A 71195-nucleotide genomic window follows, 5' to 3' on the forward strand; every position below is an offset into this window, starting at 1 on the left:
AAGGCTCCTGTTGGCTTTGCCCAACCATTCCCTGCCCACTCCATGCTGGATGTGCTCAGAGCTGGGCCTAAACTTTCCCATCAGTTCCCTGTTTTGGAGGCGAGCAGGAGAGCAGGACATGTGCCACCTCCTCAGCAGCTGCCAGAGCGGGATGCTCCCGAGCCCGCTGCTGTCTCCCAGCACTGGTATTGCACCCATGCCCAGAGATGAGGATCCACCTGAAGAAAGCCGTTGTGGCAGCGAGAGCTGATGGTCCCAGCTGATGTTCTGGTCCCTCCTGAAAGGGTGCTCCCCGCAGACCATCTGGTGCAGCACGATACCCAGGGACCAGATGGTAGCTGGCTTGCCATAGTACCAGCCAAAATGGGTCCATTCCGGGGGACTGTATGATGGTGTTCCTATGGAATACAGATGGAGCTCATCAGGGGGATGCTGCTGCTCCCAGAGGCTGGCCCCAGCATCCCTGGGCGTGCAGGGGCTGCCCCAGTGGTATGCAGGTTGACCCACTTCCCATCTTTCCAACACATGGGGTTGGAAAAGAAGCCATCGGTGTTGGAAGAGGGCAGCAGAAGCCCTGGCAAGGCCCAACCATGACAGAAACACACTTAGTGCTGAGGGAAAACCATGCCTTCATCCTCCCTGCCTGCATTGCCCCAAAAAACAAACCCAGAACAAACCAGGTGAGTGGAGGAGCCCAAGCCCTTCTCACCTGCACACCAAACTGGCTGGGGCACAGGTTCCAGGCCCCCCCACCTCTGCTACCCTCACCTACGGGTGTTTTTGTTGGGCTGGCTGCCCCAGCCCCAATCCTGGGCAGAGTGGTGGGCAAAGGCTGCCAGCAGGACTGGAAGCTGGCTCCCCATCCAGCCCTGCTCAAACCCAACTCAGCTGAAATCTCAGGGCCATGAAGGGCAGCAAAAGGGAGAATCCCCGCTGCCACACCCAGCTTGGGCCCTGAGATGCTGGGCCATGAGATACCAGAACCAGGAGCACACCCCTGTGTAGACTCACCTGCAAAGCGAATGTAGGCTGTCTCTTGCAGGTAGGTGCCACAGCCGAAATCAATCAGTTTGGCTTGCCCGGTGGCCAGGTCAACGAGGATGTTCGCTGGCTTGATATCCCTGTGCAGGACCCCGCAGCTGGTGCAGTGCCACACGGCCTCCAGCACCTGCCGGAACAGCTGCCGCGCCACCCCCTCGGACAGGAACCCCCGTGCCCGAATGAAATGGTGCAGGTCCTGACAGTGCTCCGGGCGCTCCAGCACCATCAAGATGTCGTTGGGGAGCTCAACCCACTCCAGCAGCTGGACCACACCGGAGAAGCCACTGGACACCTTGTCCAGCAGGACAATCTCCAGGGGTGCGCTGGTGCCGTCGGGCTGTGGGAGGAGCACGATGCCGTCAGTGGGGCTGATGCCGTGCCGGGGCTCAGGAAGCCCTCAGCCAGCCCAGGATGCTCTGCACCCTGCTCTGGCCCCACACCCGCTCTCCCTCGAGGGAGGGCCTCGGCTCATCCCTGCCCAGCACAGCACCTCGCTCACTCACCAGCTCACCCCAGTGATGGATGCAGGACCGTGGCACCCTCTTGATGGCCACCTGCAAGCCAAGTGCAGAAGTGGGCTCAGCTCGCTGTCCACCCTGCCCAGCACCATCCTCCTCCCGCCTCCTCCCCCCTGCTCGTCCTCCTCCACCCCCTCCTCCTGCGCCCGCCGCCGGCCCCGCCGCTCACCGGGGCGCCGTCTGAGAGCCGCGTTGCTGCGAAGACGCTGCCGAATCCGCCCCGGCCCAGCAGCGAGCCCAGCCGGTACCGCTCCTTCAGGCGCTGCTGCGCCTTCCCTGCGGGCGGGACGCGGCTGTCAGCGCTCGGCCCGGGGCCAGCAACGGCCCCCGAGCGCCCCTCACCCGCCCCGGCCCGGCCATCCCCCGGCGTTCGCTCCCTGCAACGCAACCCGGGAGCCGCGAGGACGGGGGCCGCGCTGCCGAGCGGTGGAGCTCGGGCCGGGCAAGCCGCAGCGGAGGCGGCGGGAGCGGCTGCGCCGCGTGTGTCCTCCGCGGGCCCCGGGAGGAGCCGGGGCCGGGGCCGGGCTCGGGGTCGGGCTCGGGCTCGGGCTCGGGCTCGGGCTCGGGCTCGGGCTCGGGCTCGGGGCCGGGACTGGACCCTGCGTCGGGGCCGGGGCCGGGCTCCGGCCAGGCGGAGCCAAAAGCCGGCGATGCCGCCCCAGCCCCCGGCACTGATCCCCGCCCAGCAGCGCCACCGCCAGCACGGCCAGAGCCGGGCTGAGGCCAGGAGGCGGCGGGACGGCCGGGGGCGGGCACGGGGCAGCCCCGCCCGGGGCCGGGGGCGGGCCGGGGGCATGGCCCGGCCGGGCACGGGGAGAGGGAGGCGGGGAGAAGAGAGGAGACCGGGAAAGGGAGAGCGGGAGAGGTACAGGACAGCGGGAGAGGGAGAGGAGAAGAGAATCTAAAGTTTTATCTGTCGCTGCCGCTGCCGCTGCCGCTGCCGCTGCCGCTGCTGCCGCTGCCGCTGCTGCAACTGAAGCTCCGGGGCCGTTTGTCCCCGTGTCCGTTTGTCCGTTGCCCGCTCGCCCCCGCCCCGAGCCCCACGTTCCCCGAGGGCAGCCCCTGAGCCTGTCCAAACACGGGAACTTTGCCGAGTTCAGCCAGGGTCTGGACTCCTGCACAGTGGCTCAGGAATGCCCTCGGTCGCTGCTGTACATTGTCTCTGCTGAGGGTCAAACACTCTCAGAGCGCAATCCCTGAATGCAGAATTTGTACCTGACACAAACACTGCACTTACCTCTCCAGCATTGCTTTCCAAGAAAAACAGGGGAAGCCAAACTGTGTGTAGGTCATGGTAGCTTAAAATGTCTAAAACGTGCCAACTCATGGATCTTAGCAGTGAGATCTGTTTGGAATTTATGGGATGGACAACTAGTGCAAGATGGAAAAGGGGAGCATAAAAATAAATCGAGAAAAACGTCTTGAATTGTTTCAATTTTCAGTTAATTTCTTAAAAGCTCTTTCAGTTTTTCCAGAAACTTCTCCTCAGTCCTGTATGCTTTTTCCAAGAACCTTTCCTGAAGAATGAGGTGCAGCTTCTGTCACAAGGTGTGCCACCAACTGCAGCTTCTCTTGGCTTTCCACACTGTGTGTGCAGCACACTTGCAGCAAAGCAGGACAAATATTTGAAGAATTTTGCAGCTTGTTCTTTTCTTTTCCTTGTGGGCTGGGCAGTTGTGCCATTGGCAAGGTTTTCATTGTTACTGTTCTACCCTAAGAAAACATGACAGGCTACCAAGAACTCCTGGGGAATGCAAGCCTGACTGAATGCAAAGAAACAATCTGCAGAGCCTGCAGCCAGAAGTGGAGAGCTGTGTGATCATCATTCCAACACCCCCAAGGACATCTTGAAAGTGATCTAGAAGATGAAAATGGGCTGACAGAGGGAGTTTGTTTCTGTGCTCACTTCAGATTCCTCTACATCTGAAATCAATTCTACAGTCTCCATCTAAATCAAGAGTACAGTCAATTCATGAAAAGCCCCAGAACCATCTGCACCTCTCAGGAGATGACTGAAAGAATCTGTAAAGGAAAAATGCAGGAGAAATGCATTTCTCAGCACTGCAGTATTTGCCTGCCTGAAACCCTCCTCCATTTCCTCCCCATGCCTAGGTCTTGCAGTGTCAGTTCTGTATTCGGTGGTGCCTCCAGCCCTGAATGCCCTCGTTTATAGCCTGAGGAACCAGGAGCTCAAGGCTGCAGTGAGGAGACTGATCACTGCACATCTTAGGAAGTATTAAACTGATTGCCAATTTCTGCAAATCACTTGTAATAAAAGTCATCACTTATAGCTCTGTTGGTTTGGTTCTTTGATTTCCCTGTCATTTTCCTTTTTAAATATTCTTCCTAAAGCTAGATGATTGTTTCTGCCATTTCTGACTTTGTTTCTCTCCACCTTCCCTGTGGCCACAGACTGTGACAATGTTGGGCTGCAGTCTCAAAGGTTTTAAAGGAAGTAAAGGATCTCCCAGTAAAGTTTTCTCCAGAGATCCCTCTATTCTTGCCATCTCTGGAGCTGCAGCAGCAATGTCTGTGTGCAGAGCTGGGGGCAGATCAGTGCTGGCACAGCAGCTGTGCCCAGCAGCAGCAGCAGCAGCACTTGGTGTTGGCAGTGCTGCTGCCGTGGCCCTGCCCCGCTGCCCTGGTGGCCCTGGTGTTGCTGCAGGGCCTGAGTGCTCTCGGGGCCGGGCACAGTCCTGGGGGTGGCAGTGCCGGGGCTGCAGCAGGGACAGGCCATGGGCACTGCTGGGGCAGCGCTGACGCCTCAGGCCAGGCCCTGGGGGCTCCAGGCTCCTTGCCCAGGCTCTCTCAAGAACACGGCCAGGCCAATGCTCAGCACAGAAAAGCCCCAGGCTGAGCAGGCCCAGGCTGGCCGTGGGCAGGCTGGGGGCAAGCAGCATGGCTGGGGCTCTGCAAGGGCCCTGGGGGAGACGGGAAGGAGCAGCAGAGCAGGGGCTGATCCATCCCCAGTGCGCTGCACAGCCCAGGGCAGCGTCCCAGAGCGTCCTGATGGAGCTGCCAACAACATCCCCCCTCTGCAGCCCTGGCCTCTCCCCCAGCTCACACAGGTGTCGCATCCTTGCAGGCACAGCCACGGCAGCACTGGCTCAGGAGCCCCTGTTTGCATTGCACAGAGCAGGCAGGAGCACCCCCATGCTGTTGCTTGTGGGGACATGAACCTGAGGGAGCACAAATGCCATCAGCCCCTGGGGCCAGCAAGGGCTGGAGGACACCAGGGAAAGCACTCAGCTTTGTCCTGGCCTCTGCAGTCAGCCAGAAAGTTTGTTCCCATCAGCTGGGAGTTTCCTGTGCCACTGCAGACGCTGTTGCTCAGAGCCAGGGCTGCCTGGCAGCCATCCCCAAACTGTCCTGGGCATTTCCTTGGCTTCACCTTTGCTTCCTTCACTTTTCCTTCTACAAATTTCTTCCTGTTTCCCAGCCCTGTTCCCTCCCCTGCAAACAGCCCATCCCTGTTTGCCCTTTCCTCTCTGGCCCCACTCCCCATTGCAGTTCCTGACTTGGCACCATGGGAACATCCCTTGGGCAGCAGGATCATCCTCCAAGTGCTGCAGGAATTGTCTGCAGGCTCCTGCAGTGCCTGGTGCTGCTCCCTTGCCAGAGGCACCCCAGGCCAGGGGGGCACATCTGGGCTGCTGTGTCTGCCTGTGGGGCTCCCTGTTCTGGGCAATGAGGAGGAGCTGCAGAGGCTCTGCAGGACTGACAGGATGGGCTTTGGAGCTGTCAGGAGAAGCTGAGGCACCTGGGCTGCTGCAGCTTCTGAAGAGGAGGCCCAGGGCTTATCCTGCAACTGCTCCAAAGGTGGTTTCAGAGAATCCCAGAATCAGCAAGGTTGGAAAAGACCTTGGAGATCATCAAGTCCAACCTGTGTCCTGACACTGACTTGACTTCCCTGAGCCTCCTCTTCTCCAGGATAAACAACCCCAACTCCCTCAGCCGTTCGTAACAGCTCTTGTGCTTCAGACCCCTTTACCAGCCTTGTTGCCCTTCTCTGGACATGCTTCAGCCCCTCTATGTCCTTCATAAATTGGGGGCCCAGAACTAGATATAACACTGGAGGTGCTGCCCAGCCTCTGCTGAGAATAGGATAAGAATCACTGCCCTGCTCCGCTGGCCATACCATTCCTGATCCAGGCCAGGAGCCATTGGCCTTCTTGGCCACCTGGGCACACTGCTGCCTCATGTGCAGCCTGCTGTCCATCAGTCCCTGCAGGTCCTTTTCTGCCTGGCTGCTGTCCAGCCACTCTGTCCCCAGCCTCTAGTGCTGTACGGGTTGTTGTGGCCAAAGATCAGGAGCTGGCACTTGGTCTTGTTCAACCTTACCTTGTTGGATTTGGGCCCTGGATCCAGCCTGTCCAGGGCCCTCTGCAGAGCCCTCCTACCCTCCAGCACATCCACACTCACACCCAGCCTGGTGTCATCTGCAAATTTGCTGATGGTGCACTCAATCCCCTCATGCAGACTATCAATGCAGATATTGAAATCCATGCTGGCTGGCTCTGATCCCTCGGCCATCCTGTGGGTGCCCTGTGATGGCACTCAAGGTGATCTGTTCCATAACCTTGCCAGGCACCAAGGTCAGGCTGACAGGCCTGGAGTTCCCCAGATCCTCCTTCCAGCCCTTCTTGGGGATGGGCTCACATTGGCACCTCCACTCCTCTGGGACCTCCCTGCTGATCCAGGACTGATGGTAAATGATGGAGAGCAGCTTGGGGAGATCATCCACCAGCTCCCTTAAGCCCCTAGGATGGATCTCATCTGCTCCCAGAGGCACTTGTGAGCACCTGAGTGGCTCAGCAGGTCCCCAGCTCCTTCCTCCTGGATTCCAGGGGGCTGTTCTGCTCCCTGTGCCCATCTACCAGCTCAGGAGAACACTTGTCCTGAGGATAGCCTGTCTTACTGTTGAAAACTGAGGCAAAGAAGAGGTGAAGTACCTCAGCCCATTCTTCATCTTTGGTAACCATATCTCCCACAATAAGAAATGCAGGTTGTCCTTACCCCTCCTTTTGACATTAATGTGCTTATAAAAACATAATAATTATCCTTCACAGAAGTATCCATATTAAGTCCTAATTGAGCTTTCATTTCTCTAATTTTCTTTCTGCACAAACTAACAACAACCTTAAACATTTCTTGATTTACCTGCCCCTTTGTCCAAAGATGCTGCACCCTCTTTGTAATCCCTAAATTCCTGCAAAAGCTCCATGCCTAGCCATGACAGTCATTTCCCCCTCTGGGTCATCTTTCTGCACAAAGGGACAGCCTACTCTTGCTCCTTCAAGATTTCTTTTTTGAAGCGTTTCCATCCTTCCTGGAACTCGTTGTTTGTAAGGGCTGTTTATCTTTAAAAAATCAATACCTGATTTGGTACTCCCCAAATCTGCATCCTCAATTGGCCAAAGTCTGCTCTTATAAGTCCAGGGCAGAAAATTTATTGATGCCCCTCCTTCTTTCACGGAATATTGGAACAACTCATAATTTCATGGTGACTGTGCCCCAAACAGCCTCTGACCAGCACTTCTCCCACCAGCCCTTCCCTGTTTGTGACCAGCAGGAGACAGAGCTTTCCTTGGGAGTGGGAATTGCAGGAAACCTCCCCAAAGTGCAGCTTGGAAGGTTCAGGCTGGAGCTGAGGAGAAAGCAAAATCCCTGCCAGGGTGGAATTGTGGTGCTCGAGGTGTGGCAGCGTGAGGCTGGGCCATGGCCGGCTCTGTGTGCCAGGAGCCGGCAGCGCTGGGTGCAGGGAGCCCAGGGAGGGCACAGAAACGCTGGGTGAGAAATGCTGGGGCACAGCGAGAGGGGCGAGTGCAGCCGGCCAGGGCACAGGAGCAGCACGCACAGGGGGCACAGCCTGCAGGACAGATGGCCAAGGGCTGGGCAGGGCTGGCAGGGCCACAGGCACCCAGGCCTTTGTGCCCTGGGCTCGGGCAGCGCCTCTGGAGGCCCCACAGCAGGAACTTTCCTGGCAGGGGCTGCACTTTGGCTCTGCCTCGGCCTCCCTGGCCAGGCTGGCAGGGGCTGCAGGTTGATGGCATTTGTCCTTGCTGCCCCTCACATCCCCCTGCCCCACAGAGAGCCCCGAGCCACCCGTGAGGGACAGGCCCTGCTGGCCCAGGCTGGGCTCAGGGCTTGGCCTTTCTGCTTCCCCCAGCCAGCCCAGGCCTTGCTCAGCATTGCAGTTCCCTGCCCAGAGCCTTGGGCTCCCTGCACTCCTGGCCTCAAGGATCTGCTCTCACCAGTCCCTGGGGAGCCTTTGGCACTCCCTGCCCTCCCTGGGGCCCAGCCATGCTCCAAGGCACTTGGAGTTTTGCTGCTGACTCCTTGAGCAGCTTCTTCATCCTTCTCTCAGTGCCTGAGGCTCCTGGACCCAGCCCCAAATCCACTGTGGGGCTGATTAAAACACAGAAAGCCCTCAGGAGCTCTTTGTCTCCCTTCAATTGTCCTCCAAGTCTCCAGGGCTTGTGAAGCAGCTTGGAGTCAGTCTGGAGTTCTGTTAAGGAGGGAGATTTCAAAGTGCACCGACGGCATGATGTTTGGTTTTAATCACGTGTGTGGGGTTTTATTTTTCAGTTCAGAAAAGAGGTGAAAGAACGATTCCCCAGGTGATCTTGATGCTGAATGTCTCCCTAGAAGATCTGGGCATGGAGAGGAACAAGCCCCTTGCAGGCTGACCCATTTTGGACAAGCTGCTCCTCACCCCAGCCTCACCATGTCTGACATGGCCCACCTGGGACTGACATCCCAAAACATAAAAAAGTATGCATTTTTAAAATAAATAAGATTGATTAATTTATAAAATTATACTTATAGTTTTTAAATTTATATTAGTATTACTGTATATTTCTATTACCTTTGATATTTATGTGAAAAATTGAATACATTTTTAGCAATCAAAAAATTATTTGCCATTGGTTTTAAATAAAACAATTCCTTTCATTAAATCATTGACCACTACTGGCCATTTATTTCTCCTTCTTAATGCTAATTAATGCTATTTTTAGATCTTTTTGACATATTTTTTTATTATTTTCATGGACAGGGTAAAAGGGGCCACTTTGGGGTCCCTGGAGACATTTCTGGGGCACATTTGGGGCAGTTTAGGGTCTGGGCAGTGTGATAAACAAGTCCACTGAATTTAAGGATCAAATAATTATCTTTATTATTTTTGCAAGCAAGAATAAGCAAGGACAGCGCTGGGCGGCCCGGAGTCTCCGCTCCACTTTGGCTCACAAAATTCCTATCCCCTGAGTCCACCTTTTATTGCCTTCTTCTCTGGGTTTAGGGATGACGTGATCTGTCTTCTGCGCTTGCTCATTCAGTTGCTAGGGGGTCTTTTTCTGCCTTCTGGTGGTCGTGGGATGAAGGCTTAGTCCCCCTTAGTCTTCCTCTTTGTGAACATTGAGTGAACTTATGCCTTATAAGGCATATCTATACAGAACACTATACACTTTTCTGCAAGCTAAGCAATTCTTACTAGTACTATACACTTTCTGCAAGCTAAGCAATTCTAGCAAGTTTAAGGATTGTTGTTACAGCTGCTTCTCATTACTTTCCTTTCACAGGGCATACCTTTACAATGGAATTCCCAAGGCACTATAGTAAACCAGCAACCATATGTATCTGCACAAGAAGTTTTCTTAGCTATTTAACTATTGTTTTATATTGTATAGTTATTTAGCTATTGATTTAATTAATGAACAAACGTATTACTACTTATTACACATGCCACCAAACTGAAGACTGGCATTATCCCATCCTCTATTTCCCTCTGGCATTCTCTTTCAGAGCACAGATGGGACAAAAACAGACAGTAGAACTTGAGGCAATCTTTACCTTCAAAAGAAATTCAAGAGTCCCTCGCAAAGACCAATGCTTTGTCAGTTCCGGAGTCCCTGGCAGAAACCAATGTTCTGCGAGTTCAGGAGTCCCTTGCAAAGACCAATGCTTTGTGAGTTCAGGAGTCGCTCACAGAGACCAATTCTCCGCCAATTGACAGCGCTGGCTGACAGAAACCAATGCCGTGCCAACAACTGCCGTGGCAATGGCCGAGTGCAGCCGCCTGAAGGCGCCGAGGCTGCGAACGAGCAGCCAGGGCCGAGCTCTGGCGCTGAGGCCGCGGCGCCGGCACAGACGCTGAGGGCCCGGGCACGGTTACCAGGCAACTGCGGCACCGAGCGCGGGCCGGGCCGGGCCGGGCCGGGCCGCACGCATTGCCAAAGGACATTGGCACTGTCCCTGCTGACTGGACTCGTGTGCTTGCTGCAGAGCCTTTCTGTAGCCAGGAAAGTTTAAAATGTGCTGACAAAGGCACCTGTGGCAGGTCTGTACACTGCTCTTTGTACAGCACCAGGATTCCATCCTGGCTGCAGCCCCAGGAGGGGCTGAGGCATCTGCAAAGGGGCTCAGCCTGGAGAAAAGGAGGCTCAGGGGGCCCTTCTGCCTCTGCACAACTCCCTGACAGGAGGGACAGCCGGGGTTCGGGCTGTGCTCCCAGGAACAGGCACAGCAGCAGAGGGAACGGCCTCAGGCTGGGCCAGGGCAGGCTCAGCGTGGACACCAGGAGGAATTTCCCCAGGGAAAGGCTGCTCAGGCCTTGGCAGGGGCTGCCCAGGGAGCTTTGCAGTGCTCATCCCTGCAGCTGTCCCAGGAAGGCCTGCAGGTGGCACTCAGAGCTCTGGGCTGGGGACAAGGTGGGCATCGAGCACTGCTGGGACTCCATGGTCTCACAGAGCTTTCCCAGCCTTCATGATTCCATGAGTCTATGATTCCATGAAGGCATGATTCAAAACAGAGTTGAACTCAAATCTATCATACACAAATATTACAAAGGTCAAAGTTCACATGACAGAAATTTAAGATGATTCTTTAAGATTGAAAGAATCACATGTCAATGTTGCATACAGGTAAAGCCCTATAAAAGAAGAGCCTTGTTATCCTTGTAAAATGATGGCTGAGGCCTGCTACTTTGGCTAAGTACAGCTAACAGCTAGCCTGACAAGTTCCTGTGAGAAAGGAATTTGCACCTGGGAGAAGAAAGACTTCTACCCATATCTTCTATGCAGGAGACAAGAATGGAAACATCGTTAGAGAGGAAAGGTTTTGACTGACACCTGCATGAGCAACTACTAACCAATGAACTGAGTGGCAGTAAGCTACTAAGCAATTAAAATTAAACAGAAAGCCTTTAGAAAACCATAGAAATATGAGCTGTGAAGAATAAAGATGGGCTGTTGTGCATGAAGAAATAGGTGTCTTGCCTGATGCCAATGGAAAAACTTCCAGAGCAGGCCTCACTTGGCAGAACAAAGGCAAATGACTCAGTGAAATCCTGGAGGCACCAGGAGATTCCTTACAGATTTTTGAGCTACGTGCTCTCATCAGAGTGTTTGAAAAGTGGCCAAATGATCCCCTTAACATTGTTTCTGATTCTCTTTATGTAGTGGTGTTGTCCAGTGCATGAAGCGAGCACTGCTGGAAGAATTCCAGAGAAATCCAGGACCAGGGGTTGTGGCAACTCTTTTTGCAACTGTGCCAGTGTCTCAATTCTCACAAACAGGATTATTTCATTACCCATATTTGGAATTACTCTGGATTGGAGGGAGGCCTGGCCTTAGGTAAGGAGAAGGCTGGCCAATTGGTGGCAACACTCTGGGCCTCTGCTTCTCACAGCATCAATAAATTTGGCCAAGCCAGAAGGGCTGACGAGCTTTTCATCAAAGTGTGAAAGTTTTACCCAAACAATTTGGAATATGGCTGCAGGATGCTGAGGGAATTGTCACAAGCTGTCCACAGGGCCAGGCTATGATTGCTGGATTGGGTCCTGGAGCCAACCCCAGTGGTTCAGGGCCCCTGCAGCTGTGGCAAACTGATGTGACCATCTGCGCCTCTTTGGGTTGCTTTAAACGCATTCATGTGACCACAGACACCTTTTCTGCCATGGCTTGGGCCACTCCTGTGACAAGTGAAGGCTCTGGCTTTGGCATTCCACACTGGCCAGGCTGCTTTGCTGTTATGGGCTTGCCTCAGGAAATCAGAACACACAACGGGGCAGGATACACAGCCTGGCAAACCCAGGATTTCTCAGCTCCTTGGGGAGTGAAGCATAGCACAGGCATTCCAGGGAACTCCACACGTCAGCTGTCATCAAAAGGACACATCAGGTCCTGAAAGGACTGCTTGATAAACAAAAAATGGGGCAGGATGGGCTGAGCCCACAGGACAGAGTGCTGAAAGCCGTCCATGCTATGAATCGTCTATGGTTAGTAGGCAATCACAGTGAACCACCAGCATTAACACATTACTCAGGTTTGCAGCAAGATTCTGAATTGGTACAGCATCGGCCAGAAGTTTATTTTAAAAATCCTAGGACAGGGTTATGGGAAGGACCTGCAGATTTACTGATGTGGGGAAGGGGTTATGTTTGTGGCATTACAGACAAAGAACCCTGATGGATACCAGCAAAGTGGGTTCATCTCTGGCTAGAAAAGGACACTCTGATCCCTAATACCACTAATGAACCTACAACCAGCAACACCTGAAAACATCCATTGCCCTCAGAGCTGGAAATGCTTTTGTTATCCTTGGGTGAGATTAGAATGAGTGGGTGTGGAGCACACAGGTGGTGTGAGTTTGAGGGAGGAAGCTTTGCAAGGTGTGGGGTGTGCAGCTGTTGGCACAGCCAAGAATTCAATACCTGGGTGGTGTTATCCCAAGTGACAGGAAGAACAGGAAATTCCCCTGAAGCTGCTCAAGAAGCACTGAGCTTGTTTGAAAATCAAGAGCAATTGGGGCAGTCTATTCAGTGGTATCGTAGTGAACTCCAGAAACTTGAGCAGAAAGAGAGAGAATAAAATCAAGGATATTGAGTGTGGTAAGGAAATATTTATCCCTAGGACCTGGGGAGTTAGACCTGATCAGAGGGAACAAAGAAAGAGAAGCTGGAAAGAAAGGAACCAGGAAAGAAGAAACAGAGGAAGGGCTCAAAGAGCAAGAGGCACAGTTAGTTCAGATTTTGTCCCTGATCTCAGAGGGGAAGGGTTCTTTACCAATGAGCAAGATGAAGAACAGCTTTAAATTAGAGAGGTGGGGTTTTGGGAGATTTTTTTCTATTGGCTGTAGTATGTGGTAACATCTGTAGTGCAGAGGAAATTAACCCACCAGGATGGCACTGACAGAATATGTGGCTTACTTGGGCCAAGGCTGCTGGGGTGGATTCCTCTTGTTTATCCTTGGCCATGCCTGGAGATCCCTTCCGCACAGGTCTAATTGGTATCCCAGTGAGTGATTTTACTGGTTTTGCAAGGTGGGTAGGAGCTAGAGGAAAGCCATACGTGGAAGCAAATAGATCAAGCATGGAGAATCATTGGTGTAACATCAGCAGAGGTGGTACAAAATTGGACAGATGCAAAAGGCTGGGAATTAAGCCAAAGGGCGAAGGCTTCCAAGCAGGTATGATAACACAATCCCTGAATGAAACCGGACTAGAACCCCAAGAACCAGACCTGTTAGGATCAGCTCCTGGAAATTACTGCTTGTTTTTTAACTACTTTCTGGAAGCAAAAATAACCAATTTGAGCAATGTTCTAGTCCCACATTCCAAGAATAATAGTGTCATCCTTAATCCCAATTCTCCATTATATCAGAACAAGGCCAAATATTGCCACAATTGGACTTATCCTGGCAGTGCTGGTGCAAATGAGACTGTAAGAAAGCTTCCACTTGGTGTCTTTTTAATCTGTGGGGACAGAGCCTGGCCTGCAATTCCAAGTAATCCCTTTGGTGGTACTTGTTACCTAGGAAAACTAAGCATGTTTGCCCCTAGCATGTGACAAATGCTGAATCAGACTATCTGGAGAGCAGGACACAGCAGAAGAACTAAAAGAGCAATCACAGGCTTAGGATCTAATTGTCATGATCATGTAGAGCTTTGGGGTGCTCCAGCACGAATCTCAGCATCATTCCTTGCTCCAGGTGTTGTGGCTGCTCAGGCTTTGACTACACTGAATAAGTTGGGATGCTGGGCAGCTAAACAACTGAACACAGCTTCAGCTGTTCTAAATCAAATGCTCACTGGTGGAGATAGTATTAGCCACGGCACACTGCAAAATAGAGCTGCTGTAGATTTGTTGTTGTTAGCACATGGGCACGGGTGTGAGGAGTTGGAAGGAATGTGTTGTATGAACCTCTCTGAGCATTCTGCATCCATTCACAGGAAACTCAAACAACTACAGGACAACATGAAGAGATTGACTGTGAATGACTGAGGGTTGGATGAATGTTTTAAGGGGTTGGCAATAACTGGATGGTTGAAAGATATTGTAAAGGGAATTTTGTTAGTATTAGTAGTCATTACTTTATTGCTTTGTGTTATTCCATGCATAATTAAGTTGGTGACCCCCTTAGTAGGGAACACAGTAAAGAGGGTCTGGCTGGTGCAAGAAGGGGGAACTGTAGCAATGTATTTGAACAACTCAGGCCTCAGTGTGCACCAGCCATACCCTCTGCAACTGTTCTTATCAGAATTGTCTCAGGGCTCTGTGGAATTCATCAAGGTGACTGAGATATAAACTGTGCTAAAATAAGCACAAAGAAGCTGAGAAACGGCACACCAGGATGGCAGGAACTGGATAACAGGGGACTGTGAAACACCTGCATGGTGACCAATCACAGAGACTGAGAAATGGAGGCAGAGAACGAGGGAACGAGACAAAGGCAGGAAGCAAGAAGTGTGATCTTAGCAGTTTGTAGAATCCAGAAAAGTGTGTGTAATGTAAACAATAAACAGCTTCTGCTTGGTCACACCGGTCAGTTGTTCAGGAGTCCTGGTTTACCTGCAAGAGGGGGTGACTGGAAACATACTGGGAGAGGCTGGAACCATCCTAGGGGTGAATGGTAACACCTGGGACCATGCTGGGATCATAGTGGGATCATACTGGGAGTGACTGGGAGCCACAGGGCCCATGCTGGGAGTGACCTGGGCACCCCTGGGGGAACTGGGGCAACTGGCCCAGCTGGGGCTCAGGGTTGTTCTCCCCCAGGGCTGCCCCAGGTCCTGCTGCCACTTCGGACCTCACAGAGCCAGGGGAGAGGGGACAGGGACAGAGGAGAGCTGAGGGACAAGGACAGGAGGCAGGGACAGGGACAGGAGAGGGACAGCGGACAGGGCAGAGCTAGGGAACACGGCCTGGCCGAGGGACACTGAGCTCCAGCACTTGGGGCTGTTGCCCTTGGGCTCCCAGCACAGGCCCAGGGGCAGAATCCCCTCCAGAAACTGTTGTTTGCTTTCAGCTTTGCTCTGCAACATTCCCCAGGAGCCCCTGCAGCGGCTGCAGCCCGGCCGGGTGCCCGGGGCCACCAAAGCTGCTCTAGCAGTGCCCTCCTGCCCCGGGCAGGGCACACAACAGCCAAGGAAAGGCTCGTGCTGGGCTCAGGGCAGGCACAGGGCACTCCCCTGGCGCTGCCACAGGCACAGCAGAGCCGGCCTGGGCACAGCATTGGCATCCATGTCCCATGCAATCCCAGCAGGGATTAGGGATTTGTGTTACAAATGAGAAGCTTGACTAGGCCAATATTCAAGCAGCAATCAATTTATTAATTCATATGGTAAAGTATGAGCAATACAGGCTGGGTACAGGGGGGGAAGTTTTCCCTCCAGCTGCACACCGATAGTTGAGGCTTACAGGCATTGATAGGGGTACTCATAAGCTTTCTCAGCAGTTTCCGTTCCCAATTTTTACATCACAATTCTATACACTATTATGATTTAGTTTTTCTCAGGATGTATCCCAGAAAGGAGTATCCCCAGATGGTGGGGTCCGGCTTCCGAAAGAAGAAAGAAGTCTCCCAGCTTGTGAGGTCCAGATTCCAGATGGGTCCACCTTTTAATTCCAAATCTCATAACAGTGATGTCCAGCTTCTCTTGGTCGAAACCATCAATCCTTGAGTAGATGTTCATCTTCCTTTCTTAAGCTGCTTTTCACTGTTTTTTTAATGTATCGAGATAAGCACGTTTCCTTTTTATATATTCTAAAGCTATGGTTTCAAAGATCCTTACTACGAGCAATATTCTAAAATTATACTTCAAAAGGTTATTATTGCAAAACTCTTTAAGGCTTAGCTACAAGCAGAAAGTTCCTGTCAAAGAGAAACATCCTTAAAGCTTTAATTCAAATGATCCTAAATCAACTGAAGACTTACAAAGGGTAATTGCGAACAAAGGATAGGTTCAAAGGCCTTCTTCCATGCTTTACCTCCTCAGTTATTTATTAGAATTTGTCTTCATAACTGTCCCATGGTCAGTTTCCACACAATCACAAATACACACGTTGCCTCTAGGAACCTGACACAAAACACAGCTTTGTATTTCCCAGTTGCACTGCTGGCATTGCATTGGTCATCCATTCAAATCATTTCCCCATGGAATTCCCAGGGCAATGGGTTAGGGGGAGATCCATCCATGGAATTCTCACCTGGCTGGGATGAGAGAGATCCGGCCATGGAAATTCCATGGCAATTTCTGCATTCCCAAGGCCCTCATTCCTGAATCCCACATTCCCACAGGAACTCCCCTCCTCTTCCCACACCCACCTTTGTGCTCCAGAGCCTCCCGACCATGTCTGATGGATTTTGGGAGCTCTTCCACACAGCTGTGTCCCAGATAATGCTTCATCTGCTCCACCATGATCCCTTTGCATTCCCAGCACCTCCAGGTGATCCAGGTGGCACCGTCGGACACTGCAAAGCTCCCGGGTCCCAGCTGGAAGGAGATGAAATCCCACCCCTCGTAGCGATCCCATCCCAGCCCCTCAGAGTCCTCCATTCCCACAGATCCCAGCCCAGCCCCTGGCTCCCCCCAGTCCCCCCTGCTCTGGTTGTACCGGCCCCGTCTCCAGGGCACTGTCGGCCACGGGCCCGTTCCTGTCCTTGAGCCGGGGCTGGCTATCCCATTATCCCAGCACTGGCTATCCCAATATCCCAGCCCTGCCTATCCCAATATCTCAGTTCTGGCTATCCCAATATCCCAGCCCTGGCTATCTCAATATCCCAGTTCTGGCTATCCCAATATCCCAGCTCTGGCTATCCTAATATCCCAGGTGTGGCTATCCCAATATCCCAGCCCTGCCTGTCCCAATATCCCAACACTGGCTATCCCAATATCCCAACCCTGGCTATCCCAATATCCCAGCCCTGGCCATCCCAACATCCCAGCTCTGGCTATCCCAATGTCCCAGCCCTGGCTATCCCAATATCCCTGCCCTGGCTGTCCCAATATCCCAGCTCAGCTCCCCCCACCATCCCCGCTCTCTGCGGCTCCATCCGGCCCCGCTCGCTGCCCCAGCGCTCGCAGGGATCCCGTCCACGTCCCCCACAATCAAGGACTGGGGGACCCCAGGCCGTGTTGTATTGTGTTTTATTCTCCTTGTTCTCAGTTTGCAATGGTTCCCTGATGTAGCCCCGCTTCTTTCCTGAAAATGCTTTGCCCCAAGTGACTTCCCTCCTCCCCCATGTCAATCCTCCCTGTGGCTGCAGAGCCATTCCCCAGTCTCCTCCCTGGGCCCCTGCCAATCCCTCGGCCTCCCTTCCCCTCTTTCCAGTATCTTCCCACAGGGGCGTGGAGTGATTGGGCAGAGGTCAGGGCCCTCCCTTAAGGTGCTTCCTCATTTGTGATCCTTCATGTCCATCTGCCCGGTTTGCACACCCCCCGTTTCCCCCATTGGTTGTTGGATGTATCTTTGCCTTGTTTGCGCCCCCCTTTCCAAGCTGGTGCAGGGGCTGAGTGTGTGCTGTGTGCAGCAGGTTGCCCTGAGGGTCAGAGCTGCCCTGAGCCCTGAAATAAACCTTGGCTTTACCCTGCCCAGAGTGGGCCCTTTCTTCCTGCAGCAGCGTCTGCCAGCTGCTCCTGTGGTTTAGGGCTGGCAGCCCCGGCCGCTCTCCTGGAGCCCGGGCACAGGGGAGTGTCCCCCGCAGTCGAGCGTGTCAGGCTGGTCGGGCAGGGCCCGAACAGGCACTGAGAGGACGCGGCGACAGGGCCGGGCTGCGACAGCGCCACTGCCAGGTACTGCAGGGAGTGCAGAACTGGGGGGACAGCGAGATCGGGGGAGCTGGGGGGCTGAACGTGAGAGACTGGGGATCCAGGGGGGTCAAGAGGCCAAGGAAAGGGGGACTTGAAGGGCTGGCCGAGCTGGGAAGGAGGTTCAGGGGCTGAGAGTCAAGGAAAGGGGGTGCAGGGACTGGGAGAGCTGGGATGGGGTGTGCAGGGAATCCTGTGCCCAGGAAAAGGGGTACCGGGATGTCCTGGGAGTGAAAAAAGGAGGGTCTGGGGGCTGGAAAATGCAGGAATGGGGGCCCAGGGATCCCAGGTCAGGCAAAAGGGTGGGGCTGGGTGCTGGGAGAGGCGGGGGCCAGGGGAAGTTGAGTTGGTGCCAGATAAGGGGGTGCAGGGGGGTCTCAGTTCTGGGCAATGAGGTAAAAGGGGGTCTCGGGTCTCAGGAATGGGTTGCAGGAGGGGCTCAGGGTCACAGAAATGGGGGGCAGGGACATGAAGAGGCAGAAGGGAGTTCCAGGGGGCCTGGAGCCCAGGAAAGGGGAGTCCAGGGTTTCCCAAAAAAGGTGGGACATGGCATAGGGACACCCAGGATGTTCAGGAAGGGGGAGTTCAGGGCGTGTCTGGTTTTGCAGAAGGGTGGGGCTGGGGGCAGGGAAAGGCTGGAATGGGGGTCCAAGGTGTTCCAGGTCGTCCCAGGGTCAGGCACATAGGAAGTCTGGAGGTGCCCAGGGAGGTGGAGCTCAGCCCAAATATTCTGGGGAGTGCCTGGGTTGGGATTTTTTGGGGGGATGTTTGGAGAATGAAGAACTCCAAGGCAGGGCAGAAAAAGCCCCTTGGGGGGACATCGGGGGGTGGCGGCTGGCGGCAGAGGCAGCCTGGAGGAGCAGAGCCCTGTGTCCCCCAGGAGCCCAAAGTGGGGAGCCCAGAGAGGGGGGAGCGCCGCCATTGGCGGGAGCCTGCAGAGGCTGGAGAGGGGCAGGGGGGACTCCTTGGAGCCCCTGCAGCCCAGAGCAGAGAATGAGGGGAGAAGGGAGCCCAAAAGGGAGCCCAAAAAGCCCTGGCACCCCTGAATGGGCAGAGCGAAGAGGGGGCAGCTTTTGGGATTGCTGGGACTGCCAGCAGGCTGGGGAGGGTGGGCACCGAGGAGAAGGGGGACCCCCAATGCAAGCGTGACCCCAGCAGCTGGGACAGGGGGAACTCCCAAAGAGCAGAGAGGAGGGAGCAGGGCCGGGGAATTCCTGGGAGGCTTTTTCAAGGCTGAATCTTGGTGTTTGGGAGGTTTTTCTGGAGCCCAGATGCCCGGTAACTTGTAGAGAGGGACTTGGGAGGAAAGACTTTCAAAGTCAATGTGCTCATCCCTTGTTTTCCCCAAACCAGGATTTCCCTTTGTAACTTCTTGTGAGGCAGTGAGAGAGAGGAATATGTCCCTGGACACTGAGGCAGGGGACGAGGAAGTCAGTGCCCCTTTCCCCTCTCCCAGCCCAGCATGGCCCCAGCTGCAGGACAGCCTGGGGGCATCTCCTTGCCCTTGCCTGTGGCCCGGAGGCAAATACCATCCTGTCCTTGTCCTTCCTCCCCCAGAGCAGGAGCTGAGGATGGAGAGCAGGGAGGACAAATCCCCGCGGCAGAACCTCGTGGCAGAGGCCGTTTTGAGCGGCTCCATGGCACAGGAACCCAACGGGGAGGAAAAGCCCTGGAGATGCTGCACGAGGAGGGGCTGCAAACGCAGATGGCGGGGATCTGAGGGGGAAAGAGCCAGCCTGGGCCGGGAAGGCGGCCGGAGATGGAGCCAGAGCTCGGAGCTGGTGGTCCATGAGCAGGTTCCTGATGGGGAGAAGCCCCACAAGTGCGAGGAGTGTGGGAAGAGCTTCAGGTGGAGCTCCCACCTGATCGTGCACCGGAGGAGCCACACTGAGGAGAGGCCCTACGAGTGTGATCAGTGCAGGAAGAGGTTTCAGACCAGCTCTGATCTCCTCGTGCACCAGCGCACGCACACAGAGGAGAGGCCCTTCCGCTGCCCCGACTGCGGGCAGGGCTTCAGGCGCAACTCCACCCTCCTCAGGCACTGGCTCATCCACACTGGGGAGAGGCCCCACGAGTGTGAGGAATGTGGGAAAAGCTTCAGGCAGAGCTCCCACCTGATCAGCCACCGGAGGACCCACACTGGGGAACGGCCCTATGAGTGTGGGGAGTGTGGGAAAAGCTTCAGCCAGCATTCCAGCCTGATTGTCCACCAAAAGATCCACTCTGGGGAGAGGCCCTATGAGTGTTCCAAGTGTGGGAAGGGATTTCGGATCCGCTTCCATCTTTTCCGGCACTATCAGAGTCACACAGAGGAGAGGCCCTTCTGCTGCCCCGACTGCGGGAAGGGATTCAGGCACAACTCCCACCTTGTCAGGCACTGGCGCATCCACACTGGGGAGAGGCCCTACGAGCATCCCTAGTGTGGGAAGAGCTTCTCCAGCAGCTCTCACTTGACCCAGCACCAACGGAGGCACCGGTGAGGGAAGCCCTGCGAGTGCCCCGAGTGCGGGAAGAGCTTTGTGTGCTGCTCCAGCTCCATCCCCCACTGCAGGACCCACGCTGGGCACAGCCCTGGTGACCCACATTCCCTGTGATCCCTTTTGGGAACACACCTGCCTGCTTTTCCTTTTGGTTTGGCTTTAATTTTTTTCTCGTCTTCCTCTCTTTGCCCTCCAAAAGCCAAGAGGGATCTGTCATCTCAAAACCACTCAAATCCCACTGAAAACAACTGAATTTTAACCCCTAAAGGCTCAATCCCTCCTCAAATTGCTTGTTCCCTCCTCAAAAAAACTCAATCCCAGGCTAAACTCACTCAATTCCACAACCACCAGGGGGAGATGGGGTTGGAAAGGGATTGGGAGCAGTGGGATCCCAATTGGGAGTGGTGGGATGGGGATTGTGTGGGGCTGGCTGGGTGGGATGTATTTGACAGCAAATAAAACTTTCAGAGTTACTGATTTCTGTCCCATTCATTTTCAGTCAGTTCTGTTTGCAGAGTGCCGCCTTCTCAGATGATTAATTTGCTATAAAAATCCCATTTTTTAAATCATCTAACCCAAACAATCCAAAAACCAATATCCAAATAAAAGCACTCACCTACAATTAAATTTTAAAAAATAATTGGAATTGTTTTAGAGTACTTAAGGGTGTTATTAAAGTTTAATTGTTTGGTTAAAATGTAGGAGAAATTCTAGTGGTGCTTGGTTTTGTGTTTAGTATGTTTGTAATACGAATTGTTTTACTAAGGCGTGTTAGATTGTATGTTAGTTTTTTTATATATTTTTAGTCTAAAGTATATTAGTTACTACGATAAAGCTTTCAGAAGGTATTTCTTAGTATATAATTTGTTTATAGTTATTCTTAATATTATAGTAATAGTTATTGTTGTTTTGCTTGGATCATTGGAATAACGTAAGAAAAAATATTTCATTTTTATTATAATTGATTTCATTGTAATGTTAGTTTATTGATTTATAATTTTGTTTTCAGTTGTTGATAGGAAGGAAGTTCAAGGGCAGGAACATCTTTTTCCCCAGCTCGTGCAGCCCAAGTCTGGGTGCCATTCAGCCCAGAGCTATGGGATAATATTGTAGTGCCTCCCACACACATTCTGCCTCTAAGAAAAGCTTGGCTTGGCTTATTAGAGTGAAATAAATAGAAGCGTAATAAAATGGACAGTTAAACTCATCCCTCTTGAATGACTCTCTTGCTTTCCATTGTCAATCCTGCACCTCATGCTCCCAAGGCTTGGTATGAACAAGTGTCTGAGATTGCTTAAAAATTCCCAGGCAAGGTTCAGTAAAAGCCAGATAGAATATTAAGCAACAGCTCAAGAAAATTCATTGGCAACATTCACATTATTACTTACTACTTGGTTAAGGAACAACATGAGGAAAAAAGCAAGGAACAAAATTCAGTCAATCAAATGAGAAACATTCTGAGAATTATGTGTGTGTGTGTGTGTGTATGTGTGTGTGTGTGTGTGTGTGTGTGTGTGTGTGTGTTTAGGTGCATTTGAGAAAGGGACAGAAAGGACAAGGATCAAAAGGAATACGGCCTAAAAGCTTAACAGCACTGGAGCTGAGCAGTGGTTAAACTGGAGCCTCCAGGAGTGGGCTCTTGGCCCAGGATCCATGGCTGCTCAGGCATGCTGCCAGTGCAGCAAGCTTGAGAGCGCGCTGGCTCTGCGAGGCCCCACTCAGAGGGAGGTTGCTGCTGGCACCTCTGGGCTCCAGGAGAGCCCCAAGGGCCTCCTTTGGGAGCGCTGTTCATGGGCCACAGGCGAGGGGCCTCAGCCATCAACGCTTCATCGTGGCCGCCCCGTGGGTCAGCAGCCTGGCTCTGAGAGTGGGAGAAGGAGGATGTCATGCCACTGAGGCAGGAAAAGCGGTTTCCAAGGCAGCTCACAGGACACCCCAGGAGCTGGTCAGACAGCACAAGTGCCTGGCAGCGCTCGGTGTCTCTGGGAAGCTCAAGAGGAGCTGGGCCCAGGGGCTGCTCAGCAAGGCCCAGGCCTGACAAGCGTTTCTCAGGTCACCGTGTGGCCGGACAAGGCCGGGGCCATTCACCACCACAATCTGAAGCACGAGGTTTTGATGTAGGGTAAAAAGCCATGGCCCAGTGGAAGTGGGCTGTGTCCTCAGGCCTGTGGGAGAATCAAAATGCAGATCCTTGTGCTGCTGATTCCATCTCTCCCACTTTTCTGAGTTCTTGGTGGCAAGGTCATTTAGGTCACACAGCTCTCTGAAGCTTTCTGCGCAATGAATTAAAGTGAGATTACACATCCCAAATCGTGTTCTGTTACAGTTTAACTGATTGATTTAAGGAATTTCTGGAGTAGAAAACTTGCTTCCTCAGATATTTACTGTGTGTGGCACCAAGCACAGAGGAGAGATTTAATGTGAAAGGCATGGCCCAGGCAATGCTCTTTTGACAAGTTCTGCCCGGAGCTTTCCTGAGGAAGATCTGAAAGGTTCGATGTCACTAGCACAAGCTCCTGCAGTGGCTGCTGGCCAGCAGAGCAGGGCTGGCAGCTGTGCAACAAGTGCTGCCACAAGCAGCAGCTCAGCCAGGGCAGCAAATCAAGAGCTGGGAAGGAGCTGATCTGAAGGCCAAACCCCCTTAGCTCCTAAAAGAGCTGGAACAGTTCCTCATTCCAATGAGGTGCATGTTGGACACGGCTCTATGTGAGCACTGGACACAAGTTGCTCCCACTGAGTGCTGTGATGGTTTCTGCAGGAGCTCTGGGCTCCTGTGTGTGCTGGGCACAATGAGGAGAGGAGGAGCCAAGTGCACTGACACACCTTTGCCTTGAGCATGACCCGGCCTGGACCAAACACACTGCAAGCTTTCCCCTTTGGCCCATGTCTCAAAATGTCAGGTCAGCTGTTGGACGACTCAGGTTGGTTTGGTGTCAAGGAATTCCCCTCAGAAATACTGGGTTTGTCTTCCTCTGTGCCTTCCCCTCAGCAGCCTTGGGGCTGCTCCTTTGTGAAGCCATGGGTCTCATTAAGTTCTCTCCAGTTTGGGAGAACTTAATACAGGACACTCTGCAATGAGTCGTCTCCTCTAAAGTGTTCCAACAATCCCCTTCCAGTAACAGGAAATTAATACTAATAGATGAAAGTGGAAAAAAATTGCAACAGTTTATTAAGAAGTGGAATGGCTGAAAAGCAAGCAAAAAAGCCAGTGAGTACTAGATATCAAACTGCCAGACCTCACCGTCCCCCTGCTGGGACAAAGACCCAGAATGCCAGAGGAAAATCCCCCCAGGACACGCGTTAGAAGGTGGTGCTGGGTTCTCCCTCGGGAAGAGCAGGAGCTGTCATGGAGCAACTCCAGCAGCAGATGAAAGCTCCATGCTTGTCCAGCGTCGACTTTCTCCCAGAGGCAGATCTCTGTGGAGCGGTCACGGCAGGTGAAGCAGCTGGGCTGGAGCCCCTCGGTGTCTTTTCTCCCCGGCGTGGCTCAGCTCACGCTCTCGGGCTGGGAGTGGGGCTGCTCCACTCCTGCTGGCACCATGTCCCTGGGCTTGGACAGTTTTCTGCCAGGAGAGCCCAGCATGCTGTTACACAGATCTCTCATAAAGGCCCAAACCAACTCCAAACACTCTGGCCACAGCATCGTTTCACAAAGGGCTGCAGAAATCCAGGACAGCTGCAAGTGAGTGTCAGACGGCTTTTGTCTTGTTCTTGCCAGCAGAATTCTTGATGATCTGATCCAATTGTATTCAGATGTAACACAGGAGCTGTGATTTTTTATTGAAATATTTCATGATGAGTAACAAGCCTTGGGAGCATGAGGTACAGGTCTGACGTGTGAAAGCATGAGCATATCCTCCAAAGTCACCAGGTTAATTGTCCATTTTATTACCCTTGTATTTATTCCACACTAATAAGCAAACTCAAGCTTTGCTTGGATATAAAACAGGCACGGCATACCCTACGGTCTCTTGCAGGGTCCCCAGAGCTGGCAGTGACAAAGCAGGCAGTCTGCTTCATTGGGAATCACTACAGATCTGCATCACAATGTGTTTTTAAGTAGCATGGTATTATTAATATCTCCTTTTCTGCACGAGATACAAAAAGGAGGTTCTGAAATGACTTCCATGCAAGCAGGCAGTAAAGAACTGACCCTGCTATCCTAACAAAGCTTTGGCTTTGGCAATTGCACTCTTCCCATTCATCTTTTGACACAGACACTCCAGGTTTCCCCCACACCCCTGCAAGGCAGGCAATCACTGTTTCCCTTTTACTGTTTTTCCCTGGAGCAAGTACAGTGGCTGCTTTGAAACTAAAAGCCCTGAGATCTGGGCATCTTGAAGGAGCATGAAATGCTAATTAAGTGTTCCCATTGGTAATACCCAGGTCTGCACTTCCCAGAGCTCTGAAGCAGCAGCAGGAGGGCCATGCATCATTCCTGTTGGTGGATGTTCATGTTTCTGGTGTGCAAGAGCAATGCCTTTGAGGAGGGACAAAAATGCCCCTATCCAAACAGTGACTGTGCAAGGAGATGTGAAGTTTCACTGCCTTTTTTAGGATAGTTTAGAAAGATCTAAGAGAGTACTGTGGCATGGAGCAGGTCCCTAATTTTGTCTCCAGAGAAATCCCCAAAGGACACATTGGCTCTGCTGGTGATGGCAACCCCATAAGCTCGTGGACTTGTTTTCCCTGCAACATGCCACCCTGCCTGGGCTTTACTAGGCCAGGACTAGACCCATAGCTATGCCAACACATGCAGCCACGTGACACAGAGTCAGACAGAGTTCTCCTTCAGAAAACTCAATTAACACATTCACATGCAGTTTCTTCTAGAACATCAGAAGCTGGCAACCATGAGGACTTTGCTGTCACAAGGTTACAGTTTGCACTGGGCCCAGAAGTATTTTTCCCTAAGGCAAAACAAATTGAAATGTGAAGTTTAAATCTTCAAATGACTATGAAAGGAAACTGTAGAATAATTTCTGGAAAGGCAGCATTGTCAATGATCATGCAGCCCACCAAGAGCTGGAGCGGAATCCAGAATTGCTTGTTCCAGCAATGCAGGAATTCATTACCCTGGCAAGCACCAGTCCATGGGAACAAATGATCCCATAGCCCTGGGCAGAAGGGCACCCAGGCTGCAGTGGAAATAGATTTGAGGAATCCTTGTCACTTGCTATTGGCCTCACAGCCCACTCACCCCTTGGCAAGCAAGTTGCAAAAAACACTGTTGGACTGCTGTCCTGGGTAAATCTACATACAGATGACTATTCCAAAGCAGGGCATCTTTTCCCAGTGAAATACACATCCTCTTCTTACCTATGAAATTGTGCCTGAAGTCACCTGTGAGCCAGATCTGTGTGAGATTGCAAAGGAGCAAAGCTTTGGCATTTGGGCACACTTCTCTTGGTTTCTTTGCTCAGGGCTTTGTTGAGCACAGAACACATCCAGGTAGAAAACTTTTGACCATACAGGATCTTTTGTTTCCATTGTCCCCCAAACATGTGAAGAGGTGGTCCTGTTGTAATGCCAATTTAAAAAGAGTAGCACAAATGACACAAAAAAGACATGGCAAAAGAGGAAGAGGAGCAGCCCAGTGAGGAAAGGATGTGGTGAGACACTGGCACATGGAGTGAGCTGCACTCCCATAACCTCTGGGCTAGCAGGTCCTGGTCACACATTCTCCTCCTGGTTTATTTAAATTTTATTTATTTATTTATTTACCTTTTCAAAAAACATCAAAATTAAATATATACAATTAAAAATATGTCATCAAAATTTAAAGATACAATCAAAACACATTTATTCAAAACTATATTTAAAGATCAGAACATATGTACATCTCTAACTATGTAGGCTAATGCATAAATCCTATTCTTGAAATACTCTTCATGCAGGCGGCAGCTTCTTTCTTGAGCTTGGAGGAAAGAGATCTCTTCTGAATGTGAGGGTAGGAGATAATGGGAAGTCAGCCCAGAAAACCTGTTGGTAAGAGTGTAGGCAGTCAGATCTGCAAAGTGGAGACACAAAGTACAGCAGAGGCCACAATGCGAACCTAACACAGCCAAAGCATCATATTTCATGGGACATATTTCTTGCCAAGATATTTTATGGGACATTATTTCCAATAACTGCACAGGGAAACATGCTCCTGCTGGCAGACACTTGAGGCAGGCCAGGGTGCAAAACACTGCCCCACTTCCACCGGGATGCCACAGAAATAGCCTGGCCTCTGGGCTGCCCTGGGACAGCAGGGAGCCCAGAGCCCTGTGCTCTCCAGCAACGGCTCAGCTGCACATGCACCCTCCTGCTCCTCTCCCTGCCCAACAGCTGAGCAGCCCTCCAGCTGCACGGGGCACTGGCAGCAGCACAGCTCATTGCAGGGCCACATGCAGGGCACAGCTGTTCCCTGGCAATGTGCACAGCCTGGCTGGGCTGCCACAAGACCCTTCCTCCCAGCAGAGAGTGGCCCAGCTCCCCCCTCACCTCTGTGTGTGGCTGAGCCAAGCTGGGCCTTCATCTTGTCCTCAGTCTGGAGTTGCTTCAGGCCCCACACGCCATGACTAAGAAGAGCGATGGAGAGAGCAGGGGCAGATGCACGCCCTTCCTTAGTCTTTTGTAATTTTTGGCACAGCTAAGAAGTCACATCCGGAGGTGTCTAACTCAGCTCTTGGTCAGCTTTCTGGAGAACATGATGGCTTCACCAGCCCAAAAGGCTGTTGAGGTTTTCCCGCACGTGGGGAGGCTTGCTGGCAGCACACTTCCTCAGCTGGGTGCCCATCACCTGGCAGAGGGCACAGGCCAGCTTGGTGAGCACAGTGCGGACGCTGGCGCTTCGCACCGGCAGCGCCTTGTTCTCCAGGCAGGACCAGAGCACGGGCAGGGCGCAGCGCTGGACCACTGCAGGGCTCCTGGCATGAACACACTCCACGAGCACTGCCGGGAGAGAGACACAGCTCCTTACCCACCAGCCTCAATGCAAACAGGGATCTGCCTCTGCTTGTGCTTCTTGGGAGCCTCTCTGGCTAAGGTCAGTGAAACAGCACACAGAGCCCCATGACCCAGAAACGGGCAATGCAGCTGATCATCCTGGAAACAGAACCACCAACCCCTCAGGACTAATTTCTCCAACCAGAGCCTTGTCCCTGTGGCAGACTTTGTACCTTTCCTAAAGCATTTCACAATCTGTTTCTGCAAGAACAATGACTGAAATGTCAAATTGCTTTTTATTTCCATTAAGAAGTTGTCTAAATCCACACTGAAGATTTGGAAATGCCCTAGAGAGGCAATTGAGAGATTTCTAATAAGAGGGATGATTCAATTTTTGTAACTTTGATGTCAAGGGCCAAAGGTCTAACCTGGCTCTCCCCTTTGCTCAGTGGTGCACAGCAAAGGGCAGCATTAGAACCCATTTCAAAACTCCAGCCCACAGAGATGGGTGCTGCCTGACAGCTGGATGAGAAACACCAGTGACTAGCTGCTGTCTTTGGCAGAATGCTTTTGAGGCTTCCAACAAAATGCTGTTTCAAACCTCAGGGTGTCTTAGAGAATTACCCAGACCCCATTGCCGTGGCATTTGGACATCTCCACATTTTAATGGCATTTCCACTCCCAGTGTTAATGCCATTTTTTCTTATAATGTCCACTGAAATAGGGACATAGCGAGAGAAAAATGCTGCACAGCGGATGGAAATTTAACCAAAACACAAGTGTTTTCTCACATTGTTTCTGAAATTTGCACTCTGCTCATTTTCTGAACTGAACCATATCAAACACAGACAAAAATTTACTACCAACAGGCTTCTTGCATGGCAAATTTGGCTGGGACATCAAAACCTGAAGTGGTCTGGAGACCATTCTTATTTTCTGATCAGGCAAAATGTTATGTAGTAGCCATTTATTATCCTGTGCTGGAAGAGACTTCATTTTCTCTATGCTGCTAATCCACCAGCACCCTAATGCAACAATTCAACATTGAAACAGCTCCTGAAAGACCCCAAACCAATTCTGCTAAGCAGGGAAAGGGTTATGGTACCCCTTTCTAAATGGGAGTTCATTTGAGTTTAAATGTAATTAAAGACATTGGTGACTATTGAAGGTGAGGAACAGCTGTCTGTTCCTACTAAATCTCAGAGAGAACATCTGCTCTTTCCAAAGTAGTCCTAATTTATGCTTAATTCCTTTATTTGAAAAAGAGATCAAAAGAACTGCAGAACTAATTTCCCTATTATTTAGGGATATTTAGCATTTAAAGATGCTGGCATAATTAGCAGTGGATTTAGCCGCAGCTTAAGCAAGGCTAACAATTGTCTTCTCTGCTATATATTGAGATTGTAATTTTTCCATTCTTTGGCTACTGCTGACATAGCAAGCTCCTCTGAGCAATCCATTAACAGCTGCATTTGCAGCATTTGGGACAGCGCTGACACAGGCAGACACTGTTTGCACACCCTGAAATGCTCACTCCAATGCCACTTGGATTTCAGCACAGGCAGGGAGCCCAGCACTCTGCTTCTGCCCCTGTGCCCCCAAAGGCTGCCTTGCACTAAATCCGTGCCTCTAAGACATGTCTTGAGTTTTGACCTAAGCTGTGACCCCCAGGCTCTGCACGGTTCAGCCTCAAAACTTCCCAAGAGAAAAACAAGAATTCTGTGAGAACAAAACAAACTGATTCCCTGAAACAGCGTTTGCCACCATTTTCCCTAAAGGATCACAGATGTCCCTGAGCTCCCAAGAGAGGAGCCAGCTGGGGTATTTGAGCCCTCCCTTTCCTGCAGGTGGGTTCTGAGATGCCCCAGTGAGGGCTCAGCCCTGAGGCCGAGCGCTGCCCCATCTCAGGTGCTGCACAGCTCTGCAGCAGCCAGGGAAACCTGCCAAATACACCTGCCTTGGCTGCTGGGCAGGAGGGACAAGCTCAGCACCTCCTGGTGTGGAGGAGCTACTCTGCTGTCTGCTCACAGGCATTCCCTGTAAATACTCCCTCGGAGACCTCTTGGCTTAGAAGGGGAGGCCATACCTGCGATACTCCCGGTGACATCCAGCAGAGCTTGGCCACTCAGATGACTCCATTGGTGGCTGAACTCTTTCAGCAGTGATACTTTATCTACAAGTGAAACACATGTTTCTGCTCACTTGTCTGAGGTCATAGGAGAAAGGAGAGTGGGGAGGGAAAGGGCAGGGGCAACCCCATTTTATCAAAGAAAGTAAATTTCTGCTGATTTCTGAATCGTTATTGACTTTCCTTCCTGCCTACTTGGCAGGGTTTAAAATTCCAAAAGAAAAGCTCTCCTTTCACATTTGCAAATCCCAACTCATCTCCTGTACCAGGAGCTATGTTAAAGCATTTCACATCAGGGACCTCAAGAGGAGTTCAGTCACATGTAAGAAGCAGTGGAAAGGTTTTGCATCCCAGAGCAAAAAGGAAGAAGCCCATCCTTGGCACACAGAAAGGCACTAAGTCAGGCAGTTCATGACTTCACAGAGCAGCTGAGGTGGAGAAAGTGGAAACTCTCCTTGAAGATCTGCCTCCTCAACACTCCATTTTTCAGGCATTTTCAGAGCTGACATAAGTCTATGTGGCAAAGGAATTTAGGGCAGCCCTTGCCTATGTAGTTCTTTGCTATTGTCATCTTGCCCCACACAAAACAACATGTAGAACAAGGCATCGTTGCAGCTGGATTTAGACTTGCTTGTTACAAAGAAATTAACTTGGTGAATCATAAGTTCCCCTTTGAAAAAAGAAGAGAAAGAAGAAAGGTAGAACATAGGCAGCTAATGCCTATAATGTAGAGCCTGTCAGGTGGCTGCTCTGCAGAAGCTCTGATGGGCCAGTGTCCCTGCATGCCAACAGCAAAGCTGTTCATTTGGGAATTCAAATGGGGACCAAGAAAACTGCAAAACCCCTTTCCCTCTGATTTGTAGCAAAGTTGTAGTCCAGGACTTGCTCTTCAGACCTGCAGCACAGAGCCAAGGGCTCCTGGGACTGTTGGGCAATGCTGCTGCACATTCCAGCCTGCTGGGGATGGTGCATAAGGACTGCACCTGCACAGCTTCTGGTGGCTGCCAGCTGGAGCGTTCCACAGACAACAGCAGCTACCAAGGCACTCAGCGTTCTCCTGTGTGGGAGAGACAGAGGCACAGGAGAGGAGAGTCCATGCCAGGGCTCAGCCTTACCCAGATGAGCAATGGATTCTTCCAGTGCGTTCACAGCTGCGGCATGAACCCCGGGATTCTTTGAGTTCAGGTTCTTTGTTATTCCCTGCACCAAAGGGATCATCACCGGGTTCAGGGCATCTTCCAGGAGGCCGATGATTGCAGCCAGCACGTCCAGCGCCTTCTGCTTCACTTTCTTGTGGCTGTCAGATATTCTCAGGACAAAATAATCAAAAATCTGTGAAGAGAACAAGCACCATGAAAGCTGGATTAGAATGTCTGTTTGAAGAGTGGATATAGCACTCAGCAATGTAAGAGATGAAAGTGATCCTCTCTCTCAGGTCAGCACTTGCTTGCACAATTGCACTGTTTTCCTGTGGGCCACTCACTGGAATGGTAGCGCAACCTCATGCTGCTTGAAAGATTTTCTTCTGTTTTTAAGAGGTTTGGTTGGGGACAGATTAGTTCTATTGTATTTCTCTCCATCTAGAAATCATTAAATCAATTCCATTTGTTAATGCAAAAGGCTACTTGTGCTTTACAAGTACGTAAGCAGATATTTACAATGCCCATTTTTCTATACAGTTCCCTCAAGTACTGAGGGCAGCTATGATTTTGGCAAAACTATGGCTGGAGAAGATCTAAGTTTGATTTTGTCTGTCTCAAAACCTGTGTCTGGAGAAGGGCAGGGCTCTGATCAACTCTTCCAGGATCCAGATCATTTCTCTAACTAAGAGGGAGACTTCTGAAATGAAATGTGCTGTACAGCTCTCCTTAGAGCAGGTTCAGTCCCTTGACAGCCACAGCATCAGGCACCATATTCTGGAAAAAGCAGCTACTGGGAGGAGAAAGGATGGATCTGTCCTTAGTTGTTTCTTCCTTTCCAAAGAGAACAAAAGGCCCCCCAAGAAGGGTGAGCACTGTCTTTACCAGGAGGAATAGGGACAAGTGGAAATGAGTTCCAGAGTTGTGCCTGAGCAAGACAAGGTGGAGTTTACAGAAAAAATCTTTTAAAAAAACTGGGTTTAAACCAACCCAGCCTAATACTTCTCTTCCCCATGCACATCCATCATTTCTCTAGAGAACAACAGCCATGCTTTCAGTGGCTGGATTCCCTTCACTTAACCCAACTAGCAGTAGGAGACAGCAGCAATTACAGCAGCAGAAAATGCTGCCATCATCTGATGAACAGCATCAATGGGCACCGGCCAGACAAATACAGCTGGACTAAAAAAACTTGTCCTGAAGCCTGAACCTGGTATACATTTGTCTGGGTAAGAGGGACCAGACTGTCCCAAACAGCCAGGATGGAGTGCCAAGACTCACTGAATTAACTTTACTTCTGCAGCCTTAGGAAAGGAGCTAAAGGAAAGGGACAATGAAGACACCCTACATACTTGGACAATGTTAGTGGAGATGAGCTGGGGGCTGGTTTTGCACAGGTCTAGGAGGAGTGCCACTCCTTCCATGCGTGTCTGAAACCCCTTGGCCTCCAGGAGATGGTAAAGCTTCTGGAGCGGCTCCGTTTCTTCCACAGCTGCAGGCAGCGTGACCTGGGCTTTGGCACGGTGTGCGAGGCGTCCATCAGAGGTAGGTTTCACCCTGGAAAATAAATCCAAATTAGGACCTGTTGGTGACAATGCCTTCAGTTAATTGTGAGCAAAACAGCTTGAGGAGCTTTCCTCACGATGTTATTTCAAGCTAGAAAATCATGAGGCTCAGAAGAACAACATGGACCTCGTGACTATCATTATGGGAGACAATCTGCAAGGAACATTCTCCCAGTGCTCACTCAGGAAAACCAAGGATGAGATGCATCTGATCTATCTTCAGATGGCTTCCAAGGCACACAGGTTACATTGCTTTGTGGGGAAAGAGAGACACTACTTCCAAGTTTAAATGCCTCTTCATATGGGATGTGTGTGCCTTATAATAAGGAAACTCATCACTCTGGAGAAGTGTCTCTACAACCAGGCATGACAATCTGCAAAAGCAGCTCAGATGCATCTGAACAGGTGAACGGGGGCATATCTGAAGGATCCAGAAAATCAGTAACAGAGATAAAACCAGAAGCCAGACATCCCAGAACTACGCTCACATTTTGTTTGCTTCCCTAGAGACTAGATGCACAGCTCAACAACTCCACAGGGAACAATTCTCCTGGATCAACCTGTCTCTTCCACAAGCATGGAAAGATGCTAGATGCTGCTGAGGCATGTGGTCATGTTCCTGCCACTGCTGAGCATGACAGAGCTAAATAAATCCCCTCTGTTATCAGAGGAGCATAGGTAGCTCTGCCACTGGCATGAAGAGAAAGCAAGGACCAAATTCCTGTCTTAAATGCTGATTGCAGCACAGGGGGAAATAAACCAAACATGCTTTCCATCGAGCAACATATATGAAGGACAGGAATATCAAGACAAAACATCCACCTTGAGACAGCTGTTGACCAAAGTTGCAAAGGAATTGCCTTGCTACTTCCTACTCAAACTTGGTACTGTCTGAGGGTAAGAAAGCCATCATTCAGCCAGGCCAAATCACATGGATGAGACCTGCATCTTTGTGGAATGGCACCTTGCTTCTAGTCTGGGACTTCTCATCAAAACACCCATCTGGAAAAGACTCCACTCAGATTAAAAAAAAAAACCGAAACACCCTAGTTCAATTTACTTGTCCCAAGTCAGGCAGCAGAAAAGTGGACCTCTCCTAGCCTCCACAACCCTGCCCTTGCCACTGCACTGGATCATCTGAGCTGCAACCAATGGATGTCTTTTTGTCTCTCCATTTTTTGTGGAAAGCTCTCCAGAGAAGTTGTGTTCAGCGTAATGCAGAAGTAGACATTTTTTATCCTAGAGCATTTGTAGGGAAAGGAAACAATCTCTGGCACTGGTCATCTCTGCCAGAAAGATTTGCCTGAAGAAGAGGCATGTGAAGCTTGTCATGGGCTTTGTCACATCTGACAAAAGCGCTCAGTACCGTTTGCTAGAAGGCAATGTGGCCTGGGGCTTCTTGGAGCCATCGTTCCTCTTCTCCACCGGCTCCTTGACAGATGGAAGTTCACCTTTCTGGTTTTCCATCCCCTAGTTAGACATAAAAAAACCCCATCAATCTTTAGGATATAAAACAGGAAATTCCTGTTTAAAACACAACTTAGAACCAGAATCACTGCTACCAAGGCCTAGGGAAACATTTCCTAACTTACAGAAATAAACAGACCAGAGATTCAGTGATGCCAACTCTTTGTTTTCAATAGCCCAAGGCAGGTTATGGGTGCTACCACACTGAGCAGCAGTCTAAAATCCCAAATTCATTAGTCCTGAGCACAAATGGGAATAATGCAAACTGGTAGGCAATGAGTGGTCTTAAAGGAAGCAGCAGAAAAAGTTGGACTCTTTGGGGGTTGGCCTATTGTGTTGGAAGTTGATTTGGTTCAACACTCAGTCTCCCTGTGCCTGCACAAAGGCACACTCTATAACGTTGATTAAAAAAATAAAATCCCCCTCCTAACAAACAAAGGATTTTTCACTGGATGCTGCTGAATTCACCAAGCTTCTTCCAGCTCCACAGAGCTTGACAGCAGGGCAGTATTCCCAAAAGACAGACAGTAATTGTAGTAACTAGGATTGACTTGGACATCTTTTGTATATTTGGAAGTTTTCTTGGTACTACTGCTTCCATGTCTTTTGCAAAGACTGTTATCTTCAGACTCTGTTATGTTCAATTCTCAGTTAATTGCTTTACTGGGGGCAGAGCAGGGAGAACGTGGTGGGGGCTTACTCTTAAAGGTAAACCCATTTTCTCCTCTTTCCCTTTCCTCTTTGTGACCCATATTCAAAGTATTCCAAACCCCACTTATTCCCTAATAATGGCAGTTTCTTTGCAGCCTGCAGATGAACAGGCTGAGGATTAACAGCTCATTCCCAAGAGCAAAGTGATTCAGCAGAAGAGAAATGAGATAAAGACACATTGGGTATGCTTGACCTAATGTAAGCATACTAGCACAAAGGAGACATTTCTCGTGTCAAGCACTTACTTTCTTCTTAATTCTTGTCAGAATATCTTCCAGATCACGCGTGGAGAGAGATTGTTCCAGAAGCATTTTAAATTTTTGATGCCTCAGCAACATCTTCACCATCTCCTGTCCATAATGCCTAAGGAAGGATAGAAGGAAGGGCAGGAGAAAGGAAGACAGGAAGGGAGGGAGGGAGGGAGGGAGGGAGGCAGAAAGGAAGGCAGGCAGGAAGGAAACAACGGTGAAGAAAGGGAGAGTGTTAACAGAAGAGGCTGACACCTTAAACTCATCAGGTGCAACCCCTGCACGAGAAGGCATTACCTACTCAGCAAAGAGGGAGATTTACCTCCACCTGACACTGCACAGTGCTGTCAGCTGAACACAAGAGGCAAGAGGAGAATGTGGGGCCACAGAAAAATACCATTTCACTCTGACACTGTGGGTGTTCCCAGGGAATAAGCAAAACACATCTGCTTTGTTGTCAGAGCCTATTAGCAGTGTCTTGCTGCCATTGCACAAAACTTTGCCTTTCTTTAACTGGCAGGGAAGCCGAGACAAAACACCTCCTGCATCCTGTTGCTTATTCTATACTATATGTATGCACAGGGGTAGCTAGTTGCTCTGGTGATCTTGGCAGCTATTAATGGGAATTTCATCATCAAAGTAAGGGGATTTTGGTGGTTTGGGTTGATTTTGCCACCAGGAAACCACAGTTTTCTTCAAGAAGAAATTTGGAGGTATTTGAACCACAGATAACAGCATTCTAGAAATCTGCAGAAGGGGTTTTAGAAAGAGTGAATACATTGTCTAAAGACCCCTGAAATATTTCTAGGAATGTCTTAAGTTAATGAGAAGCAGATGTTTGGGATCCTTCAGTGATGAATATTAGCCAACACTTTGGCTTTGTGCTTTGCACCTAAGGCAAATCAAAACTGTTGGACTGGCTAATCTGAGCTCTTTTGAACTCAGTAAAGAATCCTTCAAGTCACAGGAAGCTGGCAATGCTCCTTCTTGCTGGCCAGCCTCAGGTTACCCAGTACAGTCATTTCCCCAGGCATTCCAGAGCAGTGGTCACAGCACCAAGTCTGACTGAACTCGAGAAGCATTTGGACAATGCTCTCAGGCACACGGAGTGACTCTTGGGGTGCCCTGCTGTCCTGGGTTGACTATATGATGCTTTTATCCCCAGTCGTCTTGTTCTGTTTATACTGAATAATAAGTTTTACACCTTTAAGACTTTCTTCCAGACAGTGAAGAGGGGAGGGAAGAAGCGCGCAGTTTGTTTTCAGACTGCTCTCACTCCTCCACATTCCTGCTCCTGGACTGTGTTGTCTGTGGATGGACAGACAGCAGGACAGAGCTCCTTTTTCCGTTTTTTGGGGTTTTTTTTGCTTTTAGTTAGTTTTAGCTAGCTGAGGCAAAGAAGTTCCCTGGACTGTGATTTTTTTTCCTTTTTCTTGGACCTGTTCAAGCCTGCTCTGGACTGAACACCCAGAAGAGCACCGGCAGTTCCACCTGTGGCCCCCCTGGCCGGGCCTGGGCCGCGGCGTTTCCAGCACCAGAGACTGATCAGAGACTGAGTGAGCCGAGCTGCAACCCAGGGAGAGGACTGTTCTGAATTTGCCCTTTTTTTGGAGCAGTGAGAAGTTTTATTGTTTAATATTGTTTGGGTTCTATTGTTTAATAAACAGGTTTCTTTCCACTTTTTCTCCAAGGAGATATTTTCTCCTGAACCGGTTGGAGGGAGGAGGGGCAATTGAATCTGCTTTTGTAGAGAAGCCCCTCTGGGGGTTATCTCCCAAACTTGCCCTAAACCAGGACATGGCTGGGAGCTGGACTGGATGACCCTGATAGGTGCCTTCTAACTGGGCATATTCTGTGATTCTATGACCCTTATCCACACAGTGAGGTCACTTATTATTTCCTTGAGTTTCCACTCTTTTCTGGTTTTACCTTTAAAGCCAAACACAAAACGGTTTTCCTGTTTCAGGAAGTGAAATGAAGATCATTACCTTGTGTCTTGGTGACAGTCCTGAGCAAGCGTCCCTGCCACCTGTGCCAGCCTCTCAGCCCTGGCTGTGCCTGCCAGCTTTGTGACTCCCATTTTCTGCATCAGGGACAGGAGGAGTTGGGCCGCACACTTCCGCACCTGGGCGTGGCAGCTCCTGGGAAGGAGAGAGCAAACCCTGGGGCACGGGGAGAAGGAGCAGCAGCAGCACAGGCCTTGGCCAGAGCCTGCTCCCTGTCCTTGCTGGGGGAAGGGGGCCTGGCTTCTCCCTGCAGCTGCAGACACCTGCAGAATGTTCTGTCCTCAGATAAACACAAAGTTAGCATTGGGCTGCTCTGTGCAATGATCCTGATGATCCTGAAGGGCCCCTTCCAACTGGCCATATTCTACAGTTCTGTGATTCTGAGAACTAATAGGCTGCAGGAGGGCAGAAATAGGTGACAAGAGGAAAGAAATGAGGTTGATCAGAGAATGAAGTCACTGAGTTCCCAGAAGATGCAGGATACAGGACCCTTCCCTCCCATCATTCCCATTCTTTCCCTCATCCCTTCCCCCACCCACACACTAGACGCTGAAGAACATCACTGGAAGAAGAAGAACCTACTTGACTCCCCTGTCCATGAGAGCAGCCATTGCTCGTGCAGGAGTCACATTCTCTACCATCATCCCCAGGCTCTGACAGGCTGCCTTCTGAACAAACTCTGGGGAGTTCCATACCATCTGGAGAAGGACTGCAGCAACCTCATCCGCCTCGCAGTCCATGTCCTTCTTCAAGGTCACAAAGAACTCTCCCAGAGTGACGACTGCAGAGTAGGACACCTTGGACCGGAGATTGGTCACCTGGGGAAGACATGATAGGAAACATAAGAATCACCTTGAACAGAAAACCAGTTGCCTTCAGCAGAAATCCCAAGAAATGACAACACATCCCACTGTGTCCAGAGGAACATAAAAGCACAGTAAGAGCAGGAAGATACAAACACTGAAAGGCACTTACTCTGGAACCAATTTCTGACCTCAGACCTGCTTACTGCAAACCAAAAAAAAAAAAAAAAAAAAAAAAAAAAAAAAAAAAAAAAAAAAAAACCAAAAACAAAATTCACTAAAGCTTCCTACCTAACCCTTCTAAAATGTCCACTGCCATGATTTTAGGCCCTTTCTCTAGAAAATTAAATCAAGGGCTGCTTTCAAATCATAAAGACACAAGTCATAAAAATAGAAGAGTCAATTGCTCCTGTTCAGAAAAGCTACACCAGCAGCTGAAGCACTCAGCCAGGAAACAGAAAACACAGGCTCAGATCTACAGACTCATTTGCAGTGTTGAATTACAGCTTGGGCAGAGATTAGGACTCTGGCAAATAACGTCATTAGTGTCTTGATTTTGCCATTTGCACATTGCATTGTAATGGCACCTCACTCACAGACAAGTGTCAGATATTCGACCTACCAGTAAATACAGCTACATGTGCACACAGATCCTACAGACAGCTGACAGACATGGGAAATAGAAGGTCTCAAACCAGAAATGGAGGCACACCCTGAGCACACATGGAGATGAACAAGCACATACCTACTCTGCACATCCTGTATGAAGTATGGGGAACAATTCAAAACAATGTTCTCACCTCGCTGGTAACTGCCAAGCAAATGTCATGAAGTCTGGACAGCAGGACTTCAGAATGGGACTCAGCCAGGTGCTTGATGTTGAAGAGTCCCTTCTCCTTCAGCTCCCTGAAAGGCATGTAACAAAAAGATTGATTTTTCTCTCTGCCCAAGAAGTAGGCAGCACCCTCTGAAATGACCAGGCTGGCAGCTCAAGCCATGGGAGGTGCTTTTCAAGGAGTACTTAATGAAATCGTGGAATGCGTTGCCACAGGATGCTGTAGCTGTCAAAAGCATGCACAAATCCAAGAGGCAAAGAGAGGGCTTTCAGAGACTTCATTCGTGGCTGTTTAAGAAGACAGCCTTCCTGAAATCTCTGGCACATGAAGTCCCTCTGTCACTGCTTCCTAGAAGCTGTGAGACCAGGCCATGCTGCTGTTTCTTCTCAGTTCCCTGTACCTGTCCCTGAGACACAGTCTCATTGGGCTCTTACTGGGGCATTTTCCTTCTTTGTCTGCCCCAGCAGGCAGTTCAGCACTGAGAGTCTGCACTGGCACTCTGGAGCTGAGTTTCCACTCTTCAGTCTAGGCCTGTGTGTCTCACCCACTCCACCCCACCTCACAAATTCCCAAAAAAATCAGCAGGATGCCCCAGAAGATTCCAGCCCTGGGCAAGAACTGTTGAAACTCTGGCTTACTCAAAACCCCCCTACCTAAAACAACTTGCACAACAGCCACATGTTATTTCAAAGCTGCAAACAACTCCATCTCTCAGCACTTGTTTTGTGCAGGCCCTCAGCTCCAGGAAGGAGTGTGAGGCATCAGGGCTGCAGCACAGGGCTGGCGACTGATCCCACGGGCACCCCTGAGCGTCATCAGGACACTCACAGCTGCAGAAGTTCTCTTCACCTCACAGGGCACCAAAGAGAAATGAGGAAGAGAAAGCAGAAGAGAAAGGGCAAAGCAAAGGCCACTGCAGAAGGAGATGAACTGTTGGAGGTTTCTTATGGTTCTCCCAATATGAATGGAGGCCTTACCCCTGTGTGAATGAAGCATCCAACAGGGAGTGATCAAAAAGCCATCAGAAAGACAACCAATATTACCTCACATTTGTAGGCTTGTAACTTCTGGGCCTCCTTGTACCTGTGTATAATTTTGGGACACACTGGGAGTACTGACAAAATATCTCAGGCCCATAGGAAGCAGTGAGAAGGAAAAAGTTAACCTCCAAAAGTGCAAGATTCCCAGAGGATTTTATTTCTTTTTCCTTCTCTTCTGCCATGAGCCCCTCAGGAGTAATGACAGGCTGAGGGACTTGAAAGCACAACTCAGTCCATTGCTCAGAAAGAGGAACTCCCTGGAGCTGCTTCTGGGACTCACATGCAGGAGATGACAGGGAGAGCCTGTCACCTGCCCTTGCTGTCAGCAGTGGGAGCAGAGAGAAATCTTACTCAGTCCCACTGGGCCAGTGGCCCAAGGCACCCAAATCTGTACACTCAAAACTGCTGCCATCCTGCTTCTGCCTTCAGCCAGCAAATCATCTCTTTGCACAGCTTTCTCTCTTCCCTCAACATTTCCTTTGCAGCTCCATGGAGCAGCTGCCAAAGCCAGGAAACAGCATGGACCTGCTGCAGCTGGAGCGGTGCTGCAGAGCAAGGCCAAGAAAAGGCTGCTCTCCAGTCTTTATCCTCTCACTGCTCTGCAGAGGTTTCAGCAGTGCTCTTTGGCCCTCTGGGCTCTCAGGGCTCAGAGGCACCAGCGAGACCCGCTTCTGACCGACCCGAACGCTGTGAGGGACACAGAGTGATGGGGCCTTTCTTACCAGTCATCGCTGCCCAGCAAGGAGAGTGCCTCCTGCAAGGACTGCTGTGGCTCTGGAGAGGCTCTGTCCTCCTGCCCATGCCCACGGAGCGGCTCCTCTCGGCGCTGGGCACCAGTGGCCGTCTGCGAGGTCACTGCAAGGAGAGGGTCGGCCATGGGCGCTGCGGCCCGGGCAAGGCACCCCACCATGGAGCGGCCTGCAGCCCATCTCCCAGACAGGGTTCCCTGTGGCACACACTGCCACTGGGGCAGAGACTTCCCTGCTCTCTGCCTCCTGGGGCTCCTTGCTTGCTCCCAGCCTTCCCCAGCTGGGCACAGCTCCAGGCTAAACCTGACAATTGCCCCGCAGCCCCAGCTCCCCAGGGCCACAGGTGCCACGGCCAGCGGCAGGTTCCTGCGGCCGCAGAGCTCCCACTCCCTGCCAGACAGCGCTGACCAGCAGCACTCGCTGCCCAGGAGGGAACCCCTCAGTGCCCCTCTTGTCTCAGCACCCTGATTTCCCCAGCCCTGAGGACAGGGGCACTCTGCAGCTCCCTGAGGAAAGACCTGCAGCTGCCTCGTGACAGCCCCAAGCCAAGCCTGAACAAGCCAGCCCTGCTGGGCCCGGCTCAATCCCCACGGAGCAACGACCAGGGAACAGCCATACCTGACCCTTCACACCTGACAGTGCCTCTGTTTCCATTAACTTCACATATTCTAGACAGAGGCAGCTGACTGCACATACATTTAGCCTAATGTTGGGAAGGCAGTGATTTATGGATTTTGTTCTTTCCAAGCATTGTGAAACTTTGCTCTTTCAGAGGTACACACTGGCTGTATTTCAAAGATGCTATGGGGAAATGTATTTGTCATCTAATGGCTGTATCTGCAAACTCAGACATTTCTAAACTTTCTCCTGTGGAAAAATGCAATTTCCAGACTAGACAGTTGATAAAAAAAGCCTTCCAAATGCGTCCTGGGGATAAAAATAGGCAAATACAGATGCACATTGTTGGCACATGCACTCTGTTGTTAATCAATTGGCCTGGGTTTGCCTTAATTGAATTTCTTGGTAAAGAAAGGAATTAACAAGGTATGAAAAAATCAGATGGTAAATGCATTTCTTATGAAACCCATCTGTCATCAAAAGTACTGTCAATCAAAAATTTCACATCATGTACTCAAAAGCTCATTTCCTCTTGTGTAGATGAAAACATTTGAGCTGTCTAAAAGGATGGAGTATAAATATTACACAGAATCTAGACAAACTGCTCTAGACTTTGTAGGGCTTTTGTGCTACCTTGCATGTTCTCACAAAGTATGGAGGAACCCAAACATCAGAACTATTCAGGCAGGAGCTAATCTGGGTGTCACTGATGTACCTCAGCCACTGACACCAGTGATGGCACTGCAGAAGTATGTAGACATACACACATCTAGATTCACTGTGAATAGAGAGCCACATCAGGCTAGTTCTGGTCAATTCTGAACATGGAAGTAGCAAAGAGCATTGAAGTATCATTCCTAGCTGCCTTCTTCTTATCTCGCCCTGCTTGGCATCACAGCACAGGCAGGCTGCCCACAAAGGAGAGACAAGAGCCACTGGGGACTGTCTGCTGTGCATTTCCTGCAGGCAGCAAACAGCCTGGGAGCAGCAGGCAGCCCCTCCTGGCTGTCACCTGCTGCACACAGCCGCTGTCTTTGCTGGGTGACACAGGAGGCACTGCTTGTTCGCTCCTGGCACTGCAGGCCCTGGATGGCGGCAGCCAGGAGCCATCGGGCACTGCTGGGAGCAGAGGCACAGCTGCACCAAGCCACTGACAGCCCTGCAGAGACAGCCCTTGCTAGACAGCAGAAAAGCTGGCTGCAGAGCCGGACTGCAGACAGCCAGATGGCCCAGATGGTATGTGGACAGCAGATCATGGTGGCACTCGTAGGTGCACGGTGAGCACAGCCTGGCATGCTGCCCCATAGCTCATCCCTGCAGTCACAGCTGCCTCCTGGCACCAGTGCTGTAGTTTGGAGTATTAGGATGGGCAAAAGCCAGAGCTTAGGCCTTCAGCACGGACTTTATTCAGCCCCACTTTCCAGTGGATCTCTAAGAACCAACTCTCTAGTGCTACCAAACTGGAGTAACTGAAAAGTAGATTTGCTGCTCATTCTCAGGACAGCCTATAGCCCCAAGATCCCAGCTGTGCTGGCTGAGGCAGGAGACACTTTGTGCTCCTTGTGCAGGGAAAAAGCCATGCAGGGAAAAGCTTCCATGGAGCAGGCTTACCTGAGGAGTTGCGTGGGAAGCTGCCATCTCCAAGGATGGTGGGCTTATTGGGCAGTAAGGGCACGATGTCCTGCTTTCTCAAGACCTTCTTCTTCAAGGCAGTACCAGGGTCTTTTCTCTGCACCCTAGGAGCTGTGCCATCAACAGGTGGTAAGCTAAAGGCTGCAGGAAGCAAAGAAGAGCTTGTAAGTGGAGGGTGCTGGACAGGTTGACAACAAAAGTTGCTGGAGCTGGGCAACATCTCTTTGTTATCCCAAAGAACTTCAAGTATAACAATGGTATACCACTTTATACCAAGATAACACTAACAAGGGACAGTGATCACAGAATCCTAGAAGAGTTTGGGTTGGAAGGCACCTTTAACCACCATCTAGTCCAAGCCCTGTGAGCAGGGATATCTTCGTCTAGATCAGGTTCCACAGAGCCCCATGTAAACTGGCCTTGAACACCTTCAAGGATGGAGCAACAACAGCTTCTCTGGGCAAACCTTCCAACTTTTCATCCCCTTCATTATAGAAAAAATTCTCCCTGATATCTAGTCAAAATCTACCCTCTTCTAGTATAAAACCAACCTGCAGTGATGCTTCCCTGAAGAAACAAGGAAAAGGCAGTATTGCCTTGCTTTTGTTCTCCTGTTCCAGACACTGGCAGGGGAAGTTACCCAAGAAAGTGCAGCTAACCTTGCGTGCTGCCCTGGGGCTGAGTGCTGCCTCCTGAGGGCCCCGCTGCCGCCCTCGGGCAGCGCTCACAGCCCTGCAGGCAGAGCCCGGCCGGGATTCAGTTGGGAACGCTGCTTGCTCCCGGGGCTACAACAGAAGCACTGCCTGGGGCTTCAGCACAGCTCTACAGCATCAGCTCCTCAGCAGGGAGCAGCAGAGAAGGATCTCTGGTGCTTTCATTAGAAGGAATGGAGCTTTGTTTCTTCCAGGTGGAATCCCAGTTGAAAAGCAGTCTTTTGGCCTCACCTTCCCTGGAGGCTGCTCTCCAGGAGAGAGTCTGAAGCCCCAGTGTACTTTGCAAGACAGAATTTTCTACTCTGAAAGACTTTAGAGGTGAAGGTGGGAAGCTGATATTCTGTTACTGACTCAGGGAGGCCATGGGCAAGACTCTTCATGCCTCTGCATTTTATTTTGGGAAACAGAAACAAATAAGCAAGCTTCTACTCAGATGCAAGCAGAACAGCCCCCCAGTCTGACTGCAGCCATGTGCAAGGGGCAAGCAAGTGGTCAAAAAGGACCACAAGTGTAGCCACCACTTACTTGCTTCAGCTGCGTCCCTGGTCTCAACTGTCTCAGGAAGAAGCTGCGAGAATCTTTTCTTTTGTCTCCTTTTCTTCATCTCTTCCACAAAATGCTTTGTGTCCATTGGCTCCAAGTTCTCTTGAGCCAACTCCCACAGTGCAGCACGGATCTAGGTGCAATGGAAATACATCACAGACTGTAAGCAGAGACACACAAACCAGACACAACATCTCATCAGGAGCACAGAGTCCACAGGGTGCCATAGGCTTCAATGCAGCTCCATATCCATTCCAATAGTTTCAGAGGAATGTCTCCTGTCCTCACCTTGGCAATTACACACAGTGAGGTGGAACAGTTCAGTGCCATGACCTTCCACTGCTGCAACTGCAACCTATGTCAGGAAGCCCTGCTTGAAGCATGAATTCATAGGAGTGCTCCAAGACAGATGAAGAGCTCACATGACAGTGAGCAGGCAGTTCAGTTCCTACAGGCCATGGCAGCAGAATAAAAACCATGTGCAATGCCCAGCAAGGAGTGGTAATGAGCTGTTGCTTAACACTCATGGCCAGGAGTTGCAGCTATTTCTCACTTCCTGGCTTCTGAAGGACTCAGCTCTGAAGGACTCTGAAGGACTTGGTCTGTGAGAACACGAGACCAAAAGGAGGAGTCTTGTGAAAACAAGTTGCAGAAACGCTGAAGTTAATGAGCAGAAAACTTGAGAATGAGAGGGCTGTGAGATACAGCCACAAAGGTAACCAGGAAAAATCAAACTCTCCCATTTTCTTTTGCAGACTTGCTTACACTCAACATTAGAGTCTTTGCTTCTCTGCTTCTGAGGGTGCACTTTGCCCACATTCACTGATGTGTAGCTTGCTCTGTCATTCAGAACTTCTCTAAAACAGCTTTTGCACATAAAGATTGCTTCTGGCGTGACCTTAGCACCATGTCCAAGCTAGTGACCTTGGCACCACTGGAAATAGCCAAGCAATTGCTCTGGAGCTGTCAAATATATTCCCAAGAGAATCCCCATCTCCCAGGGCGGGGGGAAGATCATGATATTCAGTGACATTTTGGCCCAAGAACTAAACAGCCACTGGAAAGGAAGTCTGCTCATCCCTGTCCTTGTCCCTTACCTTTCCAAAGCCGTCCTTCAGCTCTCTGTCCCTCGTAAGACCAGGACTGCTGGGATGATCTGTCTCCTTGGCCTGGCTCAGGGGGAGGCCTGGGAATGGAAGCAAAGGTTCCTGTAAATCTCTGGCAGAGTTCAAGCACCCAAAAATGCTGTGCTGGGCAACAGGCAAGACAGGTTCCAGGTTGCAGAGCTCTCATAAAACACAGAGATTGGGACTGAGAGCAGCAAGGTCCACATGCCTAGACCCTCTCCCAAGGGATGGGCTACTGGCAGCAGACATGACATTACTCTGCTGGCCAGCAGACTGAAACCTGCTGCATGGTGAAGGCCAGAGCCCCTGGATGCTGGAGAGCCTCTGTGCCTGATAGAGAAGGGCAGAGATGGAGATTGCTCTTGACGGAGATTCTTATCTGCCCTTATTCATGCTGATTTTAGTAAACATCTTCTTTCCAGCTCCTGGAAGAAGTCACAGGTACTAATACATATATGCACTTGGATTTACATTTTCTTCTCTTTGTTGGACTGTTTTGGAGGACATTCAAAGAAAAGCTCAGCATTGCAGGAGTGTTACCCAAAGGTGAACTGTGTCCTTGAGACTAGAAATCTCATTTTCCCCAAGGATGTTCATTCTAAACTGTATGAGATTGGGCCACTTTCAAGCTAGTCTGACCAAAGGCTGATTTTCTAATTTCAAGTAGAACAATGGAGCTCATTCTGAAATACTCTCCAACAGAGCTGTTAAAATTCAGAGAACTAATCATTCTATACAACAGCTTCATAGAGGACAAAATCAAGTGGCAGCACAGTAGGAAAAAAGGAATTCTTAAATCAGAATTTTTTGCTCCTGCAGAATGGTCAGCTTAACAATAAAAAAGGAGAGTTAGAAATGGGCTTTGAGGAAAGTAGGGAATTCAGGGTGGAAGGCAATGCCTTGGAAGGTAAAAGCATTTGGGAAATTGGCAGGGAAACTCCTGATCCCAGGGTAACCTCCTTGGAACCACTGCAGTCATTCAGGCCAGAAAAATGGACACACAAAAGGTAACAGAGTCCACAATGCAAACCTAAAACATCTGAAGCTCCATATTTCATGGGACACATTTCCTGGAAACTTCTAAAGAGCTGGACAGGGAAGCATGGTCCTACGGGCAGACACTGGAGACAGCCCAGGGGAAAACCCTGCCCCACTTCTACAGAGCTGCCACAGGAACAGCCTGGCCTCTGGGCTGCCCTGGGACAGCAGGGAGCCCCGAGCCCTGTGCTCTCCAGCAATGGCTCAGCTGCACATGCACCCTCCTGCTCCTCTCCCTGCCCCACAGCTGAGCAGCCCTCCAGCTGCACGGGGCACTGGCAGCAGCACAGCTCATTGCAGGGCCACATGCAGGGCACAGCTGTTCCCTGGCAATGTGCACAGCCTGGCTGGGCTGCCACAAGACCCTTCCTCCCAGCAGAGAGCGGCCCAGCTCCCCCCTCACCTCTGTGTGAGCCTGAGCTAGGCTCCTGGGGCTCCTGGGCCGAGGCCCCCTGAGCCGGCCGGGAGCCCAGACCTCCATTCCCAAGGTCGGGCTTCGGCACATAGGTCTCCAAGCCAAACAGGTCAGCCAGTTTCCTTGGGAACAGAGGCATCCCAGGTCCTATCTTGCACCAAGAGCTCTTTCCCTTCTTCCTCTGGGTGTTTGCAGCAGGCTCAGAAGAAGCTGTAATTCAGGTACAAGAGAAGAAGTGAGTTAATTGAACTCATGCCTTTACAATCAACCCATCTAATGGGTGAGGCATTCAAAGCACATTTTAGTTACTGAAAAGATTGGTTGGTTTCTTATTTTACATGAAACCAGCATCAGTTTAATTTCTCTGAACAATATGGAGCTGGCAAGCCAGGAGAGAAGGGTTCTACTATTTATGTGTTGCCTGTTGCCTCCCCACTACTACAGGATCCCTTTCCTTCCAAACAGTTGGAAATTCACAGTGGTCTCTAGAATTGGACACTGTCAAGGAAATCATTGTTTTCAAAAGTAGCTTTCTAGGCCTTTGTTTCTGTAGGTCCCACTCAATTTGAGGTCGGGTTTTGCACATTTGGGATTTTTATATTACTCTTTCCAACAAAGGAAGTGCTGGGACACAAACAATGGCACCACGTGTTACACATAAAAGAAGCTTTGCTTTCTCCATTAGATGTGCCCAGTATTCTGCGAGCCTGTATTTGTAGGGAACAAAGTGGTCATCCAAAAGTGCCAATTCTGCTCTACTTGCCTCTTCCTGGGGTTCATTCCCCGCTTTTTTTTCAGCAGAGTCACCCAAACCCAACATAAACATGGCCTGCCTCAAAACATTTCTGATCTTGGCTGATATGGTCAATTCAAAATTTTCCTAATAGAAATAGCAGAGGGCAGATCATTCTAAAATACTCTCCATCAGAAAAGATGGAGATCATTCTAAAATACTGGAGGATCATTCTAAAATACTTTCCATCAACATGTAATTCTTTACATGGCTTCACGGAGGATAAAATCATATGGCATCCAAGCAGAATGAGTGTCTTAAAACTGGATTCTTTCACCCTGTAGAATGCTGGGGTCAGTAATAAAAGTAAAACAGGCAGGGTTTAATAAGATAGGTAATTTCTAGTCCAGAACTGATCCAGCAAAAATGTCACCTAACTTACTGAGCAGTACTACTCCTGAGCTGCATTTAGCACTCCAGCTGCATATCAGGAAATAAAGAGTCATTCCAAAGGGGTCACACCCAGGATTTGGCAGACCTAGCTCTGATCACCAAATGGACCAGGGGATCTGATCCCTTTTTCTGCATCAGCAGAATTATTTCTCCAAGTCTCATCTCTCCTAGCATGACACGCCCAGAGATGGCAAAGGAACAACAACAGTGTCACTGGGGCTTTCAACTTGAAAGCATTGGCTGAGCCAGATGCACCAGAGACTGCATTTTGTCTGGCACATTCCACTTGTCAGGGATCAGGCAAGGCAGGGACAGGGACAAGGCAGAAGGCATCTCCTCCCCCAGCCTCAGCCTGCAGCACTGACACAGGCAGAGACAGCCAGGGAAGAGATTTGTCATTGTGAACCTGCCACGGGTGGCTTTGTTCTTGTGCTCTCAGAGGATGACAAACTCACACCCTGCCTAAGCTGCATCCACCTGGAAGCCTCCTTCTCCTTCACTGGAAAATTCAAAAGGACTTTCTGTCATAGGAGCTTTCCCTATTTCTGCCAGTGCAAAACCAGGCAGTGCCCATGAATCTCCTCCAGATCTCAAAGGGTTCAGCTCAGAAACTGCCCCAAGGAAAGGTATTCTCCTTCAAAAGCAGGAGAAAGGAGTGGTAACATTTCTCATTTCATGCTAAATGACTTCATTTTCCCTACTAAGTGTGATACTAGGAAGGCTTCAGGAAGATAAAAGGCATGTGCAGGAAAAAGAGGAATGTTTCCTTTTCCTGCACTGCATTTCCAGGGCCCCAAGCCACCACTCCAGCTCTTGCCACCCAACACTTCCCACTGGAGGAATTTTCACTGCACCACCAGAGCACACTCGTAGGGACTGGGCTCTGGGAGAGTCCACTGAACCCATCAAGGAATTGAAATTAATTTAATGAGATTTTGAAAAGAATGGGTTTTAACCAAGCTCTCCAAATGTCACCTCTGAGGCAAGACTACAATGGTCATTTTAGGACAGGCATGCCCTCTACCTACCTGCATCTTCAGAGCTGTTCTCTTTGCTTCTGCTGCTGGGTCTTGGCCTGGAGAAAATAGAGGACAAAAGAACATATCAGGAGGTAGAAAGAGAAGGGAGGGAAAGGGCGTACCATGAATGGAGGCAAAGTTATTAGCATGGTCACTGTGATGAAGGGGGAAATGCAACACATAAACCCAACAAGATGCCAAGCTGATTAACTGTCCTTGGGCTTTCTGTTTCTGGAGTCACACAGAGCTGGCCAAGCTCTGGCTGAAACACAGCAGTCATTCTTCAACTTGCATCAAAACTCCCCAAGTCTGCTGCCTCTCCTTTTGGAGCCAAGTGGTTCCTAGAGCCTCTCTGAAGCAGCAAGAGCTGCTGAGCTGAGACACGAGTCTGTATGGAGGGCAGCTACTTTTGTACTGCTGCCAAAGCTTGACTTTGCCTGCTCCTGCATTACCCTGGTGACAGCCTTGTTCTACATGTGGTCAGAGCACTGCTGGCTCCTTAGAATATTACAAGTCCTTGTTTTTTCAAGAAGAAGGATCAGATCGAACACCCTTGGGTATGACATTGTGCTACGTCATTATAGGTGTGCAAAATGGTGAAAACACAGATGTTTGCATAAACACTGGGGACAGCTTACTGTGCAAAATAATCACACGAGATGGGAGGAGTGAGGTGAACAGCACACTGGAGCAGCAGACACCTTGGCTTACCTCATCTCCCTGGAATCCTGGGAATCCAGCTGGGGAGAGCTTGGCAGGGACCCAGCAGCACTGCCCACAGGGGGACTTCCTGCCTTGCCTATTGGGGGGACCAAAGGCAGTCCCAGTGACCCCTTCTTCATATCCCCACCAATGGAATGCAGCAAGGCAGCCTGGAAAGAGTAGAACACAGGGCTCAGATCAAGCATCCAGCCTTGCCCCCCTTCATGCCTCAAGACATCTAGATATGCCCTCAGCTGGGACCTGGCAGGAATAGTCAAACTGATGGTGCGGTTGGCCAAGGATGGGGAATGGAAAGGGAGGTGGTGAGGGAGAGACCATGCCCCAGATTTGCCACCCCTTCCCTTGTGGTGACTTCTCTGCAAGTGTGGCTACATTCCCAGCTGGCATCCACAAGTTTGACATCAAGGTGTTCTGGGCTGCCACTGCCTCCACTGGCCTTGTGGATGGTATTGGAGTGTGTTTAGATCACGGTTCTCTCTCTGACCCTAAGGCACCTTACAGTCGCTCTTGATCTCCAGCACATCCCCACAAAGCCATTCTGCAGGATGGCAAAACCTGCTTTTCTCAAGCCCCTCTCTTCTGCTGCTGCTGCCCTTCCCTCCTACACTTCCCCAGCAGCCTTTGAGCCCAGATGCTGCTGCTGAGCTCTCGGGATGCTTGCTGCTCTCCAGCTCCCACAAATCCATCATCTCAGGCTCACTGGCATTTAGGAAGTCCATCAGAGCTCCTTGCCCTGCTGCTCTCTGCAAGGTCTCTGCCTGCCCAAGTTCCTCCAGAGCCCCCATGCCATGGCCAGGAAGGGGGGTGGAGGCAGCGGGGGCAGATGCACACCCTTCCTTCTGAACCCATCATTTCTGGCCCAGCTAAGGAGCCAACTCAGGACCTGTTCAAACTTCAGTGAGAGGGTCAGGTCCTGTCAGCAAAAACATCTCAGAGTTCTACCTACAGCAAAGAAATTGAAAATTTATCACACAGGATTGGCTTGGTCTCTTTACCTTATGGCCTTTTCTCTCTGAGCTCAGCTCCTGTATTTTTGCCCGGGGCTCGTCACAGCCACTGCCATTTTTCCCATTCTCCTGCTCTCCACTGCATGTCTGACTTGTTGTGGTAGAAGGAGAGCTCTTCTGGATGGGAGGCAATGGCTTGGAGGGAAGGAGCATAGAGGGATTTGCCAGAGAAAACCTCTTGGTGAGAGGGTAGCCCGTCAGGCCTGCAAAGTGGAGACAAAAATGTAACAGAGGCCACAATGCAAAACCTAAAACATCTGAAGCTCCATATTTCATGGGACACATTTCCTGGAAACTTCTAAAGAGCTGGACAGGGAAACATGCTCTTGCTGGCAGACACTTGGAGTAGGCCATAGGAAAAACCCTGCCCCACTTCCACAGAGGCACCCCAGGAACAGCCTGGCCTCTGGGCTGCCCTGAGACAGCAGGGAGCCCAGAGCCCTGTGCTCTCCAGCAATGGCTCAGCTGCACATGCACCCTCCTGCTCCTCTGCCTGCCCCACAGCTGAGCAGCCCTCCAGCTGCACGGGGCACTGGCAGCAGCACAGCTCATTGCAGGGCCACATGCAGGGCACAGCTGTTCCCTGGCAATGTGCACAGCCTGGCTGGGCTGCCACAAGACCCTTCCTCCCAGCAGAGAGCGGCCCAGCTCCCCCTTCACCTCTGTGTGAGGCTGAGCCATGCTCTCAAGGGAAGAAGTGAGTTATGTGAAGGCCCACTTTTATCATCAACACATCTAATAGGTATGGCACTCGATGGGAATAATTTTTAATTATTGGGAAAATTTCTTTGGTTTTCTTTTTCATGAAACTACTCTGCGTTACATTCCTCTCAACAGTATTGAGTTAGCAAGTGTGAAGGGAAAGGTGGAAGGCTCCAAAGATAAGAGGGAAAAAAATTCCTTCTTGAGGCTGGCCTTCTGGGAATCCGTAGGAAAGACCCACACAGCTGTGACTGCTATTTCTGAAAACCACAAAGACCTCTCAGCAAGCAGGCAGGCCTTATTGGTATTTCTGTACCACCGTAATACCATCCCCTGGGTGGGACCCCATCAGCAAGCAGAGGAAGAACAGGAAATTTTTCTGTACTGAGACCCAACATTGATGGTAAAGAAAGCAACAGGACTTGAATCTCATGGCCATGTCCAGTTTGTGGGCAGCTGTGGCCACAGTCCCTGTCCTGGCTGACAGTATGACTGATTTGGCTACTGTCAAACAGGAGAAAGCAGAGTAAACTAATGACAGAATGTTGTGATGCCATGGGCACCCTTGCAGGATCCTCTGTAGCTGTCAGCCACCTACTCTGACAAAGAGCCAGCACTGACCACCACGGAACAGTTTTCCCTGAAATATGGTGGGATTTGTTTTCCATTTGGCTTCAGCCTTTCAGCTCCTTCCTATCCTCACCTTTTCCTTCAGAGGTTTTTCCTTTTCCACTAAAGTCCATCTTCAAACCCGTGCTTCTGCCTGGCAGAAGGATCTGGGTTTGACTCTGGAACACTCTCAGAGCTGACAGCGACAGGAGCTTGGTGCCCAGCCTCAGAACAAAGCCGGGTGACTCCGATCGCCAGCGCTCGGCACAGAGAGGCAGAGCCAGACGCGTCTGCTGCCGCTGCGGCCGTGCCAATCACAACCTGCACAGCCTTCACAGCCCCAGCGTGGGGCTGCCCCTTTGTGACACAATAGCCCATGGGGCTGCCCCTTTGTGATGCAATAGCCCGTGGTTCTCTCATTTCCATGGCTGCAAAACCCCACCCCAACTCCATCCCCTTCCCTTCCCTTCCCAAGGGCAGCCAGCCCTGAGCCCAGCCTGGCCAGGCCTGAGGCTTTCACACTGTCTAGGAAGTAAACCCTCTCCAAAGCTACTTTTCAAGTCCTTTATTTCTGTAAATTCATTTCTGTAATTTATTTCTGTAATTCCCACTCAGATCTGGGTTGCAGCTGGTTGGTGTGGGAATTGGTTAATTTCTCTTCACATCAAACAAAGTGCTGGGACACAAAGAATGGCACCGGGCCGTGGAAGTAAAAGCAGCTTTGCACTCCCCAGTAGATGACCCCAGAATTCAGCTGGCCGAAAGCTTTAGAGAACAAATTGACCATCCAAATATTCCACTTTTGCTCTGCTTCATTGTTCTAGGGGTTTATTCCCTGCTTGCTTTTTTGCATAAACACCCAAACCCAACATAAACATGATCTGCCTCAAAACATTTCTGATCTTGGCAGTTCCTGACAATTCAAACTTTTCATGATGGAAATAGCACAGGGCAGGTTATTCTGAAAAAAGTGGATAAAACTAATCCTGCTTGATTTGGCAAAACTAAGCCTGAGCCATGGGACCAGTGGGTCTGATCCCTTTTTCTGCATCTGCAATATTATTTCTTCAAGTCTCATGTCTCCTGTCTATTCAAAGAAGCTTTGCACTCTGCATCAGATGCCCCCAGTGTTCAGTGGGCCCATATCATCAGTGTATCTCTAGGGTGTAAACTGGCCATGCAAAGTTCTCCCTCATTGTGGCAGGGGTTTATTCCTGCTTGCTTTCCTGCAGACACACCCAAACCCAACATTGCAACACCTGCCTCAAAACAATTCTCATTTGGACTGTCTCTGAAAATTCAAACCTATACTCAGAGCGTTTCCCTGTCCCCAGGGCCAGGCTCCAAGGCTGGCCTCTCTCCTGCACAGCATGAAGAAGAGCTGCTGCCCTTGCCAGCGGCTCCGGGGTCTGGTGATCAGCGCTCTGAAGGCAGCTTTGTACACACCCTGCCCCCTGAGCTGAGCAGCATTCCTGGGCATTGGCACCACCTCTGCAGGCCAACATCCTCCAGGACAGCTGCAGCAAGGAGATTGCAACAAGTGCTGGCTGAAGGAGTCTCCAGGCTGCGGCAGCCCTTCACCTGCTGGAATCATCTTGTGCTGCCATGGGAGAGCAAAGGGGGTGACAGGCTCTTTGCAGTGAGGGTCTCCTCCATGTGCTGCTGCTCGCTGGGCTGATACAGCTGCTGCTGCCTTCCCCCACAGCTGTGTCAGGAGCCTGCCTGGGAAAATAACACTGCCAGTGCCAGTGCCAGCCACTGATCCCTGCCATGGCCCTGCCCACAGGGCATCCTGCCCACCAAACCGCTCCAGTCAGGTGATGTCAGACAACATCAAAATACATTCAAACGATGCATTTCCCACTTTCTGGCAAAATCGTGGCCATACAGTCCACGTGTTGGAGGCAGACTGCTGTTGGCAGAAGGGGGAAGCCCCAGCAGCTGCTCTCCCCATGGCTGGATGGCCATGGCAGCAGAGGCAAGCCTCCCACCATGCCCACTGCTGTAGAACCCAGTGCTTTGGAGTTGCTCCCACTCAACTCAGGCTGCTGCTACAGCAGCAGCATCACTTCACACATTTGATAACAGACTTGGAATGGCACACAGGACTTGCCCCAAGAGGTACAAAAAAATTTTTTTAAAGTGGAGTGGGCAGGAGAGTTAGAATAGTTTGCTCCTTTTTAATACAAGCATACCTGATTTAAGCAGGGACACTGGGCTAATCATACTGGGGACTGGTTTGTAATTCTTGTCTCTAGCAATTCCCACCAGTTTGCAAGCATTTTTCACTAGGGGGTAGATAAGATTTTACAGCACATCCATGAGCAAGTCTGAGCCTGAAGTCAAAGCACAAGAAAATACTCCCAAATCTGCCACCCATGGGAAAAGGAAGCAGAAAAGCAGATGAAACAAGTGCCATTGCAGCTAAATTGCCTGTATTTATCCCATGGTCCAACCTTCCTGTACAAAAGCACCTCAATTCAAACACACAGCTTAAGATCAAGGAATAAAAGTGCTTTGAGAACATTTAAAGCCTGATTCCTATTACTTTCAAGGAGAGGTCAATGCTAAATTCCTTAAAAACACAAATGCAGGTCTATTTGGGACTGCATCCTTCAAAAGCACAAATGGAGGTTTAGAATTGCAGAACTTTTTCCATTGGAAAAGACCTTTAAGATCATAGAGTCCTTCCCATAATCTGAGACTGCTGACACTGCCAAGGCCACCCCTAAAGCCTATCCCAGGACGGGATGCTATTGGCATTCTTGGCCACCTGGGCACCCTGGCTCTCAGCCACTGCCAACCAGCACCCCCAGGTGCTCTTCTGCTGGGCGGCTTCCCAGCCACTCTGCCCCCAGCCTGTAGCCATCCATAGGGGTGCTGTGGCCCCAGGGGAGGACGGGCACTTCACCTTGTTGAACCTCACGCAAGTGGCCTCAGCCCATGATCCAGCCTGTCCAGATCCCTCTGGCAGATCAGCACTCCCACCCAGCTTAGCATTGTCTGTAAACTGCCTGAGGTGCCCTTGATCCTCTCTTTCCCACCGTTGACAAAGATGAGAAACACAACTGGTCCCAGTACTGAGCCCTGGGGAACACCACCTGTGACCAGGCACCAGCTGGATTTAATTCCATTGAATTCCACCCCTCCCTGGGCCTGGCCATCCTGACAGCTTTTACCCAGGGAAGAGTGCACTAAGGTCTTCAGTCTTTTCCTCATCGTTTGTTCTGTGTTTCCACCCACATCCAGGAAAAGACAGAGATTCTCCTTAGCCCTCCTTTTCTTGCTGATGGATTTACAGAAGCATTTTTATCCTCTTTGCAATTTTCTAAGAAGAAATTCTCTACAGTGAGGCTGTTGAGGCACTGGGAACAAGTGGCCCAGAAGAGCTGTGAATGCCTAAGGAAGGGTTTGCATCTGCCCCTGCTCTCTCCACTTCCCTTCTTAGTCATGATATGGGGGACCTGAAGCAACTCCAGACTGAGGACAAGGTGAACATGGCTCAGCCTCACACAGAGGTGAGGGGGGAGCTGGGCCGCTCTCTGCTGGGAGGAAGGGTCTTGTGGCAGCCCAGCCAGGCTGTGCACATTGCCAGGGAACAGCTGTGCCCTGCATGTGGCCCTGCAATGAGCTGTGCTGCTGCCAGTGCCCCGTGCAGCTGGAGGGCTGCTCAGCTGTGGGGCAGGGAGAGGAGCAGGAGGGTGCATGTGCAGCTGAGCCATTGCTGGAGAGCACAGGACTCTGGGCTCCCTGCTGTCCCAGGGCAGCCCAGAGGCCAGGCTGTTCCTGGGGCAGCTCTGTGGAAGTGGGGCAGGGTTTTGCACCCTGGCCTGCCTCAAGTGTCTGCCCGCAGGACCATGTTTCCCTGTGCAGCTATTGGAAATAATGTCCCATAAAATATCTTGGCAGGAAATATGTCCCATGAAATATGGTGCTTTGGCAGTGTTAGGTTTGCACTGTGGCCTCTGCTGTACTTTGTGTCTCCACTTTGCAGATCTGACTGCCTACACTCTTACCAACAGGTTTTCTGGGCTGACTTCCCATTATCTCCTACCCTCACATTCAGAAGAGCTCTCTTTCCTCCAAGCTCAGGAAGAAGCTGCCACCTGCATGAAGAGTATTTCAAGAATAGGATTTATGCATTAGTCTACATAGTTACAGATGTACATATGTTCTGATCTTTAAATATAGTTTTGAATAAATGTGTTTTGATTGTATCTTTAAATTTTGATGACATATTTTTAATTGTATATATTTTATTTTGATGTTTTTTGAAAAGGTAAATAAATAAATAAAAAAAAATTCAATAAACCAGGAGGAGAATGTGTGACCAGGACCTGCTAGCCCAGAGGTTATGGGAGTGCAGCTCACTCCATGTGCCAGTGTCTCACCACATCCTTTCCTCACTGGGCTGCTCCTCTTCCTCTTTTGCCATGTCTTTTTTGTGTCATTTGTGCTACTCTTTTTAAATTGGCATTACAACAGCACCACCTCTTCACATGTTTGGGGGACAATGGAAACAAAAGATCCTGTATGGTGAAAAGTTTTCTACCTGGATGTGTTCTGTGCTCAACAAAGCCCTGAGCAAAGAAACCAAGGGAAGTGCGCCCAAATGCCAAAGCTTTGCTCCTTTGCAATCTCACACAGATCTGGCTCACAGGTGACTTCAGGCACAATTTCATAGGTAAGAAGAGGATGTGTATTTCACTGGGAAAAGATGCCCTGCTTTGGAATAGTCATCTGTATGTAGATTTACCCAGGACAGCAGTCCAACAGTGTTTTTTGCAACTTGCTTGCCAAGGGGTGAGTGGGCTGTGAGGCCAATAGCAAGTGACAAGGATTCCTCAAATCTATTTCCACTGCAGCCTGGGTGCCCTTCTGCCCAGGGCTATGGGATCATTTGTTCCCATGGACTGGTGCTTGCCAGGGTAATGAATTCCTGCATTGCTGGAACAAGCAATTCTGGATTCCGCTCCAGCTCTTGGTGGGCTGCATGATCATTGACAATGCTGCCTTTCCAGAAATTATTCTACAGTTTCCTTTCATAGTCATTTGAAGATTTAAACTTCACATTTCAATTTGTTTTGCCTTAGGGAAAAATACTTCTGGGCCCAGTGCAAACTGTAACCTTGTGACAGCAAAGTCCTCATGGTTGCCAGCTTCTGATGTTCTAGAAGAAACTGCATGTGAATGTGTTAATTGAGTTTTCTGAAGGAGAACTCTGTCTGACTCTGTGTCACGTGGCTGCATGTGTTGGCATAGCTATGGGTCTAGTCCTGGCCTAGTAAAGCCCAGGCAGGGTGGCATGTTGCAGGGAAAACAAGTCCACGAGCTTATGGGGTTGCCATCACCAGCAGAGCCAATGTGTCCTTTGGGGATTTCTCTGGAGACAAAATTAGGGACCTGCTCCATGCCACAGTACTCTCTTAGATCTTTCTAAACTATCCTAAAAAAGGCAGTGAAACTTCACATCTCCTTGCACAGTCACTGTTTGGATAGGGGCATTTTTGTCCCTCCTCAAAGGCATTGCTCTTGCACACCAGAAACATGAACATCCACCAACAGGAATGATGCATGGCCCTCCTGCTGCTGCTTCAGAGCTCTGGGAAGTGCAGACCTGGGTATTACCAATGGGAACACTTAATTAGCATTTCATGCTCCTTCAAGATGCCCAGATCTCAGGGCTTTTAGTTTCAAAGCAGCCACTGTACTTGCTCCAGGGAAAAACAGTAAAAGGGAAACAGTGATTGCCTGCCTTGCAGGGGTGTGGGGGAAACCTGGAGTGTCTGTGTCAAAAGATGAATGGGAAGAGTGCAATTGCCAAAGCCAAAGCTTTGTTAGGATAGCAGGGTCAGTTCTTTACTGCCTGCTTGCATGGAAGTCATTTCAGAACCTCCTTTTTGTATCTCGTGCAGAAAAGGAGATCTTAATAATACCATGCTACTTAAAAACACATTGTGATGCAGATCTGTAGTGATTCCCAATGAAGCAGACTGCCTGCTTTGTCACTGCCAGCTCTGGGGACCCTGCAAGAGACCGTAGGGTATGCCGTGCCTGTTTTATATCCAAGCAAAGCTTGAGTTTGCTTATTAGTGTGGAATAAATACAAGGGTAATAAAATGGACAATTAACCTGGTGACTTTGGAGGATATGCTCATGCTTTCACACGTCAGACCTGTACCTCATGCTCCCAAGGCTTGTTACTCATCATGAAATATTTCAATAAAAAATCACAGCTCCTGTGTTACATCTGAATACAATTGGATCAGATCATCAAGAATTCTGCTGGCAAGAACAAGACAAAAGCCGTCTGACACTCACTTGCAGCTGTCCTGGATTTCTGCAGCCCTTTGTGAAACGATGCTGTGGCCAGAGTGTTTGGAGTTGGTTTGGGCCTTTATGAGAGATCTGTGTAACAGCATGCTGGGCTCTCCTGGCAGAAAACTGTCCAAGCCCAGGGACATGGTGCCAGCAGGAGTGGAGCAGCCCCACTCCCAGCCCGAGAGCGTGAGCTGAGCCACGCCGGGGAGAAAAGACACCGAGGGGCTCCAGCCCAGCTGCTTCACCTGCCGTGACCGCTCCACAGAGATCTGCCTCTGGGAGAAAGTCGACGCTGGACAAGCATGGAGCTTTCATCTGCTGCTGGAGTTGCTCCATGACAGCTCCTGCTCTTCCTGAGGGAGAACCCAGCACCACCTTCTAACGCGTGTCCTGGGGGGATTTTCCTCTGGCATTCTGGGTCTTTGTCCCAGCAGGGGGACGGTGAGGTCTGGCAGTTTGATATCTAGTACTCACTGGCTTTTTTGCTTGCTTTTCAGCTATTCCACTTGTTAATAAACTGTTGCAATTTTTTTCCACTTTCATCTATTAGTATTCATTTCCTGTTACTGGAAGGGGATTGTTGGAACACTTTAGAGGAGACGACTCATTGCAGAGTGTCCTGTATTAAGTTCTCCCAAACTGTGTGAGACACATGGCTTCACACAGGAGCAGCCCCAAGGCTGCTGAGGGGAAGGCACAGAGGAAGACAAACCCAGTATTTCTGAGGGGAATTCTTTGACACCAAAGCAACCTGAGTTGTCCAACAGCTGACCTGACATTTTGAGACATGGGCCAAAGGGGAAAGCTTGCAGTGTGTTTGGTCCAGGCCGGGTCATGCTCAAGGCAAAGGTGTGTCAGTGCACTTGGCTCCTTCTCTCCTCATTGTGTCCAGCACACACAGGAGCCCAGAGCTCCTGCAGAAACCATCACAGCACTCAGTGGGAGCAACTTGTGTCCAGTGCTCACACAGAGCCGTGTCCAACACTGCACCTCATTGGAATGAGGAACTGTTCCAGCTCTTTTAGGAGCTAAATTTGGCCTTCAGATCAGCTCCTTCCCAGCTCTTGATTTGCTGCCCTGGCTGAGTTGCTGCTTGTGGCAACACTTGTTGCACAGCTGCCAGCCCTGCTCTGCTGGCCAGCAGCCACTGCAGGAGCTTGTGCTAGTGACATCGAACCTTTCAGATCTTCCTCAGGAAAGCTCAGGGCAGAACTTGTCAAAAGAGCATTGCCTGGGCCATGCCTTTGACATTAAATCTCTCCTCTGTGCTTGGTGCCACACACAGTAAATATCTGAGGAAGCAAGTTTTTTGCTCCAGAAATTTCTTAAATCAATCAGTTAAACTGTAACAGAAGACGATTTGGGATGTGTAATCTCACTTTAATTCATTTGCAGAAAGCTTCAGAGAGCTGTGTGACCTAAATGACCTTGCCACCAAGAACTCAGAAAAATGGGAGAGATGGAATCAGTAGCACAAGGATCTGCATTGTGATTCTCCCACAGGCCTGAGGACACAGCCCACTTCCACTGGGCCATGCCTTTTTACCCTACATCAAAACCTCGTGCTTCAGATTGTGGTGGTGAATGGCCCCGGCCTTGTCTGGCCACACGGTGACCTGAGAAACGCTTGTCAGGCCTGGGCCTTGCTGAGCAGCCCCTGGGCCCAGCTCCTCTTGAGCTTTCCAGAGACACCGAGCGCTGCCAGGCACTTGTGCTGTCTGACGAGCTCCTGGGGTGTCCTGTGAGCTGCCTTGGAAACCACTTTTCCTGCCTCAAAGGCATGACATCCTCCTTCTCCCACTCTCAGAGCCAGGCTGCTGACCCACGGTGCGGCCACGATGAAGCGTTGATGGCTGAGGCCCCTCACCTGTGGCCCATGAACAGCGCTCCCAAAGGAGGCCCTTGGGGCTCTCCTGGAGCCCAGAGGTGCCAGCAGCAACCTCCCTCTGAGTGGGGCCTCGCAGAGCCAGCGCGCTCTCAAGCTTGCTGCACTGGCAGCATGACTGAGCAGCCATGGATCCTGGGCCAAGAGCCCACTCCTGGAGGCTCCAGTTTAACCACTGCTCAGCTCCAGTGCTGTTAAGCTTTTAGGCCATATTCCTTCTGATCCTTGTCCTTTCTGTCCCTTTCTCAAATGCACCTAAACACACACACACACACACACACACATAATTCTCATAATGTTTCTCATTTGATTGACTGAATTTTGTTTCTTGCTTTTTTTCCCCATGTTGTTCCTTAACCAAGCAGTAAGTAATAATGTGAATGTTGCCAATTGTGAGAATCTGTCTGGAACTTCCCTCATTTTTTGCCTCTCGATCGTCATGAAAGCCAAGACCACCGGGGAAAGGGAAAGATCCTGTTCTGAAAATCCAGGTCTGTCTGGTCCATCAAGCCAGATTATTGCCTACGGGTGTGTTTGCTCAACTCATGGAACACTGCACCCGAGAAGGGGCAGTGTGCTCTCCTTCACCTGCATCACCTAGCAACGCTAGTGCTGGAATTTCTCCACCCTTCTGACTTGGCTGGACTTTCTCTCTGGAATGACCTTCCCGGGGGTCACCACAAATGGACCCTCCATTCACCGTACATCAACCACCGTGATAGATGGACTGAGATGGGAGAAGGTTTCTCCCTCAAGGACTGAGACATGCGATCCCTACATGGAAAAGTTCCCCTCTTCTTCCCAAAAGAACTAAGACTGAAATCCCCACCGTAGGGTGAGGGAAGGCGTGGGGACCGGAGCAAGTTTTGCAAGCGACCACTGGACCGAGAACACAATGGTTCCTGCCTACGACATCTGCTGCTAACGACGCCTGTTCCTGATGGACTACTGATGGACTCTTTGTACCCTTTATCAATAGACTATTTTGAAATCGGTCCCCTTCCCCCATTTCAAAAGGTCTATAAAAAAGGTTAGACCTGACTGATACCTTTCGAGATCTCCCCTGACGTGAAGACGACAGGCTCTTCGTCGACCGGACTTCGAGGGACTTTGTCATCCGCACGTCTGGTAGCTATATACCTCCTTGCCCTCCCTCTCTTCTTTTACTTTTCATTATTCTTTCCCCTTTTCTTCATTCCCCTTCTCTCTAACACATCTTTTCTATGGCTATTTAATAAAAGTACATGTATTTTGATTTTACTGCAAATCCCCTTGTCGTGTCAGTTTTTGCACCCTGAGATCAGTGAAAAAGAACCTACACGAATCACGTCCTTAGGACAGATCGTGTCATAAATTGGCGTCACGGATCTTGGGTTCTGGGGACAGAGGAGTCTGCAGGTTACGTGTAGTTTGTAACAGGGGAAGGACGTTTCACGGCAGCCACACCGAAACCGTCAATTTTCCCGAAAGGGGTTGAACGGATTTAGAAAGCAAGGGCTGTGATTCGAATTTCCCGCATACTGCACGAACCAAGGCGGAAAAAGCATTCTCCAAACTCTTTTTGAGGGTTCTGTCTCCAGAATATCACAAAAGATCTCTTGGTGCAAAAGGGGGAAAAAAACTGTTTCTGTTCTAAGAGTGTTTAACTGTCTGGGAAGGAAGAGACACCTTGAAGAAACTAAGCAGGGCCTCCCAGATTGACTCTGTCTCTTCAGCCACCCAGGGAAAAAGTTGAGTGAAGGGAAAACACAGTGTGTGATTGTGTAACCGAAAACACCTCCCTGTTGTGGTCCCTAGTCCCTTCACAAGATGAATGAAGATTTTGGTGCCAAGGCAAAAACTGATTTTTACACACTACTTGCTAAACACAATGCAAAACCTTCACCAGGCGGAGAGGCCTGGGCAAAGAGCAATTGGTTTAATTTAGAAAATGTTGTTGGTAGAATATGTTCTGTGCAACATGAAACAAAATTTAAACTTGGTGAAGATAAAACCATCCTCTGCTCAGTTTTGGGAGCCTGCCTCACAGCAGCCATAGAAACTCGCTCTAAGCGAAGAAGTGAGGAAAATGCTATAATAGACTCCCTTCAAAACTTAGTTGGAGTTTTGCAAAAACAATTAAATGAAGAAAGAAATGAAAATAATTTATTACGGGCTGCCTTGAGAGAGGTACATGTTAAAAATTCACAGAACTTTGATTCCTCAAAAGAAACAGAGGAGAAGGAAACTTCTCACACTAATCAAAATTACCCCCAAAAAGAATTAGTTCTGATGAAAAATTTTGGGGAACACTGTTGTTGCAATAGCATGAAACCTCAAATTAAAACAGAATGCAACTATATTAATGATGAGGATTTTGACCCACATATAATCACAAAAGAAATCCCATACATTGCTACTGAATTAACAAAACTTGCAAAGCAGTATGGGCTTCTCTCCCACAAAACTGAAACAAAATCTCTCACTGGGAAAGTTCAAACACATTTGTCAGAACAAGAAGCCGGTGGGTACTGGGGACATGGAGTGTTCTTAACAACGGGAGACAGACGTATCCCATGGTCCCTAATTCAGCATATAGCTTATTGGACAGAGGGGCTTAACCCCTCGGAAAGGGGAAACCTTTTAACCATAGCCGGTACCCCTGACCAACTCCTGGAAAACATTCAAAAAGCTGCCTGCTTGCAAATAATGCATGAAAGAAAACCAACTACAAGCTATGAGTCACCAATGCAATCACCTGTAAAGTCTAAAATTATGACCTCTTTAATTCAAAGGTTTACAGAAACACTTAAACCTATAGCAATTTTCTCTCAAAAAACCATAGCAGCTATGTCCCCTATAGAAACACCAGATAAACTTCTTACTAACCAGAATAACCCATTTGTTCCCTCTTATGACTTGCCGAGAAAAGGGATAAAATGGGATTGGAGTCTTTCTCAAGAGAAAGCACTGCAATCGCTGATTTTTGAAGCAACAGCTCACCAAGCACTGGACCCTATCCATCCTACAGATCCCTTTCAGGTAGAGTGGGGATTTGCCTCCTCAGGATTGTCAGTACGCATTGGGCAGCGGGCTCCCGAGGGTCCAACAAGGCCCGTTGGTTTTTATTCCCATGGTTTCAAAGATGCTGAGAGAAGATACTCTACCTGGGAAAGAGGTTTGTCTGTGGTTATCTTAACTCTCATAGAAGTAGAAAAAAACTTAGCGATACAAGAAACTGAGAGCTTGGGTAGCAGCCAAAACAAGCTTGCCTCTGTGATTAAAGCAACCCCTCCCTTCTTCCCCGCTTCTGCTAACAGAGAGGGAGAAGGCAGTGCTTAGGTAGAGGAACTGTTAACCATTTGTAGTATTTTCCAGTGTGAGGGACAGAATTATTTTCTTGTCTGTATTAACATCAAGTCCTATGCCACACTTGTATTTGTGTTGTTTCAGGCCGATGCTTTTAAAAGAGCTATAGGAAATAATACTGTTAAAGCAATACAGGGATGGTTTGGAATTTTCCTAAGCCCACAGGAAATTCAATCTGATAATGTTTCTCACTTTACTGTCAAAAGTGCGCAGGATTGGGCAAAAGGTGAAGGGATTGAATGGACTTCTCACACCCCTTACGATAGATGGGGGGCAAATGGGTGTCCTAAAATCACTGCTTTTTGCCTGACAGCTCCAAGCATAATTCCTTCACTACACGGACCAGATGATTTCAAGAACCCAGCATATTACCCTGGACAACCTGTTTTGGTGGACCACCCCCTATTGTAGGGGAAGTACCACTGGTGTTAAAAACCTCTTTGACCATCCCATTGTTCTAACTCTTTCTGCCTCTTTGTGGTAGATTCTGTTGTGCTTATTTTTACAGAAGAACTCCGTGGGACATGGAGACCTGAGAAACCACAATAACACTAGCATTGTACAACAAATATAATGTTTTCCCTTCCCTTTATGGTGACACAAAGTGATAATATTACACTTAACATGTAAATTAAGTAAACTTGAACAAATTGGCTGCTACGAGTGAAAATCTGACCAAATTACAGCAACCACTGCAATCATCCTTATTGGCTCTGGGAACACATCAGTGGCTGCTATCAAACATACTGCCAAATTGGGAAAAGGTAAATGTAAACGATCACAAATTGGTAATCGATGCATTCAATGCCACACAAAATAATGTTTCTTTGGCTCTCAGCTGTATTCAGGCTCAATTGTGAATGCAGTCAGTTGCTGCCTCAATTATAAAAGAAGGTGAAGAAGGCACTTTTCCAACTGAAATTTGAAAAATAATCTGGGACAGTGCTACTGATTTTGAAAGAGAATTCCAGTCCTGGTGGAATTTGGTAAATTTCACTTATGACCCCATTTCAAACGTGGCCACGGCTTTTGTGTTAACCATACGCAGTGCTTCAGTGCATTTGGTTTTTCCTATTATAGCATTAGGGATAAATCATGACGGAGCTATTCTCTATCCTTCGGAGCATAGGGAATGGGCCCGTCAGATTAACAACAAATGGCAAACTGTCAATCTGGAGTCTTGTATTGTCCGTGAACAACAAGGGTTCATCTGTGAAAGCAATGCAATCATAGCCCAGGATATCTGTCTGGACACAGAGCAGAATATCTGTCACTTTGAAATACATCCTAACGAGACTTCTGAAACAGTTCTCATATACATAGGCAATGGATGTGCATGCTTTAGAACTGCCTGTGATCTTGTATTTGTAGAAAATGTAGTAGTGGATACTAGGAATCATTCAAATTTCTGCGCTTGTAATTTTACCAGAATTGTAGGATATGATTTTTCTTATGTAGCTCCAGTTACCTCTCACCAGCTTTTGCAATCCAATTACACCCTGATTCACAAATTGATACCTACTCCAATTGGGATGAACCTCACTTTGGTAAGGCAGTTGCTGCTCCACTAGGACCTGGCTGAGATTCTGAGAAAGATCAAGAAAGATGGGCAGAAGACCCTGGTAACTGTTCATCACAATGTAAAACAAATACATCGTGTCATGGAAAGAGTAAAGAGAGATGCTGAACAGAAGTAGTGGGATACTCTTTTTGGGTGGTCACCAACTGCCACAAGTGTCCTGAACACCATGTGTCATCCTATTGTTGTCCTTTTGATCCTGGTTTCAATTGGTTTTGTTTTGTCAGCAATCTTGTTTGTCATGAATTGGAGAATGATGAAACGGTTAACAAGACTGACGTCCATAATTAATGCACACAATTTGGCTGATGTCCTTTTTACTATGGACGTCCCCAAGACAATTGACACAAGGCGATTATGAATCAGTAGTTGTGTTTTGAAAAACCTTTTACCTTCCATCTTGTGATTTTGTTAAATTTATATTCATTTTATTACTTAATTATTGCTTTTACTTTTGGCCATTTGTGATTTTATTTTGATTATTTGATTTGATTATTACCATTTGTGATTTTTCAAATTATTTAAGCTATAATGCCATTATAATAATTTGTGAGTTTGTTCCAATTATTCAAGCTATAATATTATTTTGATAATTTTCAATTATTATTTAATTATTTGCTAAAAAATTGATTTGATTTTGTTTTGCTAATTGCTTCTCTTTTTCGCCCTTCTTTTATTTCTTCTTATCTTTCCTTCTCTTTTCCTCTCTCTCTGTCATACTGTCCCTGTTTTCTGAGGTATGCTACCAGCGTGAAGGAGACTTGAGACCTGCTGATGAAGACCCTTTCAAGACAATCGTGAGTCACGGGGTCGTGTGAGTGTCTGTCCAAAACTTCCCTCATTTTTTGCCTCTCGATCGTCATGAAAGCCAAGACCACCGGGGAAAGGGAAAGATCCTGTTCTGAAAATCCAGGTCTGTCTGGTCCATCAAGCCAGATTATTGCCTACGGGTGTGTTTGCTCAACTCATGGAACACTGCACCCGAGAAGGGGCAGTGTGCTCTCCTTCACCTGCATCACCTAGCAACGCTAGTGCTGGAATTTCTCCACCCTTCTGACTTGGCTGGACTTTCTCTCTGGAATGACCTTCCCGGGGGTCACCACAAAAGGACCCTCCATTCACCGTACATCAACCACCGTGACAGATGGACTGAGATGGGAGAAGGTTTCTCCCTCAAGGACTGAGACATGCGACCCCTACATGGAAAAGCTCCCCTCTTCTTCCCAAAAGGACTGAGACTGAAATCCCCACCGTAGGGTAAGGGAAGGTATGCATGGGGACCAAAGCAAGTTTTGCAAGCGACCACTGGACCGAGAAGACAATGGTTCTTGCCTACGACATCTGCTGCTGACGAAACCTGCTCCTGATGGACTACTGATGGACTCCTTGTAGACTATTTTGAAATGGGTCCCCTTCCCCATTTCAAAAGGACTATAAAAAAGGTTAGACCTGACTGATACCTTTGAGATCTCCCCTGACGTGAAGGCGACAGGCTCTTCGTCGACCGGACTTCGAGGGACTTTGTCATCCGCACGTCTGGTAGCTATATACCTCCTTGCCCTCCCTCTCTTCTTTTTCTTTTCCTTATTCTTTTCCCTTTCTTCTTTCCCCTTCTCTCTAACGCATCTTCTCTATGGCTATTTAATAAAAGTACATGTATTTTGATTTTACTGCAAATCCCCTTGTCGTGTCAGTTTTTTGCACCCTGAGATCAGTGAAAAAGAACCTTCACGAATCACGTCCTTAGGACGGATCGTGTCAGTTTCCCACCAGCTCCAATCTCCTCCTGCATGAGCAGACTCACACCAAGGAGAAGCCATTTCGCTGCCCCGACTGCAGGAAGGGCTTCAAGCACAACTCGACCCTCATCACCCACCGGCGCATCCACACTGGGGAGAGGCCCTACAAGTGTCCCCAGTGTGGGAAGAGCTTCACCCAGAGCTCTCACTTGACCCAACACCAACAGAGGCACCAGTAAGGGAAGCTCTGCAAATGCCGTAGTTGCAGGAAGAGCTTCATGCCCAGTTGCAGCTTCATCCCCCACTGTAAGACCCATGTTGGGAAGAGCCCTGGTGATCAATGGTCCCTGTGATACATGCTGGGAAGACACCTGTACCTTTTCCTACCCTTGCCAACGACATGATGTGGGCCTAACATGAGGGTCAGGCCATGGCCCTGTCATTACATTCACTCCCATCTCTAGTCAGTGCTAGGAGCACGAAAGAGACTCCCTGTCTCCCTGAAGAGAAGGGTATCCTTCCCGGGAGCGAGGATAAACATGGTTGGGTAGAGGCAGTCAGTGGTAATGTAGCTTTTCCTGCAAATCCTTTCTCTTATTCCTTGCTGTTATCGATATTGTTTCTGTTGCTGTTTGTTCTTTGTCTTGTTGCTATTCCCGATAAATTGTTCTTATCCCAGCCCAGGATCTTTGCCTTTTGTTCTTTCCATGGGAGGCAGGAGGGCAGTGAGGGCAGTGTGGTTTTAGCAGGAGCAGGACATTGGGGACCCGAAGTCCTAAACCTCAGCCGGTGGAAACCAAGCCCTGGTGGCCATGGCAGCAGCCTTGGGAGCAGGTCCCTGGCTGGGGCTGTGGGAACCTCTTCCCTCTGGTGCCCAGGGACAGGACTGGAGGGAACGGCTGCAGCTGAGTTGGGGCAGGCTGAGGTTGGATCTCAGGAAAAGGTTTTTGCCCAGAGGCTGCTGGGGCAGTGCCCAGGCTCCCCAGGGAAGGCTCCCAGCTCCAGGGCTCTCTGAGCTCCAGCAGCGTTTGGGCAGCGCTGCCAGGCCCAGGCTGGCATTGTTGGGGTGTACTGTGCAGGGCCAGCAGTTGGACTCCAGGATCCTGATGGGTCCCTACCAGCTCAGCCAATTCTGTGGATCTGGGGGAACAGGGGCCTGGTGATGGATGCCATGGAAACTGACCATAGGAATGGAGCTGGTGATGGTTGCCCACTAAGGATCAGATTTGTCACAGGCTCTCAGAGGGGTTCCATGGAGACTTTCCAAGAGTCTCCAGGCTGTTCAAGAGCTGGAATGTCACAGGCAGAGACAGGGGCTCCATGGAGGCCTCCCAGGGGTTTCTGGGGATGGTAAAGAGCCCTGTGGTCAGAGGCAGTCACAGCCATTCCATGGTGACATCCCAGGGCACCTTGGGCTGCAAAGGCACCGATCTGTCACAGGCACTCACGGGGGCTCCACGGTGACATCCCAGGAGTCCCCAGGCTGCCAATGGGCTGGGATGTCCCAGACACTCACAGGGGCTCCAGTCATGGGCACAGTGGGAGCTTCAGGCAAAAGCTTTATTTCTTTTTTGGAGAAACTCCTGATGAGTCATGAGATGGAGAAATGACACCCAACAGACACCACGGATCCTCAAACCCCTGCAGGACCCCTAGACTTCCAAAATTTATTTTATTAGAGGAGAGTGGGAGTGGCTGGATCCAATCCCAGCCCCAGATTTTTTCAAAGCTGTAAAAGATTAGACAGGTAGAATTGAACCTTAATGCAATTTGTCCCACAGGATTATCGATGGAATACTAGATAAATTGATATAAATACAGCTCTGATTGATTCTGATCATGATTAGACAGAATGGTTTGTTTACACCACAGATTAAATTTTAAAAAAGAGTTATTTACTCCACAGTATAGGAGCTAGAACAATTATTAGCATATAGTGATCTAGGAAGCAATTTTGATGTCAACAGGGCCTTGCTGGAGTTGTTGGAGCCCATTGCAGGCAGAGCCTCCTGCTCCAGCAGGAACTGCCTTTCCTGTGCCAGGAGCAGGGCAGGTCCTGCTGCAGGAAAAGCCCCAGGCCAGCCCCAGCACAGGGAAGGGCTCGGGCACAAGGGCAGCGTGCCGTGCTGGCAGCTGTGCCAGGCAGAGCCTGAGGCACCAAAGGCACCTTGGCAGCAGCAGCTGCTTGCAGGCCATGGCCAGAAGCCTCCCTGGCAGCCGGGGGATGACGACAGCCTGCAGGGACAGAGGCACAGGGCAGGGACACCGTAGGACAGCCTGGGCTGCACAGGGCACAGGGATGGGCAGCAGCTGCAAGGCCCTGACAGAGCCAACTTGGGCAGCACTTTGGCCATGGCTGCTGGCCCTGGGCCTGAGCCAGGAGGAGGAGACAAGTGACCCTTGCAGGCCTGGAGCCTCATTGCCTCCTTGTCCCTGCTCAGCAGCCTGGCAGGGGCCGCCCCATGGTGCTGCCCTTGGCATTGCACATCCCCACATGCCAGTGCCCATCCAGGGAAGAGCCCTGAGCAATGAGGGAGGGACAGGATGTGCCTGGCCAGGGGCTGGGAGCTCAGGCCTTGGCCCTTTGCATTCCTGAAACACATCCAGGTTTACTCAGCACCAGAGGCACCTTTCCCTTCCTTGTCTGAAGCTGTCATCACTGCCTCCATTGTTCTGCTCTAACTGGAACCTGGGGACACTTTCACATGAGTTATGTCCCTCAGTGGACCCCATTTAAACTAGAAGAAATGTCTATGTTTCAGCTTAACTTGGAGTTCTTGAGAAGCTTTTTGAGCACACTCCAAGGGACTGAGTCTGATGCAAAGAGCACCAAAGCCCCAGAGGGTCATTAAAGTCCTGGTGCTGTGTCTGTGCTGCTGAGCTGGGCCGGGCTCCTGGCCCAGAGGCAGCTCCTGGCAAGGGCAGCGCTGCAGAGAGACAGCTCTGGCCAGGAGCAGCTCCTGTGCACAGCCCAGCAGGGCTGGGGCACTGCCAGGGCAGCTCAGGGACACCAGCAGGGCACAGCCAGAGCTGACAGGGGCTCAGCACTGGCAGGGGCTGGGGGATGTCCCAGAGGGGGCTGTGTCACAGCGGCACCTCTGTGGCTGTGTCCTAGAGGCACAGAGCAGCTGTGATGTCAGCAAGGGGCTGTGTGACAGCACAGAGTGGGCTGGGTGAGGTCACAGGTTGGGTTATGACATCACAGAGTTTGTTGTGTGAGGTCACTGAGCAGCTACAGCATCCTAGAGGGGACTGTGTGACATCACAGAGCAGGCTGTGACGTCATGGCATGGCTGTATGACATCATAGAGCAGGCTGTGAGGTCAAAGTGTGTGCTGTGACATTACAGAGTGGCAGTATGACATCACAGAGAGGGTTTTGTGACATCACTGAGGAGGTTGTGACATCACAGAGCTGTCTGTGACATCATGGAGTAGGGTATGAGGCCATAGAGCAGATCCGGACGTAACAGCTGGTGGCTCTGTGACATCAGAGAGTGGGTTGTGACATCACTAGGTGGCTGTGTAATGTCATAGAGAAGACTGTGACATCACAAAGCAACTTTCTGACATCACAGAGTCTTCTGGGACATCACAATGCAGCTGCATGACATTCCAGGTTGACATCCCAGAATTGGCTCTGTGACAAAACAAGGGTGCTGTATGACATCCCAGAGTGGGCTGTGACATCACAGGTGGCTGTGTTACATCATAGGGTGCTCTGTGACATCACAGGATGCTGTATGAGATCACAGGTGGCTGTGTGACATCCAAGGGGCTGTGTGACATCACAGGGTGGCTGCTTGTCCCTGCTCAGCAGCCTGGCGGGGGCCGCCCCATGGTGCTGCCCTTGGCATTGCACATCCCCACATCCCAGTGCCCATCCCGGGAAGAGCCCTGAGGGAGGGACGGGATCTGCCTGGCCAGGGGCTGGGGCTCAGGCCTTGGCCCTTTGCATTCCTGAAACACATCCAGGTTTGCTCAGCACCAGAGACACCTTTGCCTTGTTTGTCCCCAGCTGTCATCACTGCCTCCAGTCTTCTGCTCTGACTGGAACCTGGGGAGACTTTCTCAGTTGTGTCTCTCAGTGGGACCCATTAAAACTTCAAGAAAGTTCAGTGCTTAAATTTAACTTCGAGTTTTAGAGAAGTTCTTTGAACACTCTCTCAGGGACTATGTCTGATGTAAACACCAAAGCCCTGAGAGAGTCATTAAAGTTTTCCAAGTCCAATTATGGAGAAATATTTCAAAGAGCTTGTAAGACATACACATGCCTATTTTAAAGGGTTTATTTTATTACATTTCCCTTCAGAGCAGAGGCATTTGCAGCATTCTGTGATTGATATTGACCCAGGGTCTCTCCTCAGGAGCTCTGGTCTGCTCAGAGAAGCTGTGCCTTGAGCTCTGACCCAGTGTGGACAACCTTGCTCCACGTTCCCCAGCCCCATCCTGTCTGTCCTCACTCACCTGGGACCTGCTGGGCTTGGAGAGCTGGCTGCACTCAGCCTAAGAGGGGTTTTCCCTTTTTGTATTTTTTGAAGCAATCTCAAACTCCTGACTTTCCCCACTGAACACAGACACACTCCTCAGGTGTGTGCCAGCCCAAGGTGCCACCAAAACCACTGCACAGCTGCCCTGGGCCAGCTGTGAGGGTGGATCATCAGCCCAAGCTGCACTGGGCCACTGCAAGGGGCTGTGGCCATGGACACTGCCCTGACCCCACTGCTGGGTTTGGCTGCCACGGCAACCCTGAGAAATTAAACTGTGCTTGGAAACACTGGGGAGGACTGGGACATACTGGGGAGCCCTGGAACGCTGTGGGAGACACTGGGACATCCTGGGAGTGAAACTGGGAAGAACCTGGACTGTGGGAACTCAGTACACCACTCCAGATGTCCAGAGCTACCGAGACAACCCTTGGGGGGCTCGGAGGCCCTGGAATGTTGCCAAAAGTACCTGGTGGCTTGACTTTGATCCTTTTAAAGAAATGACACCTGAAGGTGAGGAGATGAGAGAATTTCAGGTCTGAATGGTGAGGGGATGTTATTCACTTGTTAGAACTCAAGTTAGAATGCACTGTACAGGGGGGTTTTATGTGTTGTACAGGGGGGTCTAGAATTCTGTGCATGGATCAGGAGTCCCAAGATGGAGGAATTTGGGCGTGCCCTGTCCTTCTTCTTTCTTCTCCTTGGCATCCATGTTCAGGATGATGTTGGCATGTGTGGATTGGTTCATAGAAAGAGT

General features: G+C 50.0%; 1 long non-coding RNA gene and 1 pseudogene across 1 annotated transcript; both read left to right on the top strand.

Moving 5' to 3' along the window:
• Positions 1-15354: 15354 nt before the first annotated feature.
• LOC135306087 (zinc finger protein 239-like) lies at positions 15355-20240 on the top strand (annotated as a pseudogene).
• A 34007-nt stretch (positions 20241-54247) lies between these two features.
• On the top strand, positions 54248-55391 carry LOC135305775 (uncharacterized). The gene is made up of 2 exons (XR_010366760.1): positions 54248-54598; positions 55103-55391. It is a non-coding gene; the product is annotated as an uncharacterized LOC135305775 (long non-coding RNA).
• The last annotated feature ends 15804 nt before the right edge of the window (positions 55392-71195 follow it).

Source organism: Passer domesticus, chromosome 8 (genome assembly GCF_036417665.1).
Source record: "Passer domesticus isolate bPasDom1 chromosome 8, bPasDom1.hap1, whole genome shotgun sequence".
In the NCBI taxonomy this organism is placed as follows: domain Eukaryota; kingdom Metazoa; phylum Chordata; class Aves; order Passeriformes; family Passeridae; genus Passer; species Passer domesticus.